The sequence below is a fragment of the Centruroides vittatus genome, unplaced genomic scaffold (assembly GCF_030686945.1).
Source record: "Centruroides vittatus isolate TY-2023 unplaced genomic scaffold, ASM3068694v2 scaffold_1167, whole genome shotgun sequence".
NCBI classification, from domain to species: domain Eukaryota; kingdom Metazoa; phylum Arthropoda; class Arachnida; order Scorpiones; family Buthidae; genus Centruroides; species Centruroides vittatus.
This window is the reverse complement of record NW_027122671.1, coordinates 872,741-928,246: the sequence shown is the minus strand read 5'-3', so window position 1 is coordinate 928,246 and position 55,506 is coordinate 872,741. Positions and strand designations below refer to the sequence as shown.

At 35.2% G+C, this 55,506-nt stretch overlaps 4 protein-coding genes and 1 non-coding gene across 6 annotated transcripts; 4 read left to right on the top strand and 1 right to left on the bottom strand.

The window, feature by feature from the left end:
• The first annotated feature begins 21,050 nt into the window (after positions 1-21,050).
• Positions 21,051-24,507, top strand: LOC136986632 (mucin-16-like). 2 transcript variants are annotated; one of them, XM_067284215.1, is made up of 7 exons: positions 21,051-21,176; positions 22,275-22,381; positions 22,568-22,598; positions 22,986-23,032; positions 23,148-23,270; positions 23,344-23,457; positions 23,558-24,507. In XM_067284215.1, exons 2-7 carry the CDS (start codon positions 22,286-22,288, stop codon positions 24,368-24,370), a joined length of 1,224 nt encoding a protein of 407 aa, XP_067140316.1. In that variant the 5' UTR covers positions 21,051-21,176; positions 22,275-22,285; the 3' UTR covers positions 24,371-24,507. The 2 variants fall into 2 exon arrangements, with proteins under 2 accessions (XP_067140316.1, XP_067140317.1); XM_067284216.1 differs by lacking the exon at positions 21,051-21,176 and having other exon boundaries at positions 21,662-22,381.
• Positions 24,508-27,670: 3,163 nt separating this feature from the next.
• On the top strand, positions 27,671-44,621 carry LOC136986674 (uncharacterized). Its single transcript, XM_067284251.1, has 10 exons — positions 27,671-27,836; positions 31,101-31,191; positions 31,354-31,737; positions 31,914-32,030; positions 33,076-35,805; positions 35,883-35,948; positions 36,031-36,180; positions 36,287-36,430; positions 37,373-44,561; positions 44,606-44,621. The coding sequence occupies exons 1-10, from the start codon at positions 27,807-27,809 to the stop codon at positions 44,619-44,621; spliced, it is 10,917 nt and encodes a 3,638-aa protein (XP_067140352.1). The 5' UTR covers positions 27,671-27,806.
• On the bottom strand, positions 36,661-36,732 carry TRNAP-CGG (transfer RNA proline (anticodon CGG)). The gene has a single exon. It is a non-coding gene; the product is annotated as a tRNA-Pro (tRNA).
• On the top strand, positions 44,562-48,861 carry LOC136986699 (repetitive organellar protein-like). Its single transcript, XM_067284279.1, has 3 exons — positions 44,562-48,394; positions 48,476-48,551; positions 48,633-48,861. The coding sequence occupies exons 1-3, from the start codon at positions 44,632-44,634 to the stop codon at positions 48,685-48,687; spliced, it is 3,894 nt and encodes a 1,297-aa protein (XP_067140380.1). The 5' UTR covers positions 44,562-44,631; the 3' UTR covers positions 48,688-48,861.
• A 1,351-nt stretch (positions 48,862-50,212) lies between these two features.
• Positions 50,213-54,246, top strand: LOC136986710 (adenosine receptor A2a-like). Its single transcript, XM_067284296.1, has 2 exons — positions 50,213-50,837; positions 53,660-54,246. Exons 1-2 carry the CDS (start codon positions 50,232-50,234, stop codon positions 54,092-54,094), a joined length of 1,041 nt encoding a protein of 346 aa, XP_067140397.1. The 5' UTR covers positions 50,213-50,231; the 3' UTR covers positions 54,095-54,246.
• Positions 54,247-55,506: the final 1,260 nt, after the last annotated feature.

The following is a 55,506-nucleotide window of genomic DNA, read 5'->3' as shown; positions in this document are numbered from 1 at the left end:
CACAGGCCCAAATAGCGGCAATGACAATTCACACATCGGACTTGACATTACATGAAGGGCCGACTCGCTTAAACGAGGGTCGGCGGGTGAGTGGCGGGTTAAGATTGCCACACTCGCAATCTGTAACACTATAAAAAAACCGATATAGCGACAATTCCGATTTAGACACCGGACTTGACATTACATGGAGGGCCGACTCGCTTAAACGAGGGTCGGCGGGTGAGTGGCGGGTTAAGATTGCTACACACGCAATCTGTAACATTATACACAGACCCAAATAGCGGCAATGACAATTTACACATCAGACTTGACATTACATGGAGGGCCGACTCGCTTAAACGAGGGTCGGCGGGTGAGTGGCGGGTTAAGATTGCTACACACGCAATCTGTAACATTATACACAGGCCCAAATAGCAGCAATGACAATTTACACATCAAACTTGACATTACATGGAGGGCCGACTCGCTTAAACGAGGGTCGGCGGGTGAGTGGCGGGTTAAGATTGCCACACTCGCAATCTGTAACACTATAAAAAAAATCGATATAGCGACAATCCCGATTTAGACACCGGACTTGACATTACATGGAGGGCCGACTCGCTTAAACGAGGGTCGGCGGGTGAGTGGCGGGTTAAGATTGCTACACACGCAATCTGTAACATTATACACAGGCCCAAATAGCGGCAATGACAATTTACACATCAGACTTGACATTACATGGAGGGCCGACTCGCTTAAACGAGGGTCGGCGGGTGAGTGGCGGGTTAAGATTGCCACACTCGCAATCTGTAACACTATAAAAAAAACCGATATAGCGACAATCCCGATTTAGACACCGGACTTGACATTACATGGAGGGCCGACTCGCTTAAACGAGGGTCGGCGGGTGAGTGGCGGGTTAAGATTGCTACACACGCAATCTGTAACATTATACACAGGCCCAAATAGCGGCAATGACAATTTACACATCAAACTTGACATTACATGGAGGGCCGACTCGCTTAAACGAGGGTCGGCGGGTGAGTGGCGGGTTAAGATTGCCACACTCGCAATCTGTAACACTATAAAAAAAAATCGATATAGCGACAATCCCGATTTAGACACCGGACTTGACATTACATGGAGGGCCGACTCGCTTAAACGAGGGTCGGCGGGTGAGTGGCGGGTTAAGATTGCTACACACGCAATCTGTAACATTATACACAGGCCCAAATAGCGGCAATGACAATTTACACATCAAACTTGACATTACATGGAGGGCCGACTCGCTTAAACGAGGGTCGGCGGGTGAGTGGCGGGTTAAGATTGCCACACTCGCAATCTGTAACACTATAAAAAAAATCGATATAGCGACAATCCCGATTTAGACACCGGACTTGACATTACATGGAGGGCCGACTCGCTTAAACGAGGGTCGGCGGGTGAGTGGCGGGTTAAGATTGCTACACACGCAATCTGTAACATTATACACAGGCCCAAATAGCGGCAATGACAATTTACACATCGGACTTGACATTACATGGAGGGCCGACTCGCTTAAACGAGGGTCGGCGGGTGAGTGGCGGGTTAAGATTGCCACACTCGCAATCTGTAACACTATAAAAAAACCGATATAGCGACAATCCCGATTTAGACACCGGACTTGACATTACATGGAGGGCCGACTCGCTTAAACGAGGGTCGGCGGGTGAGTGGCGGGTTAAGATTGCTACACACGCAATCTGTAACATTATACACAGGCCCAAATAGCGGCAATGACAATTTACACATCAAACTTGACATTACATGGAGGGCCGACTCGCTTAAACGAGGGTCGGCGGGTGAGTGGCGGGTTAAGATTGCCACACTCGCAATCTGTAACACTATAAAAAAAACCGATATAGCGACAATCCCGATTTAGACACCGGACTTGACATTACATGGAGGGCCGACTCGCTTAAACGAGGGTCGGCGGGTGAGTGGCGGGTTAAGATTGCTACACACGCAATCTGTAACATTATACACAGGCCCAAATAGCGGCAATGACAATTTACACATCGAACTTGACATTACATGGAGGGCCGACTCGCTTAAACGAGGGTCGGCGGGTGAGTGGCGGGTTAAGATTGCCACACTCGCAATCTGTAACACTATAAAAAAAATCGATATAGCGACAATCCCGATTTAGACACCGGACTTGACATTACATGGAGGGCCGACTCGCTTAAACGAGGGTCGGCGGGTGAGTGGCGGGTTAAGATTGCTACACACGCAATCTGTAACATTATACACAGGCCCAAATAGCGGCAATGACAATTTACACATCGGACTTGACATTACATGGAGGGCCGACTCGCTTAAACGAGGGTCGGCGGGTGAGTGGCGGGTTAAGATTGCCACACACGCAATCTGTAACATTATACACAGGCCCAAATAGCGGCAATGACAATTTACACATCAGACTTGACATTACATGGAGGGCCGACTCGCTTAAACGAGGGTCGGCGGGTGAGTGGCGGGTTAAGATTGCTACACACGCAATCTGTAACATTATACACAGGCCCAAATAGCGGCAATGACAATTCACACATCGGACTTGACATTACATGGAGGGCCGACTCGCTTAAACGAGGGTCGGCGGGTGAGTGGCGGGTTAAGATTGCCACACTCGCAATCTGTAACACTATAAAAAAACCGATATAGCGACAATCCCGATTTAGACACCGGACTTGACATTACATGGAGGGCCGACTCGCTTAAACGAGGGTCGGCGGGTGAGTGGCGGGTTAAGATTGCTACACACGCAATCTGTAACATTATACACAGGCCCAAATAGCGGCAATGACAATTTACACATCGGACTTGACATTACATGGAGGGCCGACTCGCTTAAACGAGGGTCGGCGGGTGAGTGGCGGGTTAAGATTGCCACACACGCAATCTGTAACATTATACACAGGCCCAAATAGCGGCAATGACAATTTACACATCAGACTTGACATTACATGGAGGGCCGACTCGCTTAAACGAGGGTCGGCGGGTGAGTGGCGGGTTAAGATTGCCACACACGCAATCTGTAACATTATACACAGGCCCAAATAGCGGCAATGACAATTTACACATCGGACTTGACATTACATGGAGGGCCGACTCGCTTAAACGAGGGTCGGCGGGTGAGTGGCGGGTTAAGATTGCCACACACGCAATCTGTAACATTATACACAGGCCCAAATAGCGGCAATGACAATTTACACATCGGACTTGACATTACATGGAGGGCCGACTCGCTTAAACGAGGGTCGGCGGGTGAGTGGCGGGTTAAGATTGCTACACACGCAATCTGTAACATTATACACAGGCCCAAATAGCGGCAATGACAATTCACACATCGGACTTGACATTACATGGAGGGCCGACTCGCTTAAACGAGGGTCGGCGGGTGAGTGGCGGGTTAAGATTGCCACACACGCAATCTGTAACACTATAAAAAAACCGATATAGCGACAATCCCGATTTAGACACCGGACTTGACATTACATGGAGGGCCGACTCGCTTAAACGAGGGTCGGCGGGTGAGTGGCGGGTTAAGATTGCTACACACGCAATCTGTAACATTATACACAGGCCCAAATAGCGGCAATGACAATTTACACATCAAACTTGACATTACATGGAGGGCCGACTCGCTTAAACGAGGGTCGGCGGGTGAGTGGCGGGTTAAGATTGCCACACTCGCAATCTGTAACACTATAAAAAAAATCGATATAGCGACAATCCCGATTTAGACACCGGACTTGACATTACATGGAGGGCCGACTCGCTTAAACGAGGGTCGGCGGGTGAGTGGCGGGTTAAGATTGCTACACACGCAATCTGTAACATTATACACAGGCCCAAATAGCGGCAATGACAATTTACACATCAAACTTGACATTACATGGAGGGCCGACTCGCTTAAACGAGGGTCGGCGGGTGAGTGGCGGGTTAAGATTGCCACACTCGCAATCTGTAACACTATAAAAAAAATCGATATAGCGACAATCCCGATTTAGACACCGGACTTGACATTACATGGAGGGCCGACTCGCTTAAACGAGGGTCGGCGGGTGAGTGGCGGGTTAAGATTGCTACACACGCAATCTGTAACATTATACACAGGCCCAAATAGCGGCAATGACAATTTACACATCGGACTTGACATTACATGGAGGGCCGACTCGCTTAAACGAGGGTCGGCGGGTGAGTGGCGGGTTAAGATTGCCACACTCGCAATCTGTAACACTATAAAAAAACCGATATAGCGACAATCCCGATTTAGACACCGGACTTGACATTACATGGAGGGCCGACTCGCTTAAACGAGGGTCGGCGGGTGAGTGGCGGGTTAAGATTGCTACACACGCAATCTGTAACATTATACACAGGCCCAAATAGCGGCAATGACAATTTACACATCAAACTTGACATTACATGGAGGGCCGACTCGCTTAAACGAGGGTCGGCGGGTGAGTGGCGGGTTAAGATTGCCACACACGCAATCTGTAACATTATACACAGACCCAAATAGCGGCAATGACAATTTACACACCGGACTTGACATTACATGGAGGGCCGACTCGCTTAAACGAGGGTCGGCGGGTGAGTGGCGGGTTAAGATTGCCACACACGCAATCTGTAACATTATACACAGGCCCAAATAGCGGCAATGACAATTCACACATCGAGACTTGACATTACATGGAGGGCCGACTCGCTTAAACGAGGGTCGGCGGGTGAGTGGCGGGTTAAGATTGCTACACACGCAATCTGTAACATTATACACAGGCCCAAATAGCGGCAATGACAATTCACACATCAGACTTGACATTACATGGAGGGCCGACTCGCTTAAACGAGGGTCGGCGGGTGAGTGGCGGGTTAAGATTGCCACACTCGCAATCTGTAACACTATAAAAAAACCGATATAGCGACAATGCCGATTTAGACACCGGACTTGACATTACATGGAGGGCCGACTCGCTTAAACGAGGGTCGGCGGGTGAGTGGCGGGTTAAGATTGCTACACACGCAATCTGTAACATTATACACAGGCCCAAATAGCGGCAATGACAATTTACACATCAGACTTGACATTACATGGAGGGCCGACTCGCTTAAACGAGGGTCGGCGGGTGAGTGGCGGGTTAAGATTGCTACACACGCAATCTGTAACATTATACACAGGCCCAAATAGCGGCAATGACAATTCACACATCGGACTTGACATTACATGGAGGGCCGACTCGCTTAAACGAGGGTCGGCGGGTGAGTGGCGGGTTAAGATTGCCACACTCGCAATCTGTAACACTATAAAAAAACCGATATAGCGACAATCCCGATTTAGACACCGGACTTGACATTACATGGAGGGCCGACTCGCTTAAACGAGGGTCGGCGGGTGAGTGGCGGGTTAAGATTGCTACACACGCAATCTGTAACATTATACACAGGCCCAAATAGCGGCAATGACAATTTACACATCAAACTTGACATTACATGGAGGGCCGACTCGCTTAAACGAGGGTCGGCGGGTGAGTGGCGGGTTAAGATTGCCACACACGCAATCTGTAACATTATACACAGGCCCAAATAGCGGCAATGACAATTTACACATCGGACTTGACATTACATGGAGGGCCGACTCGCTTAAACGAGGGTCGGCGGGTGAGTGGCGGGTTAAGATTGCCACACTCGCAATCTGTAACACTATAAAAAAACCGATATAGCGACAATCCCGATTTAGACACCGGACTTGACATTACATGGAGGGCCGACTCGCTTAAACGAGGGTCGGCGGGTGAGTGGCGGGTTAAGATTGCTACACACGCAATCTGTAACATTATACACAGGCCCAAATAGCGGCAATGACAATTTACACATCAAACTTGACATTACATGGAGGGCCGACTCGCTTAAACGAGGGTCGGCGGGTGAGTGGCGGGTTAAGATTGCTACACACGCAATCTGTAACATTATACACAGGCCCAAATAGCGGCAATGACAATTTACACATCAGACTTGACATTACATGGAGGGCCGACTCGCTTAAACGAGGGTCGGCGGGTGAGTGGCGGGTTAAGATTGCCACACACGCAATCTGTAACATTATACACAAGCCCAAATAGCGGCAATGACAATTCACACATCGGACTTGACATTACATGGAGGGCCGACTCGCTTAAACGAGGGTCGGCGGGTGAGTGGCGGGTTAAGATTGCTACACACGCAATCTGTAACATTATACACAGGCCCAAATAGCGGCAATGACAATTTACACATCAGACTTGACATTACATGGAGGGCCGACTCGCTTAAACGAGGGTCGGCGGGTGAGTGGCGGGTTAAGATTGCCACACTCGCAATCTGTAACACTATAAAAAAAATCGATATAGCGACAATCCCGATTTAGACACCGGACTTGACATTACATGGAGGGCCGACTCGCTTAAACGAGGGTCGGCGGGTGAGTGGCGGGTTAAGATTGCTACACACGCAATCTGTAACATTATACACAGGCCCAAATAGCGGCAATGACAATTTACACATCAGACTTGACATTACATGGAGGGCCGACTCGCTTAAACGAGGGTCGGCGGGTGAGTGGCGGGTTAAGATTGCCACACTCGCAATCTGTAACACTATAAAAAAATCGATATAGCGACAATCCCGATTTAGACACCGGACTTGACATTACATGGAGGGCCGACTCGCTTAAACGAGGGTCGGCGGGTGAGTGGCGGGTTAAGATTGCTACACACGCAATCTGTAACATTATACACAGGCCCAAATAGCGGCAATGACAATTTACACATCAGACTTGACATTACATGGAGGGCCGACTCGCTTAAACGAGGGTCGGCGGGTGAGTGGCGGGTTAAGATTGCCACACTCGCAATCTGTAACACTATAAAAAAAATCGATATAGCGACAATCCCGATTTAGACACCGGACTTGACATTACATGGAGGGCCGACTCGCTTAAACGAGGGTCGGCGGGTGAGTGGCGGGTTAAGATTGCTACACACGCAATCTGTAACATTATACACAGGCCCAAATAGCGGCAATGACAATTTACACATCAAACTTGACATTACATGGAGGGCCGACTCGCTTAAACGAGGGTCGGCGGGTGAGTGGCGGGTTAAGATTGCCACACTCGCAATCTGTAACACTATAAAAAAAATCGATATAGCGACAATCCCGATTTAGACACCGGACTTGACATTACATGGAGGGCCGACTCGCTTAAACGAGGGTCGGCGGGTGAGTGGCGGGTTAAGATTGCTACACACGCAATCTGTAACATTATACACAGGCCCAAATAGCGGCAATGACAATTTACACATCAAACTTGACATTACATGGAGGGCCGACTCGCTTAAACGAGGGTCGGCGGGTGAGTGGCGGGTTAAGATTGCCACACTCGCAATCTGTAACACTATAAAAAAAATCGATATAGCGACAATCCCGATTTAGACACCGGACTTGACATTACATGGAGGGCCGACTCGCTTAAACGAGGGTCGGCGGGTGAGTGGCGGGTTAAGATTGCTACACACGCAATCTGTAACATTATACACAGGCCCAAATAGCGGCAATGACAATTCACACATCGGACTTGACATTACATGGAGGGCCGACTCGCTTAAACGAGGGTCGGCGGGTGAGTGGCGGGTTAAGATTGCCACACTCGCAATCTGTAACACTATAAAAAAAACCGATATAGCGACAATCCCGATTTAGACACCGGACTTGACATTACATGGAGGGCCGACTCGCTTAAACGAGGGTCGGCGGGTGAGTGGCGGGTTAAGATTGCTACACACGCAATCTGTAACATTATACACAGGCCCAAATAGCGGCAATGACAATTTACACATCAGACTTGACATTACATGGAGGGCCGACTCGCTTAAACGAGGGTCGGCGGGTGAGTGGCGGGTTAAGATTGCCACACTCGCAATCTGTAACACTATAAAAAAACCGATATAGCGACAATCCCGATTTAGACACCGGACTTGACATTACATGGAGGGCCGACTCGCTTAAACGAGGGTCGGCGGGTGAGTGGCGGGTTAAGATTGCTACACACGCAATCTGTAACATTATACACAGGCCCAAATAGCGGCAATGACAATTTACACATCAGACTTGACATTACATGGAGGGCCGACTCGCTTAAACGAGGGTCGGCGGGTGAGTGGCGGGTTAAGATTGCCACACACGCAATCTGTAACATTATACACAAACCCAAATAGCGGCAATGACAATTTACACATCCAGACTTGACATTACATGGAGGGCCGACTCGCTTAAACGAGGGTCGGCGGGTGAGTGGCGGGTTAAGATTGCTACACACGCAATCTGTAACATTATACACAGGCCCAAATAGCGGCAATGACAATTTACACATCAGACTTGACATTACATGGAGGGCCGACTCGCTTAAACGAGGGTCGGCGGGTGAGTGGCGGGTTAAGATTGCCACACTCGCAATCTGTAACACTATAAAAAAACCGATATAGCGACAATCCCGATTTAGACACCGGACTTGACATTACATGGAGGGCCGACTCGCTTAAACGAGGGTCGGCGGGTGAGTGGCGGGTTAAGATTGCTACACACGCAATCTGTAACATTATACACAGGCCCAAATAGCGGCAATGACAATTTACACATCGGACTTGACATTACATGGAGGGCCGACTCGCTTAAACGAGGGTCGGCGGGTGAGTGGCGGGTTAAGATTGCTACACACGCAATCTGTAACATTATACACAGGCCCAAATAGCGGCAATGACAATTTACACATCGGACTTGACATTACATGGAGGGCCGACTCGCTTAAACGAGGGTCGGCGGGTGAGTGGCGGGTTAAGATTGCCACACTCGCAATCTGTAACACTATAAAAAAACCGATATAGCGACAATCCCGATTTAGACACCGGACTTGACATTACATGGAGGGCCGACTCGCTTAAACGAGGGTCGGCGGGTGAGTGGCGGGTTAAGATTGCTACACACGCAATCTGTAACATTATACACAGGCCCAAATAGCGGCAATGACAATTTACACATCAGACTTGACATTACATGGAGGGCCGACTCGCTTAAACGAGGGTCGGCGGGTGAGTGGCGGGTTAAGATTGCCACACTCGCAATCTGTAACACTATAAAAAAAATCGATATAGCGACAATCCCGATTTAGACACCGGACTTGACATTACATGGAGGGCCGACTCGCTTAAACGAGGGTCGGCGGGTGAGTGGCGGGTTAAGATTGCTACACACGCAATCTGTAACATTATACACAGGCCCAAATAGCGGCAATGACAATTCACACATCGGACTTGACATTACATGGAGGGCCGACTCGCTTAAACGAGGGTCGGCGGGTGAGTGGCGGGTTAAGATTGCCACACTCGCAATCTGTAACACTATAAAAAAACCGATATAGCGACAATGCCGATTTAGACACCGGACTTGACATTACATGGAGGGCCGACTCGCTTAAACGAGGGTCGGCGGGTGAGTGGCGGGTTAAGATTGCTACACACGCAATCTGTAACATTATACACAGGCCCAAATAGCGGCAATGACAATTCACACATCAAGACTTGACATTACATGGAGGGCCGACTCGCTTAAACGAGGGTCGGCGGGTGAGTGGCGGGTTAAGATTGCCACACACGCAATCTGTAACATTATACACAGGCCCAAATAGCGGCAATGACAATTCACACATCGGACTTGACATTACATGGAGGGCCGACTCGCTTAAACGAGGGTCGGCGGGTGAGTGGCGGGTTAAGATTGCCACACACGCAATCTGTAACATTATACACAGGCCCAAATAGCGGCAATGACAATTCACACATCGGACTTGACATTACATGGAGGGCCGACTCGCTTAAACGAGGGTCGGCGGGTGAGTGGCGGGTTAAGATTGCCACACTCGCAATCTGTAACACTATAAAAAAACCGATATAGCGACAATCCCGATTTAGACACCGGACTTGACATTACATGGAGGGCCGACTCGCTTAAACGAGGGTCGGCGGGTGAGTGGCGGGTTAAGATTGCTACACACGCAATCTGTAACATTATACACAGGCCCAAATAGCGGCAATGACAATTTACACATCAGACTTGACATTACATGGAGGGCCGACTCGCTTAAACGAGGGTCGGCGGGTGAGTGGCGGGTTAAGATTGCTACACACGCAATCTGTAACATTATACACAGGCCCAAATAGCAGCAATGACAATTTACACATCCAGACTTGACATTACATGGAGGGCCGACTCGCTTAAACGAGGGTCGGCGGGTGAGTGGCGGGTTAAGATTGCTACACACGCAATCTGTAACATTATACACAGGCCCAAATAGCGGCAATGACAATTTACACATCAGACTTGACATTACATGGAGGGCCGACTCGCTTAAACGAGGGTCGGCGGGTGAGTGGCGGGTTAAGATTGCTACACACGCAATCTGTAACATTATACACAGGCCCAAATAGCGGCAATGACAATTTACACATCGGACTTGACATTACATGGAGGGCCGACTCGCTTAAACGAGGGTCGGCGGGTGAGTGGCGGGTTAAGATTGCCACACTCGCAATCTGTAACACTATAAAAAAACCGATATAGCGACAATCCCGATTTAGACACCGGACTTGACATTACATGGAGGGCCGACTCGCTTAAACGAGGGTCGGCGGGTGAGTGGCGGGTTAAGATTGCTACACACGCAATCTGTAACATTATACACAGGCCCAAATAGCGGCAATGACAATTTACACATCAGACTTGACATTACATGGAGGGCCGACTCGCTTAAACGAGGGTCGGCGGGTGAGTGGCGGGTTAAGATTGCCACACTCGCAATCTGTAACACTATAAAAAAACCGATATAGCGACAATCCCGATTTAGACACCGGACTTGACATTACATGGAGGGCCGACTCGCTTAAACGAGGGTCGGCGGGTGAGTGGCGGGTTAAGATTGCTACACACGCAATCTGTAACATTATACACAGGCCCAAATAGCGGCAATGACAATTTACACATCAAACTTGACATTACATGGAGGGCCGACTCGCTTAAACGAGGGTCGGCGGGTGAGTGGCGGGTTAAGATTGCCACACTCGCAATCTGTAACACTATAAAAAAAATCGATATAGCGACAATCCCGATTTAGACACCGGACTTGACATTACATGGAGGGCCGACTCGCTTAAACGAGGGTCGGCGGGTGAGTGGCGGGTTAAGATTGCTACACACGCAATCTGTAACATTATACACAGGCCCAAATAGCGGCAATGACAATTCACACATCGGACTTGACATTACATGGAGGGCCGACTCGCTTAAACGAGGGTCGGCGGGTGAGTGGCGGGTTAAGATTGCCACACTCGCAATCTGTAACACTATAAAAAAACCGATATAGCGACAATCCCGATTTAGACACCGGACTTGACATTACATGGAGGGCCGACTCGCTTAAACGAGGGTCGGCGGGTGAGTGGCGGGTTAAGATTGCTACACACGCAATCTGTAACATTATACACAGGCCCAAATAGCGGCAATGACAATTTACACATCAAACTTGACATTACATGGAGGGCCGACTCGCTTAAACGAGGGTCGGCGGGTGAGTGGCGGGTTAAGATTGCCACACTCGCAATCTGTAACACTATAAAAAAAAATCGATATAGCGACAATCCCGATTTAGACACCGGACTTGACATTACATGGAGGGCCGACTCGCTTAAACGAGGGTCGGCGGGTGAGTGGCGGGTTAAGATTGCTACACACGCAATCTGTAACATTATACACAGGCCCAAATAGCGGCAATGACAATTTACACATCAAACTTGACATTACATGGAGGGCCGACTCGCTTAAACGAGGGTCGGCGGGTGAGTGGCGGGTTAAGATTGCCACACTCGCAATCTGTAACACTATAAAAAAAAATCGATATAGCGACAATCCCGATTTAGACACCGGACTTGACATTACATGGAGGGCCGACTCGCTTAAACGAGGGTCGGCGGGTGAGTGGCGGGTTAAGATTGCTACACACGCAATCTGTAACATTATACACAGGCCCAAATAGCGGCAATGACAATTCACACATCGGACTTGACATTACATGGAGGGCCGACTCGCTTAAACGAGGGTCGGCGGGTGAGTGGCGGGTTAAGATTGCCACACTCGCAATCTGTAACACTATAAAAAAACCGATATAGCGACAATCCCGATTTAGACACCGGACTTGACATTACATGGAGGGCCGACTCGCTTAAACGAGGGTCGGCGGGTGAGTGGCGGGTTAAGATTGCTACACACGCAATCTGTAACATTATACACAGGCCCAAATAGCGGCAATGACAATTTACACATCAGACTTGACATTACATGGAGGGCCGACTCGCTTAAACGAGGGTCGGCGGGTGAGTGGCGGGTTAAGATTGCCACACTCGCAATCTGTAACACTATAAAAAAACCGATATAGCGACAATCCCGATTTAGACACCGGACTTGACATTACATGGAGGGCCGACTCGCTTAAACGAGGGTCGGCGGGTGAGTGGCGGGTTAAGATTGCTACACACGCAATCTGTAACATTATACACAGGCCCAAATAGCGGCAATGACAATTTACACATCAGACTTGACATTACATGGAGGGCCGACTCGCTTAAACGAGGGTCGGCGGGTGAGTGGCGGGTTAAGATTGCCACACTCGCAATCTGTAACACTATAAAAAAATCGATATAGCGACAATCCCGATTTAGACACCGGACTTGACATTACATGGAGGGCCGACTCGCTTAAACGAGGGTCGGCGGGTGAGTGGCGGGTTAAGATTGCTACACACGCAATCTGTAACATTATACACAGGCCCAAATAGCGGCAATGACAATTTACACATCGGACTTGACATTACATGGAGGGCCGACTCGCTTAAACGAGGGTCGGCGGGTGAGTGGCGGGTTAAGATTGCCACACACGCAATCTGTAACATTATACACAGGCCCAAATAGCGGCAATGACAATTTACACATCAGACTTGACATTACATGGAGGGCCGACTCGCTTAAACGAGGGTCGGCGGGTGAGTGGCGGGTTAAGATTGCTACACACGCAATCTGTAACATTATACACAGGCCCAAATAGCGGCAATGACAATTTACACATCGGACTTGACATTACATGGAGGGCCGACTCGCTTAAACGAGGGTCGGCGGGTGAGTGGCGGGTTAAGATTGCCACACTCGCAATCTGTAACACTATAAAAAAACCGATATAGCGACAATCCCGATTTAGACACCGGACTTGACATTACATGGAGGGCCGACTCGCTTAAACGAGGGTCGGCGGGTGAGTGGCGGGTTAAGATTGCTACACACGCAATCTGTAACATTATACACAGGCCCAAATAGCGGCAATGACAATTCACACATCGGACTTGACATTACATGGAGGGCCGACTCGCTTAAACGAGGGTCGGCGGGTGAGTGGCGGGTTAAGATTGCCACACACGCAATCTGTAACATTATACACAGGCCCAAATAGCGGCAATGACAATTTACACATCAGACTTGACATTACATGGAGGGCCGACTCGCTTAAACGAGGGTCGGCGGGTGAGTGGCGGGTTAAGATTGCCACACACGCAATCTGTAACATTATACACAGGCCCAAATAGCGGCAATGACAATTTACACATCAGACTTGACATTACATGGAGGGCCGACTCGCTTAAACGAGGGTCGGCGGGTGAGTGGCGGGTTAAGATTGCCACACTCGCAATCTGTAACACTATAAAAAAACCGATATAGCGACAATGCCGATTTAGACACCGGACTTGACATTACATGGAGGGCCGACTCGCTTAAACGAGGGTCGGCGGGTGAGTGGCGGGTTAAGATTGCTACACACGCAATCTGTAACATTATACACAGGCCCAAATAGCGGCAATGACAATTCACACATCGGACTTGACATTACATGGAGGGCCGACTCGCTTAAACGAGGGTCGGCGGGTGAGTGGCGGGTTAAGATTGCCACACTCGCAATCTGTAACACTATAAAAAAACCGATATAGCGACAATCCCGATTTAGACACCGGACTTGACATTACATGGAGGGCCGACTCGCTTAAACGAGGGTCGGCGGGTGAGTGGCGGGTTAAGATTGCTACACACGCAATCTGTAACATTATACACAGGCCCAAATAGCGGCAATGACAATTTACACATCAAACTTGACATTACATGGAGGGCCGACTCGCTTAAACGAGGGTCGGCGGGTGAGTGGCGGGTTAAGATTGCCACACTCGCAATCTGTAACACTATAAAAAAAAATCGATATAGCGACAATCCCGATTTAGACACCGGACTTGACATTACATGGAGGGCCGACTCGCTTAAACGAGGGTCGGCGGGTTGAAGGCGGGTTAAGATTGCCACACACGCAATCTGTAACATTATACAAAGGCCCAAATAACGGCAATGACAATTCAGCACTCGGACTTGACATTACATGGAGGGCCGACTCGCTTAAACGAGGGTCGGCGGGTGAGTGGCGGGTTAAGATTGCCACACACGCAATCTGTAACATTATACACAGGCCCAAATAACGACAATGACAATTCACACATCGGACTTGACATTACATGGAGGGCCGACTCGCTTAAACGAGGGTCGGCGGGTGAGTGGCGGGTTAAGATTGCCACACTCGCAATCTGTAACACTATAAAAAGACCCAATATAGCGACAATGCCGATTTAGACAACCGGACTTGACATTACATGGAGGGCCGACTCGCTTAAACGAGGGTCGGCGGGTGAGTGGCGGGTTAAGATTGCCACACTCGCAATCTGTAACACTATAAAAAAACCGATATAGCGACAATCCCGATTTAGACGCCGGACTTGACATTACATGGAGGGCCGACTCGCTTAAACGAGGGTCGGCGGGTGAGTGGCGGGTTAAGATTGCTACACACGCAATCTGTAACATTATACACAGGCCCAAATAGCGGCAATGACAATTTACACATCGGACTTGACATTACATGGAGGGCCGACTCGCTTAAACGAGGGTCGGCGGGTGAGTGGCGGGTTAAGATTGCCACACTCGCAATCTGTAACACTATAAAAAAAACCGATATAGCGACAATCCCGATTTAGACACCGGACTTGACATTACATGGAGGGCCTACTCGCTAAAACGAGAATTGGCGGGTGAGAAGCGGGTTAAGATTGCCACACACGCAATCTGTAACATTATAGATATGCCCTCGTTTTTAAAGAACTTTGAAGTTTACATATGTTAATTTAATTCGATATAAATGATGATCAGTTATCTGGAATTTTTTATATTTGACATCTTTGATTTTTTTGTATGTTTTTTTGATACAAAAATTTCTTTTTTCTTGTTCAGTTTAGAAGAAGAATCGACGTAATTCTTATTTACAGTTTATACTGTTGAACTTTTAACGACGGCCATTTTTAATTTTTCCGTTGGTGCCGGAGGTTGGTCTGTTTATAATAATTGAGAGATATATATTTGCCACACTACAATTTTTGATTATTTTATAGCTAATTAGTTAAGCTTTTCGGCTAAAGACTACTGTTATTACTGTAAACTAAGCAACTAGCTTGAAAATATAACTAAATGTACTACAAATAAATTGAACATATGGAAAAAAAGTGAATAAATTGACAAAGAAATTGTAAACGATTAGTATCCACAATATTTGTAAATATATTTTTTTTGTATTTTTTATGGTTGCATATAATTAGGGATTTCATAATATAGATAGTGTTTAGAATGAAATCACTAAGAGATTGACTTCTTTCTTTTAAGATCATTTTCATATCTTTTTAAATGTTGTTTTCTAGTACTGTATTACTATGTAGATGACAGTGTATTATATATATTACATGGATGACACGCTTTAAATACATTTCAAAAGGTACTTATTGGTTGATATCCTTCCTCTAATACAGTGTTTCCCAACCTTTTTTTCCTCGCGAACCAAAAGAAAGGTCCGAAAAAATTTGACGAACCCCCTATGTAGTCGTTAATGACAGGTAAAAAAAAGCAATAAAATTTGATAGAATATATATTTTACATATTGCAGAATAATTGATTATATTAATCGTGAAACATTTAAATAAAACATTAATAAGACTAAAATGATGGCTATAAAAGTTGAAAACAAGATAAATTTAACAAACTGGTTCTTATGTTTTACATTTGGAAAAACTCTTAATGGGATATTTGTGGCTGTTTGATAGAACAAAGTAATTCAAAGTTAGGCTCAATATCTGACAATTTCAGTCTTAGATCAGGTTCTGCATTTAACCTGTTTCTGTATTTATCTTTCAGATAAGTATATGTTGAAAATCCTTTCTCGCATAGATATGTTGTGCAAAATGGTAATAGAACTTCAATGGCTTTTTTGACAGAACAGGATATTCATTTTGTATACTGAGCCAGAAGTCAATTAAAGATTGATCTTTAAAAATTGCTTCTAGAGAACTGTCACAAGATAACTCAATGAGTTTTTCCTTTTCCAGTATATTTAGAGAGGTTTCTGAACTTACATTTCCTTAAAATGGATTACGTATCCAGTTGTTTGAGATGGATATATTGCATCTGTTGGGAAAATAGTCATCGAAAGTTAATCGAAGATAGTTCAGATGTTCACATATACTCCTTTTAATGTTTTCGTCAAGTTTAATTGAATTTTCTGATAAAAAAAGTGCTGACAGAATCGAAACATCCATACTCATTCATCTGCAGGCATTGAATCCAAAAATTGATCTTTTTCAACATAGCCTCAATTCTATCATGTACACTGAAAATGGTGACACCCTCGCCTTGTAAAGACATATTTAATTCATTCAGTTTACAAAAAAATGTCAGCTAAATACGCAAGCTTTTGCAGCCAAAGAACATCGGATATACAAGAAGACAAATGAAACGGATGATCAATAAAAAATGCTTGAACTTCAGACTTCAATTCAAACAAACGCGTCAAAACTTTACCACGGGAAAGCCATCTAACTTCTGTGTGAAGTAGTAAAGAAACGTGGAAACTTCCAAAATCCTCACAAAGCGTACGGAATAGACGGCAATTTGTAGCACGCGATTTTATAAAGTTCACAATTTTCACAGCATCACTTAAAGTAGTAGATAACTCTGCAGGAATACGCTTACATACTAAAGCTTGTCTATGAATACAACAATGAGTCCATTGAATTTTCTCGTTGATCTTCTTCACCCGTGCCACAAAACCAGAAAATTTTCCTGTCATTGATTTTGCACCATCTGTACACACACCCACACAATAAGACCAGCTTATTCCATTCTTTTCAAAATACCCATTGATCATATCGAAAATCGCTTCTCCAGTTGTGTAGGTTTTCAAAGGTTTTGCAAATAGTACATCTTCTTGAACAATATTCGTAAAAAGATATCTAACGTAGACAAGCAAGACTGCGGCATTTGTTACATCCGTCGATTCGTCAAGTTGAATTGCAAAATAATTCAATTTTATTCTTTTTAGAAGTTCGTTCTCCACATAATTAGCCAAGTCATTAATTCTACGCGACACCGTGTTGTTTGATAAGGGAACTAGCTCAATTTTCTTTGCTGCCTTTTCCCCAAGCATACATTTGGCGATATCTTTCGCACATGGTCCAATTAAATTTTCTGCTATTGTATGCGCTTGTCCAGATCTTGCAATTCTATAACTTACTCGAAATGATGCTTCAAGGGCCATTTTACTATCTTCGTTTGAAGTCAAGAAAGAAGAAAGGCTACACTTTTTGATATCTGCTAATTTTCTTTTGAAATATTCAAGAGGTTTATCTTTGTGTGTCGGATGTTTTGTTTCAATATGTCTACGAAGAAGTGATGGTTTTAAACTGCTGTTGGCAAGAACTTCGTTACATATAACACAAAGCGGTTTAGGTTCCGACTCATCCCCAGTAAAATGAAAACCCAATTGTAGATAGTCGCTGTCATATTTTCGCTTTTTCCTTTTCTATCATCATTTCCTTTGTTTTTCGTCTGGTGAAACGGTACCTCACTACAGCTTTCAGTACTATCATCTCGATTATCATGTCTCGTTTCTAAACGACCCGTTTTTAACCATCGATCCATAATAAAAATAAGCTATAATAATAATTAAATTAATAATTATTAAATCATTTACACGAGAACTTGACAGTCACAGTATCACTATCACTCAAGCTTTACAAGTGCTAAGCCTATGTATGAACGTCGGTTAATACAACACTACTCTCCCAGTTTCCGGTTGTGAACAAGTATCTAATTCTAAAATCTGTAGTAAACTGCCTTAATTTGATATTTATTTCCAATTGTATTGTAAAAAAAATATTACATAGAAGGGAAAACTGCTGCAATGATTTTAAATATAAAGCAGAACATGATACTAATCACATTGATAAAATGTTTTAAATATAAATAAATGTTTGTAATAAAAAGAGAATAGTATTTGATTACTTGAATAAGAGGAATAAATTATAATGTATAAAATTGTTGATATAATTTGATATTGATGAAGTAATTTTGAAAAACAAATAAGGAAAAAAGAAATGAAAATATTGAAATTTATTATAGATTTCTTAACAAACAGGCAGCGAACAATCTGTTTTACAGTGGGTGTGTTCTTTAATTTTTGTGTTTTTGTTTTGTTTTTGTTTTTGCTTTTGATTTTAATGGCGTTTTAAAAAATCCGCCATTACAATATTATTTTCGCGAACCCCCTCTGCAAACACTGCGAACCCCCAGGGGTTCGCGAACCACCGGTTGGGAATCACTGCTCTAATAAGTAACGATGGATGATGGACGGATTAAGAATAAATTTTAAGATGAAATAAAACATCAAATACTGATTAATGGTATATATATTTTTTTATTAAACATAAATTGTATGTTTTAATTTACAAAAATTCGAAATAGACCACCAATTAATATTATTGTTACTTTGCAATTACTTTTAGTGTTTGTTAACAGATGGCGCAACATTTTATTCTCGATTAAAGTCATATATTATTTTATAATTAACTAGTTGACCCGGCCACGCGTTGTTGTGGCTCAAAATGTATCTATTATAAATGTATAACACTTTCGCCGTGGGGGGAATTTCACAAAATCCCTTCTTAGTGTACATTCTCTTGACGTACCCTATTATAACGCAAGCAAAAACGCATCTAAAATAGTATAATAAAAGCCGAGTTCTTCACAGTAAGCCTTAGTCCTGTCCCTTTCCCCGCTGGGAAATATCGAAAAATTCCTTTTTAGTGTATATTCTGTTGACATAACCTATTAACACGCAATTAAAAACGCAAAAAACGGCATGCAAAATAGTATAAATAGAAGCCGAGTTCTTCACGGTAAGCCTTAATCCTGTCCCTCTCCCCCAGTGGGGGGAATTTCGACATGTATATTATATAAAAACAGGTGCGTATTCGAATGCAACGTGGTGTCAAAATTTCAAAGGAATCGGTAGGAACATACGAACGTTATATTTTATTTATATAGATAGATAGAAAATGGTCTCCTTTAGTCTATTCTCACAGAAAAGCATAATGCCTCACAGAAAAGCAAACTTAGGTCGTCGGAAGTTAGCGTCGTCTATTGGACATAAAAACCTTAATCCATATATAAAGATATTTTTGGACGAGGGAAATGGTGGTCTTCACATATGCCAGAAACTTTCGCGGGAATATATTAAACAACTTCCCGAAGTTTCATGGCAATCGGATAAATGGTGTGGTAATGCATGAAGGACAAACACACAGACAGACATTCGTTTTTATATATATAGATAAAATTCATTTGTGAATTTAATATAAAAGATATTTCGTTATTACATTACTTAAATTATTTTAAGCAGAATTTAAAAATTTTTCTCAACCATAATTAAAACAATGGTTACCGAGAAATAAAAAAAATAAATTAATAATTAAACTGAAATTAACTATTATTAAAGTTATTAAAATTACTTATGAAATTCCATATTTATCATTATGTATTGGAACTTTTGAAGAAGATATGCATCAGTTAATTGTCTGTTTAATTATCGGTACATAATGAGTCATACAATGAGTTGTTTCTAATCATTTTAATCGAAAAAATGTTTTATGTTTATAGTTCCAATTATAAGTAATCGTGACATTAATTGTCCGTTTCGTGAAACTCCGAGTCGACACGGCATTCTCTTTTAAAATCGCCGTCTCCAATTGTATTACTGTGCTGGCTTCTGCGAGTATATTCAAATTTGAAATCGTTATGTCACCCGAATGACACGATATTATTTGTTGACATAACACATTTCTCTATGAAATTTCAAATTTCAATTTCTATAAATCTATGTATGTCCTGTATCCGTATACAGGATATACATGTAGATTTATAGAATTCGTTAACAATACTCCATAAAATATTACTGACCTTCTATTTAATATTTACCATTTCCTTTTCTATGTTTTCAATAATTGTTATTTAAACATATATATATATATAGAAAAAAGTTTATCGTTCCTTTCTATATCTAATAATTAATATTAGTTTTAAATATATAAAAAAAGAATAAAGTCATTAAAAGTAGAAAAATAGTAATAAATTATGAACGGAAAATTAAAACAAAGAATTTGTTCATTATTATTAACATTTAGTAGCCTACAGCAAAATGTTACGCACACCTGATCTTAAAGGATTAATTTTATTGAAAATTGTTTAGTCATTACAAATATTCACTATACTTCATCTACCTAAAGACGTTCTCTGATACTTTTGAGCGTTATAAATAATAATGCTATTTAATGCGATGTATTACTTAATCTACAGGTATGTTCTGTAGATTAAGTAAGTTAATTAGGGTTTAAAAGTTGAATTATATTTAATGTAGTATTTTTATGGAGTGAAAAAAAATTGCTAATTAAAACTATTATATATATATATATATATAATATTGATCAGAGCGACATCACGCGAATAAAATTGGTACTACATCATAGATATAATGCGTATCAGTCTGAAATACCGCTAGCTGCTAGCGAGTAAGTTTCCTTTCAATTGTCAATGAACAAATTTTATCAAAAGGTAAACATTTAATAACTTTTTCTTTATTTATATCTTTAAATTTCCGGCCTTTTCCATCTTATTTTTAATTAATAAGTTAAGTTTTCTTGAATATATCATCACTTGTAAGTTTTCTATTTTGCAGTCTTTAACACATTTCTAATTATTCTTAGGAAAAACAAATTTTTTATAACTTTAGCTTAAGTTTCTTTCTTTTTATTTTATTTATAATGTAATCATTAATAATTAATTATACAATTTATTAATAATAAATAGAAATAGTAATATATATATAATTTTTTATTAATAAGAGGATATTAAACAACTCAATCTTAATTTTGCTTTATATTTTTATTATATGTTACTTTATTAAAACCGATTTAAGTTAACATAATGGATATATTTTATGGTTTTTTATTGAATAAAAACTATATAAGTTTAAGTACTTTATAAGATTTTAAACTAAACATTTTACAAATTTTATTGGAAAATTGATAAGTTTTGATTTAAAAACATTTCGTTCTCTTCCTTTGCCTTCCTCTTGCGAAATTTTTGTGATATTTATAAATATTAAATATTTATCCGTTTTAGAGTATGCGTATCGTAACCTTGAAATCGGTCCGCCATTGTTACTAGCAGACCTTCTCAATTGGAGTATATAGGGAAGAATATACGCATGGTGACATCACAGTGGATGTCAATTTTTACCTTTTGCATAATTCGAATTGCGAAATATTTGTTACGCTTGGTGAATTGCGAAAAATTTTAAAGCAATGAGTCTACAATTTGTAAATAACAGACAAGCAACCTCTAAATGGGTCGAGTGGATCCCTACAGAGTGCTTAATATCCGTTTCCACGTAAAAATTCTCATTTTTTAAAAAAATAGGGCGAAGATATTTAGCCCTAACTAATAATTAATATATGAATTTCTCGAGTGATGTATTTCCTTCTTCGATAAGTTATCAGAAGAGGAAAAGTTAGCGAGGAAATGATCTTTCTCACCTTAATGCACTCATCAGTTCCGCCTGTTTGTCTGGGTTGTTGGCAATTGGGTCATAATGTACCTTTTTTAAGGAACAATTTCAAAACATTTCAAAAATTATTTTCTTTTACTCAGGTGTTGATGTCATGGATAGAGATTACGTGAGCAATAGTAGTAGCAGTCCTACAGGAAGCGAAAGTAGCAGTAGATCCCTCTTCGAAAACAATTCTCGTCGTAACGTAGTATGACCTTGATTTCGATTAATTTTATATTTTTCTTTGTATTAAGCTATATGTGTGTGTGTGTTTGATTGTATTTAAGTGTACGTATATCCGCGTGTGTAAATTGTTATATATTATCATTTAAATATTTTAAAATAAATATAAAAGTTATATATTGAATTTTAAAACTTTATTACGTATTTTCAGGTATCAACAAATTTTCAAAATCCAAAACAAGGTAAAAAATTCTAATTTTATTGTAAGTTTTATTAATTGTTTATCTCAAACAAATTATTATTTTCTTACTATAAGAATAGTGTGAGTTAAGAGGTTGAAATTTATTTTGTGTTCTGTGATATAAATAATAATAAAAGAATAGCCTTAACAAAAACAAGTGATATATATTCATTTTACTTTTTCTTCTGTCAAAAAATAAAGACAATTGGAACATAAAAGACTTTCTGATCAATTCCATGCAGTTAAGCTGCATTATATTTCTATTCGCAGTAATTCTATTGTTTTATTGTTTCTTATTTATAGAAATCTATTATTATATAGAAATTATTTACTATGTATTACCTTAAAGGGAATAAAGTCTGTATTTATTATTGTTATGTTTCAACAGAAGAATGGACAACGTCCAGGAAAGTTACAAACCATACTACTAGACAGGTGATTTTATTTCTGATATAACTTTGTTATTCTTTTTAAGTCCATTTTTGATCCGAATCAAACAGTTTATAAAACATTGGATTAGTTTCTTTTTAAATTATGATAATATCCATAGGTTGAGACGAGAGTAAAGAGACAAATCATTTTGGAGGATGGAAAAGTAATATCAGATTCTGGACCTCAAGTAACCACAAAAACCACTGAAGATACCAAAATTGAAGATAACGAAATAAAAGAGGTAAATTTTTATATTTAAAAAATTCTTTTTGTTTTATTTCTTAAATAAAAGGTATTTTTATTTCCGGTCTTAGTGTAAAACGGGAGATATTGTAACAGAGAAAACGGATACACGTTTAATAACTCATCAAGTTAAAGAAGAAAATCTAGAACTCGAAGACGAACCCTGGTTGCAATTAACAGCCGATGTAAGTGCAGTAAACGAATGCCAACTTTTTCGTCTATTAATTACTTATAAACATACGGACTTAAAATTTTAATTTGTTCTGATAAAACGGTTTGTCGCAGGCTTATCACAATATGTCGATTAGCAATTCGGATGTTCTTCATGGAAAACTTACTAATTACAGTAGTAAAAGTCGTAAAGTCATCGATCGTGACGTAGAACGTGCCGTAACCGAGTTAATTAATGGAGAACTTAGCACAGAAACGACGACCACGCATCATCACGAGGAAATAGAGGACGACGAGGTGCCCGAAGATGAAAGTAACAGATTAACTATTCCAGAAGTATCAATTAATAGTAACAGAACGTTCGAATGGAGCAATAACGATAATCCTCCCGATCTGATAGAAACCGCAAAGACGAAAGCGGGTGGAAATATAATCAATATCCAAATGACATCAAACCGTAAGCCATCCCCTAAAACATCTAGCCAAGTGATTCATATTAGAGAAGAAGAAGGATGCAATAAAGCGTACGATAAAAAAATTCAAGTTAATTTATTACAGGAAACACACACCAAAGATAGTCAGACGCAAACACCTACGAAAATTAAGAAAGATTTTAATCTTCCCCGAATAAAAACTACTCTTAATGGTTATAAGAACGTAACCAAACATAACGGTTATAAGAACTCTTCGGAATTGAATAGGAAATATAATATACCTCAGCATACTCCATCTAGACCCATTCATCCTCATCATACTAATGTTTATAACAGTTCGTCATCGGCCACGCCACCAGATTCGCCACTGGCTATTGGTTATCGAGACTGTGTTACGGATTACCGAAAATGGCCTACCGAAAACAGGAAGTGGATAGCCAGTGACGGAACTGTAATTGTTGAAGTTAAACAACCTTATAAGAAATACTTTTGATGCCAGTAAGTAAATAATTAGAGTCAAGATATTCGAACACAACACCTGTAAATATGAATTATTGCTAAGTTAAAATCGACGAGTTGTATGAATGTATGAATTTTTTTTAGTTTATAAATAAATAAGTACGTCATGAACACTGTTGGAGTAAAAATTTTTTCTGACCGGGCAAACTACATTCCTTCCAATTCGAACAATTAACATTGAAATAGGAAAAAAATGAGCGTCCTTCTATATAAACCCGTTCTCTGGAGAGAAAACTGAACTATTTGGTTCATTGCCAGAAATATTTTAACAAAGGTGCGGGAATGTGATGTCTCTGAAGTTAGAAAAAAATTAAACAAATAAACTTCCTTTCTTAGTGTTGTTTAGAATATAATTTATCGACTAATTGTCTTGGAATGCCTTTTCTTCAGAAGTATTGAAAGTTAGTGGAAGTTTCAAATGACAATTTTCATACCTCGTCTCATACTTATTTCCTTATTAAATTTTTATTAAATTTTAAAATAGAATAAACAATTCCTTATCATAAATTTTCGATTAAAAGATGAGATCAATTTTGGTAGCGAAATTATAAACAGGAAATGTCCATTTAGGCTTGACTGACTGCGTGCTAAATATTCGTGTATGCGACTAGAAAATGAATAGACGTTTCATTGGAAATCATTATGTTATCAGAATGATTGCTTAAAATCGCGGGTATTTCTAAATATTCTCGTAACTTATTTAGCCAACTGCAGATGGCGTTAGCTAAACCTAAGTATGATTTATCATCCAGTATCAATTTCCATTAGAAAACTAATCTTTGCCATTGATGTGCATGAATGATCCTTTCCTTTTATATCATTCTTTTAATCATAAATTTTAAAAAATTCAACAAAGAATCCCAGCCAACTGAAATGCCGAAACTGTATTTAATTAAATTAAAATAAATAAGTAGATGACAGACAAAAACAAATATAAAACAAGAGCTTTACAGCCTATCAGCAACTTTATTGCCGAATATTTCTATTTTAACAAGACAATATATTCAAATTAATCTTATTCTTTCGTAGCTGCGAAGTTAAATTGAATATTTCTGCACGAAACAATTTAGCCAGAGGAACTAACTTATTGAATTAAATAATTAAATTACTGTTTAACGTATTAAAACATATTTTTTCCTCTTTAAATCAGTTATCCGTAACCAATTTTTAATGCAGCTAGTAAATAAAAATAAATTTTACTTATATTAATCGCATAAAACTCTAGTTAGGTAAATCATCTCTGTTGATTATAGTGTATTAAACCTACAAATATATCTTCGAATTAAAATAAACTTGAAACTAATCAATATAAAAATTTATTGTAATACAACAAACTTACGTAAAAGTATCTTTATCAACTGTAATTGTAAATTATTTCGTTCGGATGTATTATGAAATTCAAACTAATGAATGAATTTGAACAGAAATAGCAAAGAATCGTTATTTAATGTGTTAAAATTAAACGGATGAATAGAGAAAGCGAGTGAAAAAATTCTGAATTTAAAAATTTATTAAAAATTCTTACTAATTCACAATTACACATTTCTTCATATTTATAATTTTCCCACTTTTTCGAAGAAAAATCTGGATAAAAATGAAGATTTCAAAATTGAATTTATAATAAAATTGTTTCAAAAATGTACACGAGAATAATATTTTATACGTAAAAATATACCGGTTTGTATTTCCTCTATTTTCGAATTGAAAGCGTAAAATAATCAATAAAATGATGTTGCTACCAGCGTTAATGAAAACCGTTAGATTTTTGCATTTACTTATTATTCGCGTAAGATACGTTTATGTGCAAATAAAATCATTTATATGTACTGTACATATTTTTATTTACGTGTAAACTTATATATATACACAATGCAAACGAAATTTAGCAAACACGCACTTACCATCTAAGCATGAAGATTTTGGTGGCTCTAAACAGTTATATAATAAAGATTCTAGTTACAGTAGAGCGTCGATAAGTGGAACCAATTGGGGACTGGGGTCCTTCCAGTTAATGATTTGTTCCAGTTTCCGACTTTGTACGAAAAAATACATTAACCTGTCCGATGTTCAAATTTTTCTCCGTTGCGTATCGCTTCCTGTTGAATTTTTCTCCGTTGCGTGTCGCTTCGTGTTGAATTTTCGTCGATTTTAAGCCTAACGAAAATTTTTATAATAATCATCGAGGCTATCGTATCGTTAAAAATTATTTCTTCATTTTGTACAAACAAAATAAATATATTAAAGAATATAAAAAACATGAAAATTATACTTTAGAAGTAAATTTAGTATCAAAAACATTCGATTCAGCACGACACAGTCCGACTGAAAATCGTTCCACTTTCCGGCCGTTCCACTTACCGACGTTCCACTTATCGACGCTCTACTGTAATTTTATATTTACAATCAAAACATTTTTAATCATCTTTAGTTTTTACTAGAATTATTTTTTTTTATGAAAATAGCGCAAAATGTAACTGAGTTTATATCATTTATTGATATAAATGTAATAAAAGTTACTATAATTTCTGATTTTTAAAACGAAGTTTTATAAGATAAACATTTTAATATCACTTTTAATTCTTCGAAAAACAAAGAAAATTTTAAATTTAAATATTAAACTTTCAAAATGATTCAAAGAATTGAAAAAAAAATGGCAATTATATTTATTTCTTAATATATACAAATGTAATTTTAAAAACATTCACTTATGCACTTGACATAAAAAATAAACAAAATATTTTGCAATTTTTAAATATTATTTAAATACTTCTTTCTATGCTATTTTCTAATTAAATAATTTCAAAATTCATTTTGCAAATAAAGATTTTATATACTAGTGTCACGTATAATATATAATTCTTTCTTTTTTTTTTTTTTTTAATAAATTACTCGAACAGGATTCAAACTCTAATTAAAGTCCAGATAACCCTCGATCAGTTATATTCCTCTTCCTGTTTATATGTTTAAAATATCTGGTAAAAGTCACTTCTTTAAATAAAATTCTCACGTAACATTTCTTACCTTTAACCCAATTAAATGGATTTTAAGTAGGAAAAACAAAAGATTTACCTTTTTACCTTGAAGTTTTTACCATAGAAACGTTTATTGCTAATTTACAAATGAAAATCGAGATCATTTATTGAAAAATCAGATAGATTTTTCATTTCTCTTCTTTTGACATGTTTTTCACATTTGAACTTTGTCCTATTTTCGTTTATAATAATTTATACTCTTCAACTTTTTGTCTCTTTACGTCACTAGTTAAACCGGAAATAATACGCCATCTGACGATACAAATATGTTGTTTTATAACGTGTTTTTTAATCGTCGGAGGATTAGTACATACGACGAAATTGTGTACGAGGGGTCGGGAGCGTGTTCGCACCTCCCGACCGTTTTAAGGTCAAGAAATGCCTTCTGTCATAGCAAAAAGTTTTCAGGTACGTTGCCTTTTTTTAATATATAATATGAATTATCGAGATCTATTACATTATTTTAATAACATTTTATTAAAACTGGTCTTATTTTGTAATAAGTTACAAATGAATTTCGTCATTTTTTTTCATTCACTAATTTCGCAAGAAAATATGCAAATTTGTGATTAATGGATATAGTAAATTACTAATACTATATTGAAAAGTATAGAAAATGATTATTAAATAAGCAATACGAAGAAATTTCGAGCGTTAAGCTTCCAATCAAATAGTAAGACGAAGAAAGTATTAGCAAAACTGTCAACGCGAAAGTGTCGTGGCCATTTAAAGTCTATTAAGAATAACAAAACTGACGTAATAACTATTTGCGCCGGTCACGTGTTTAAGGTGAGGCGTTAAATTACGTAACGTATTAACAATATCCTGCATTTATTATTATTATTTGCAATCAATCTTCTATCGAATTTGAAATTTTAATCGGGATTATTTCAACTTTTTGTTAAATAGGATACTTTGTTAGCAACATAGTAGATGTCCTTATGATAAACTTCGGTTTGCAATGACCTAATTGCGTACTCGAAACTACCACCCCCGAAATTGGGTCTTCACGTTTCTCTCTCACGTTTCGACACTTTCCCGGGATAATTCTAGGTTCAAAGGTTATGGGCGAGGTTTATTTGTCGGTGTACAAAATATGAATAATAATAAACTGGTCTGAATAATTTATAAACGAATTAAGTCGACGTTCTTCCTTAAACAGCGTGTTATTTCTCATGATTATTAACACTAGATATAGCATTGAACGCTGCGGGCGTTCGAAAAAATGATAATAATTTGGCTTTATTAATAAATATGTACTAATATTATTATTTATTATTAGCAATGTACTGTATACTATATATTAATAATAATAACTTTTATTGCTATTAAAGTAATAAAATTTTTATATATTGTATATTTTATTACACGAATTAAAAACTACAAAAATCGCATATGATTGATAAAATATATTCCAATTACGATAATGAGCGATTATAATATTAATAATACTTTCACGAATCTATGGACAAGTTTGGCTCGAATATATCATCATACGGACAAACTTGTATCGATTTTATAATTAAAATATTACGCCAATCATTTATTCATTTATATTCAGCTAAGATATTCTGACCTAAATTACGCAACAGATCTAGATCTAAAGCTGCCCCGTGCAGTTACGTTAACATAATAACAATCGGTGCTTCTTGTGAGGGTGAGTCTAATTCTAATTCTTGTAAAGCAGAAGTTATTAAGTCTTAATAGTTCTATTTACGCATTGTTCTAAGAATTTTAAATATTTACAGTGATTATTTAAATAATACTCTATTATAATTTAATTAGAACAATTCTATTTAATTTTTTTTTCTTACCGACTTTCTTAGCATAATTGCTTCATTAAAACTATTTTTACATGTAAATTTAGCGCAGAATATATTATATTTTACTTTTTTGTCGTTAGAAAATTCTAACTTATCTTAAGAAATGTAAATATTTTAAATTTCTATTTAATTTTTTAAAAACTTTTTTGAGCGTTTTTGCCTTTAAATTTCTCGGATATCTTGTAATTTTTTTTGGTTATAATTCTAATATGTCTAAACGTCTAAACGTACAAAATTTGGTGATAATTTTAAAGCTATACTATAAAATTATCATGAAATTTCTCTTAAGTTTATCCGTCACATTTTTTATCTTAAAACTACAGGTATACCTCGTCTTACGTCGGTAATTGATTCCAGGAGAGGCGACGTAAGTCGAATTTACTTGTGTAGTTACGACGTAAGTCGTAGTTTCGACTTACGTCGTAACTAAACGCCAATAATGAGCACTTAACGACCGCTAAATAAGACGACAACACAGAAACACAGATGTCTTCATGTTTTGTTTTCTAGGATTTATGACGATTATATTAACATTTACTGTAAATGTACATATTTCAATATGATTTTATGTGCTTTCAACGCTTTTCTACTGATATTACGACTTCAATGTTTGTGGCGGAGGGATTTAAAGTCGAATAAACTGACTTAAACTCGATTTTTATTTTTCCATATACTTTTTTGACAAACGACGTATAATCGGGAACGACGTAACTCGAGAGCGACGTAACTCGAGAGCGACGTAACTCGAGGTATACCTGTATAATCAAAAAATAAAAAGAATAAGAATAGCTACTATTATATATATATATATAATAAAGATATAAAAAAAGAATAATATAGAACTTTTATTATATATGTACAGTATATATACTTTTTTACCTGCTATTTATATATCAATATTAAAAAACTGGTTTAACTGACTGCTATACAATGTTTCATTTTAGATTATTATTATTATTAAAACACGAAAAATGTTTATAATTAGTGTAGTCAATCAGACTTTTCATTAAGTTTATTTTGCATGACGTGCGGCTCATATTCATGGAGTAATTTCGTTCTTTATCAGAGCAGCAAAGGCAGCTCTGATAAAGAACGAAAGACCTTACAAGATATAGAAGTATTGTTAACAATACAATTATTGGTTATTTCACTATAAAGTTTGAAAAAAAAATTATTATAAATCCAAATATGTTCTGTGAATAATCAATAATAAGTGAAAACTTCGTAAGCAAACATAAAAGTAAACTAAATTATATCTTTTAATATGCCTGTTTGCAAAAGTTTTAATAAATGTACGAGATAAAATGGTACGCTCGTCACGCTATTATATCTTTGCTACAAGAATGAAATATCCTTGTCTTATCACTTACATTAAATAGCAAATGACCCGCGGATATAACAAATTTAGAGAGCAGCGATTTGTGAGGCAAACGAAGATCAAAAGAGAACCTTGACCTCATCTTGTTCAATAACTCGCTTGAAAGTAGTTAGCCGTGATGTATTATCCATCGTGACATCACGTTCTCGTGAGGCGGATAATTTCGATCGATTGTTAAAAAAGTAACGTCGACTAACGTTATAAAGTAATTGGACTATTTAATTATTTTAACATAACCCGATACGTTATTTTCGGAAATAATTTTCTCCTACTTAGTTTATTGATTTTTATCAATATAAACGTTAACATTTCAAAATTTAGCTTTTAGATGATTTAAATAAATAGTTTTAACTGCGTAACTTCAACGGAGAGTTACATGACTCGATTTATTTATTTTATTATGAAATGTCGCGTAAAAGTTTAAGCGGTTTTTTGAATTAATCAACTTGTCACCCTTAATTTTTCTTTTAGGTTTGCGAAAGTCTCGGTGTAGGTCACTCGGAAGGCGAAGGACGTACCTTAAGGCACCATCCACATTTTACTACACCTACAAGAATCGCAGGTTAATATTACATATAAACATTTCCGATTATCTAGGACAAGTATATAATTGCATTTATCGCATATTTAATTTAATTTATAAATTAGGTCTTTATAAAAATGTATTTTTAAATCGCTAATCTCAAGAAATATTTCTAATAGTCGAGATTTATCTTATTTACAGAACGAAATGCTCCACTTTTTACGAAAGGAGTGAAACAAAGTAAAAATAATTACGAGAATTTACAACGTTCGGAAAATAAAAATATGAAATTTCACCGGATAAACGAACCACATTTAGATGTAGCCATCAACAACCGTTCCGATAATCAGGTTAAAAAATCGGAAATAAAAGCAACCGAAGAAACGCACGAAAAAATTGTAAAATACGAAGGAAATAGAAGAATTAAAAGGAAAACAATTAAAACAACCGAATTTAGTCATATTAAAACAAAATGCACAAGTGCCGAAAAATTGGATGGTTTCCTTAATGGCAACAGGAATGAAGAATTAAAGAAAAATGAGTTATGCGATTGGGTGAAATCAAATGGCTTCAAAACACAAAGAGGTAGGCCCTATATAAAATTACTTATGTAATGTAGGCCTTTAGGCTATTACATTTCATTTTATTTCGATGGTTTATTAAGTCACACTGGATGTCGTGTTTATCAATATTTTACATTTTTATTTATTTATTGTATGTATTAAAATGCAAATATTTTATTTTTGATAATATTTTTGTAGATAAAGCAACGGAATATGATTATAATCAATCTAAACTAAGTAAGAAATCGGATAAGGAATATTTACACCATAAAAACAGAGTTAATGAACGAGAAGAATCGACTTTTTGTAAAAAAGGTTGGTTGCATTGTATTAATTATTTAAATTACATGCTTTTGTGTTTGTGTGTTTATCATATGTATATAAGGGAAAGTCGCCCAAGTCGTACCGGTGCTTAAATCGTACCTCAATGATTTCAAAAGTACGCCATATTCCCCCATACAAATGGCAACAGTGTACTTATGAGCATTAGCAATACGGCTCGGTTGTATTTATGCGCATAGGCAACGTTCATCCGCGTTTCAAGGAATTAAGACTGTTTTTGGTAAACAAATTCATTTATAGTCGTTTGAGTGTAATTTTCATCTGGTGTGTGGAGCTCTTAAAGTAAGAAAACACTAATTAAATACATTTTGCTTTTTTTAGTATAAGTTATATATCTATTAGTGATTTGTTTGCCTCTTGCAGTTTTGTGAAAGATTTTTTCAAAATAATTTTGGGGCTTTATGAACTGACACGCACGCTATCTTATGTCGTATCCTCTTAAAGAAGATACGAAGCAAAATTCTGTTAAACCTAAATTACAAAAAGAAGAATGTAAAACGAAAAGGGTGAAGAATAGTAAAAACAACCATTGGCTTTGTAAAATATGCAACGATATCCGTGAAGAAAACATGATTCAATGTTTAAAATGCAAGTCTTGGATTCATGATGTATGCTGCGGAGTTACAAAACAAACAAAAACATATGTTTGTATTCACTGTGAAAGAAGATATAGTTGTGTAGTTCTGTTAATAATAAAATATACTCGTTTAAACCATATATTTATTTAATTTTAGTTTGAAGTACGACTTAGGAAGTAGGTGGTACGACTTAAGGTACTGGTTTCTTTAGTCGTACCGATTTCAATTTTTTTAATTTTATGAGTATAAAGAAAATGAGCGCAGACTATTTAATTTTTTTGCAATAAATAAAAGCAGGGTTTACTAAGGTTTCCAATGATGCTCTTAAGTTGTGTTTACTAATATATTCTCTGATTTCTGAGAACGTTTTTTTTAAGGGGTACGACTTGGGCAACCTTACCTATTACGTGAGTAGCTTTAAAGTTTAATTTCTCTCTTAGATTCTTCTAGAGAAGTGTCGCAAGATGAAACGATAAGAACGTATTCTTCCGAAAGCACCGAATATGAATCGTCTCAAGATGAATTGACGAAAACAAACTCAACAGAAAGCATCGCAAATAATACTTTATTGAGTTATGAATATGACAGACTTACCAATTCTGATCATATTCAAACAGTTAATGTATCATATTCTAAAACATCAATGAATTCTCCTCCAATTTCTATCAAAAAAGAACAATGGCCCGATATAAAATGCAAAATGAGAATACTATCGACGAAAGATAAACCATCTGTTATTCCTATTGTTTATCGTAAAAATTTAGAAAATGGAGACAACAGAGATTATTCATCATCGGAATTAGAATGGGAAACTACACACGATGAAAAACCAATTGCTACATTTAAAATTAAGCAGAATAAAAAATATACATCGTTGGAAGAACAAAAGTATATAAATGAATCGAAATCGATAACCATTGATAAAAATTCTACAAGAGAAAAGCCGCCGTCTCCAACCGTTATGTTCAGAATTAAAACACCTACAAAATCCGATAAGTACCAGCATCATAACGCAATTAATAACACATCAGACGAAACATCTACTTTATCTTCAGTTTCTGTTCATTCTATAGATCATTTTGTTGCAGAGAGTACAACAAATACTCTCACTGACTACATTCGAGAGAATCGTTTATCTTATCAAACGCCATCGAAACAAAGGTACGAATACAAAGAGAATTTAATAGAAAGAGACTCCAGCTCCGAGAACTTTTCGACTCATTCTTCCAAAGAAGAAGAAATAAAATATCAAAATAAACCGATTGAAATTCTATTTAGAATTAAATCTTACGACGAAGAAAATACTACAAATAAAAAGAATACAGAAAAGATAATTGATAAAACGTACTCGAAACAATTTTCTCACATCAAATCCCCTTCCACCGATAGCAATTGTTCGGTGGAAAGCAAACACACTCACTCGAATCGAACGTATAATCAATTTACTAGCGACAGTAAAGTTAATGATAAAAACTTTACTTTTCCGGATAAAATGGATAATTATTCTGCATTTAAAAAAGATAAAACGTTTGAAGCGTTTAGAGGAACATCGGAAATCGTACATCGTATTTCAAAACCAGTCGAGTCTTACGAAACAAATACACAGGTTTTTGACGAGAAATCAAAATCTGATTCTTCAATAATGAAAAACTTCTCATACAACTCCCAGAAATTTGTACCCAAAGTCGAAAAACCCAAATATCAGGATTATTCTCCGAATATTTCTATCAGAAAATTTGAAAAAGAAAATAAGATGACAAGAAATAAAGACGTCAAAGAAATAAAACATGAAATTATTCCGAATAAGTATGAAAATTCATTATTCTCGAACAATAAAGTATCGAATAGAATTCCTGGTTCAAATCCCAGTAAAAGAGAATGGTATCAAAGTAATTACGTAAGAACAATAAAAGATACTAATTCATCCGACTTACATAATAACTATCAAGAACAATCGCACTTTGTAGTTAGAAAACCCGCACGCATTTCTTCCGGACATAAAAACAATGAGACTTTCGAAGAGAAGAAAGCATCAAACGATGTAAATAAATACGTTGAGATAAAACACTACAGATCTGACTTTTTAAAAGAAAAATCAGTTGGAAATGATAATCTTCTTCGCCACAGTCCAAACATCGATACGATCGAATCCGATGAAAAGTATTTTTCACAAAGTTTTCACGTGAAATGCAACACGCCGTATCAAAAAAGAAAAGAAAAGGAGGAGGACATTCAAATACAAAAATGTGTAAACTTCGATGATCTGCAAACGGAAACTTTGATACTTAATAAATATTTCGATGCAAAATCTTTTCAAACCAATTCAGAAAATTATCCTAAAGAAAAGCGATCATTCGATGATGTTTATACATTTTCAAAGAATTATACCAATCTGAAAATATCTGAAAATCAATCGAATAGCGATAATAATAATAAAATGTCTCAACTACTTCGTGTAGAAATCCCTCCACGTTGTAAACCATCGGATACAAAAGAAGAGCAAGATGTAAATTTACAGCAGGCAGACAAACGGCCCGACGACATTTGTAATAAGAAAATTTACGAAGAAATAAAATTGAATTCGTCTGAAACCAGTAAGGAGATCGATTATTATAAAATCAATTTAAAATATTCTCCCAACCATCGAGATAAAATCAACGAGGAAACTTCATCTCTCTTTAACCCCAATATAAAATGGCATTCGGTAAATAGAGAAAAAGACGAAGAATTTTCATCCGATTTCCACGATAAACGTCTTTCTACCGAAATTTTAACGCAAAAATCTATTTTTACGGATGAAGATATTGAAAAAATCGATAGATCGAAAGAGTTCCGAAGGAATAAATTAAAATGTCAATCATTTAAAACCGAAAATGATATTAGAAATGTGGAAAATTCCAGAGATGAAAATGAATTTTATTCTCGTCTCGATGCTATAAAACAACTAGAAAGAATTTCTGAAGAAAATCGAAAATTTAAGGAGGATATCGAGAAGATCAATTCAAATCACAAGCACTTATCTGGAATATCCATTCGTCAGGAAGCTTCAAGAATTATCCAGAATGAAAAATTCTACAATGAAGTTATAGAGAAGACGAGCAAAAATTATCCAGGGTTAAATAGACAATTATTCAATTCTAGAAGTCAAGACTTAAAAACAGAAAATAAAGGTAATAAAGTTGTAATTTACTGTATTTTAAATGTTACATCTTGCGAATTTTTACTTTATTTGATCGAATTTCTTTAGGTTCTACGATTGACGATAAGACAGTTAAAGAAACGTATACCGTCCAAGTTCAGTTATCTCATAAAGGTGAACATTATATAGGCTATAACTTACTTAATGTTAACGTAATTATTGAATTAAAAATGTATTATTAATATATTTTAAATAGGATTTCGAATAAAAAATTGGAAGGAAGAAGTAATTATTCATCGAATGTTCTTTACCTCCTTCAAATACTGTGACAAACCTGCGTATGACGTCACAAAATCGAAAAACGTCATTAGCGAGAAACGTTTTTATATCGATGCGGCAAGCACGTGTAAGCTCACGACGCTCGTAGTGCCATCTGTTAAGCGTATAAATAATTAAAATGGATTTATTATTCTTATTTATTTTTTAATCTTTTTTTCTTCTTTCGAAATTAGATAAATTTACTAAATCCGAAAATTCCAAAAGAGAAAATACAAGTATTTCGAATAATTCAGAAAATATATATATTCGGGATATTTTTTCCATGCGAAATAACGTTTATTTCTTTAATATTAGAACGGACAATACATCGAAAAGAGGTTCGTCTTATTTCATTCTATTTAATCTCATTATTTTAAATATAAACGTTTTGAAACCGGTTATATAGACTGAAGCGTCATCTATCGACTTTTTCAGTAATTTTTAAAGTAATTAAATGCGTTTAAAAAAAATTAAGTGGTTTTATATCGGAAAATGTTTCGTTTAAAGATTATTGAAAAGATTTAAAATAGTAAAAATTAAAAAAAAAATAATTTTTTTCAACAAAACTGGGCTCAGCCGGGATTTGAACCCGGGACCTCTCGCACCCGAAGCGAGAATCATACCCCTAGACCACTGAGCCGCGTGGCTGAGGATACAGAATAACCCTTACAAACTTAATGACGAGAGACTAGAAACTTATTTTTCTCTATAAAACGAAATAATTTAATTATGGCAGTGGAATTTTTTGTCATTTTCCTACTATTTGCTATTTCTAGAATTTTTTAATAAAAATAACACAAATAGATATTTCATTTTATTTCACTTTTAATATTCGGACATTAGTTTAGGAATAACGTTAGTCCTGGAATTTATGTTAGTAGTACTTTTAACATGCAAAAGACATTGGTATAAAAGACACTTATTAAAGAGACATACATTTTTCGCTTTCGGACAAAAAAATCAAAGTTTCTTCTTCTTGTCACTAATTAAAAATAAATAAAAATGAAATTTATATATTATAGAAATTCAAATAAAATTATTAAATATAATATAATTAAATAAATTTCGCAATTCTTAATACAGTTACAGCAGAAAACTCGTTTCGCTTCTAAATAAGCATTTCCTTTCTTCGAAAAGTCACGTGGCCGAAACCGGATCAAATTCTGACTGACGCCCTCTCTCGGCAAAATATTTCGAAACGAATACGTCACATTTAATTTTTTTTAATATAATTTCTTTGTTAATTTTTTAAATTGATAAATAATTAAATTATATTTCAGCTACTTCGTTGTACGTCGTATGGATACCAGACTTTTATAAAACATCGCCTTTTGATGGAAATTCGATCGGGGATCCACCCAAGGTGACTAATTTCTTATCGACATTACATAATTGTTTTAAAGATGTAGACGCCGTTTGTGACAAAAAATCGGTTTGGCCACCTTTATTACAAGAATATAAAAATTCCGCTGTCTCTGCTCTGCTTAAGTCAGAATGGTCGACAGGTGGTTGTTCGATGTCACATGAAGAAAGCGTGCCAATTATTCGTGTCAAACCGCTGACATCTTTCAACCTTTCCTGTACTGAAAATTCTACAAATAACTCGCAAAAGCCATCGCCTACCGTCATCTCCAGCATCACTATTCCGTTTACAGTTCGAAGTGCGCAGATAAAAAAACATTCTTCCGGATTTCTTATGCCTAGAAATAAATTTCAAAATTCTCATCAGTTTCAGCAGAATTTACCAAACATTTGTCATCATAGACAGGTGAGTTTTAGTGAATCTTGCTTAATATCTCGTAAAGAAAAGCCTACTGTACTTCGAGCTCTTTGCGTCCGGACAGATAATTGTTCTCTTAACGATTGCATTGTTATCAGAAATGCTTTCAACGTTCCTCCTCAACGCACAGTTCAAATCAGTTTAACATCTCCTCCAAACTTACGTTCAACAACAGATCAATTAAAGGTGTTCCAATCGGTTAGTCAGCAAGCAATTTCCATTAGCGAAAATATAACCGCTTGGTTTATATTGAAAAATTACGTTATTCCCAATTATGAAATAGTTAGTTACTTTCACCAACTAGTTTTAACAAATATTAACTGCGAATATTCCTTATCTATTGTACTTCCTACTCTAAATAAGACCGTAGAGTTAAATGGACAGTACGTGAGTAATGCTTTAGAGTACTCCATCAACTCTATAAAACTTCAAACTTCAATTTGTTTTCCTTCTCTTATTACCTCCAAACAAGAATATTCACCAACAGAACAGAAAGAAGAATCTTATTTAATAGCAAAGATATCAAGGGCGCATTTATTCGGTCCAGGCAAGAATTTTAAGTCATTTATAAGAACACAAAGGACTTGTCTTCGTAATGAAGAAAATTTTAAATTTATATCTACAGAGACGAGAGATAATTTTGAGAAATTTTTGCCATTTAAAAATTTAGTAAACCAAAAGTTACAAGATCATAAAGCAACATATCGGCGCAACTTAATTAGTGAAGAAGATAGTAGACAAGATTTGATTCCTTGTGAAAAATTGGGATTAATATCAAGCGCAGATTCTCTGGTTACTAAATATTCTTACAAAATACCGTCGAATCAAAATAATGCTGTAAAAGTATCGTGTAGACAACTGGATGAGCCTTTTGAAGATTCAATTATTTATTCTCCGAAAGTTATTAAATATTCTGATTTATATTATAATAAGCATTTTTTAAATTATATATTTGTTGATGGAATAAAATCGAAAGAATTGTTAATACCAAGATTATTATCGATCAAACCAAAATTTAAATTTCATCCAAATATAAGATTCTGCAATCTTCTTTTCTATCCTACAATAGAGAATTCGTTAATATTATTTAATAAACCGCAAAATGAAAACTGCGTGTGTTCTTGCAAACGCATTTCAGAACATCCTGTTTTAATGAATATAAATTTCATAGAATCTCCTCTTAATATCAATGTTTCGAGCGGAAGTGAAGAGTTAATTCCGAAATTAAATGCAAGATCGTATAATTTTCAAGAATATTCCAATCATTTAATAATTCGGAATAATTGTGAATCGGAAACGGCAGTCACTTGTTTTAACAGAGTTAAACCATTTTTACAAATGCCGAAAGATAAAGAAACTTATTTTAATGACTGTATTACAAAAGAAAGAAACGTCGCTTACGAATCAATTAGTGTTTTCACGGCTTCGTCTGTTAAAAAAATTAACGTTAAGTGCGAAATAGAAAAAAGTGATCCTCTACAAATTCAAAATATCGAATGCAGCTACCCGATGAAAGTATTAACAGATCGTATTCTAGCCGAAAAGAGGACGTTTAGTTTCGAAACGATGAATAATTTTAAAGAAAGTCATTCATTGTTTTCAGCTAATGATCTTTTTAACATGGCCGAGAAGAAAGAAGAAAGAAAATTTGTTTCGTTAAACTTCAATGCCGCATGTAAAAGTATGACGGACTATAAAACTTCCGTAAAAAGTGAGTTTCATTTACCAGTATCGCATCATTCTTCAATACAAACCGTAAAAACATTTCGTCCGCTAGAAATATTTTATTCTTCTTCAGAACCAGAGCAAGTACTCGGTACTAGAATATTCGAAACAAGCTTATTAAATTATATTAACAAGAGCTATTATTTCTGCGATCAGTGCGTAAACTTGTTTTCTTCATTTTCTTCAAAAGAAATCGTTTCAAATGTAAAACATGAAAGTGACTTATTACAATGTATATACAAATATATTCCGTACGTAGATAATAGTTTAAGAAAATTTTCAAATCCTCCATCACGTGCTGAAAAACTTTCGTCTCGAGTCGACTTATCGTACGAATTAAACGCGAGTAACAATATTCCATTCGGTAGTGTAAAATCCTTCTCTAGTCAACGTCTTCGAAAACGTTTTTTGAAAATGACACGTGAAGATACTCTACGACAACATATTTTTACTAAATGTTTATTTGAAAATAATTCTCTAACTGTATTTAAACTTCCTTTACGTAAAGAACAGTTCCCAGGATACGAAAGAATTCTTTCTCAGCACGTATTTGAAAAAACAATTTTAAGTGAAAATAATATTAAGATAATTTATATTTCTCCATTTTCTACCAAGAGAATTGAAAAAGTTTCTATAAAGAGTGAACATCAGCCGATTTGTAAAAGCGTTACTTACTTACAAGATACTCTACTGACTTTCGTTCTTGCTACCTCTCAAGCATCTCAATGTCATTATGAATTTCATACTGAACAAGGTCTTTGCAATTTTGTAGTCAATGCTGTTTATGCATTAAAGAATTTTAAATCTATTCGTCCGGAAGAAACGAAACTCCTGCCGTATTTTGAAAAAAGTCATCGGATAATTTCTGTGATTATATTTTCAGTCAACGAATCCGTAAAAGTATTTAATATTCTTTTATCACCTTACAAATCTGTAAATTGTGCATTTGAACCTAACTTACTACGAGCGATTTGCTCGAAGGTAATGGATTCGGAAGAGGGTGTTAAGATTTTTTCTGCTTCATCTCTTCAACGAGCAAAATTAGAAATTAAATACGAAGATATTCCGGTAAAGCATATCAACATTCATTCTATTCCTGTTAATTATTCTTTGATATATTTTATAATATCAAGAAGAATACGTGGACGATCGCAATTAATACTTGAAACGAAATTTTTACAAGAAATCAAAAAGGGTCAATTGTTCTTTGAAAACTCTTTAAATATTTCTGAATCATCAGCACCTTTACTTACCGAAAAAATTGATATCTTTTCTGAAGCCGATTTACTTCAACCGCTTTGTATCAATAATGTGTATCTGTACGATAACATCAACATCGTTTCTATTCCCGAAACGTCTCAAAAACAGGCTAATTACACACTTGTGTTAAATAAGTATATTCGTAATGATTTTATACGTGTTTATGACTCAGTAAACACATTTGATGTTTCTTCTTCGATGTTTTTAAAAGCTGTCAGAAATAATGAATTACGTGTTTTACATAATACTTTGAAAACTTTTTCATCTATTAATTATGCTCTACAGGTTTTTAACGTTAAGCCAGTACAAAGAATAAAATTTGTAAAAAATAAGAAACAGAACGAGCCTCGAGATATTGAATTATATAATTGTGGAAATCTGTGTTTTAATCGCAACCGTATGAAGGAATTATTGTTAGAAGTCAAATTTCAATCATCTTTATTGAATTGTGCATGCTTAAAATGCATTTCTTTTCACACTTCTTTGCAAGTTGTTTCTTCTTTCGTGGTTTATCCACAGTTTACAGCCGAATGTAAATTCGACCATTTATCATATATCGATAATTATTGTACAGTTATTAATTACCCTATACGTATATTTGTTGTTCCAAATTATTTAATAGAGCGAAGTAAATATACATTGATACCTGGATTAAAACAAGGAATACATGTAAGTGAGAAAAATGAATATGTGGCTATAAAATTCAAATCTAACTTACACAACCGAATTAAGTATCATGCTAAAAGGAATTATGAAATTTGTTCATTAAATATTGCTTTTAAAGATTTCAGTATTACGAATCACTCAATAAACGTTATTCTTTTTCCTGATTTTCAAAAATACAAGCCATCTTATGTGTACGAAACATTATTACATAAACCAAGTGTATCCAAATGTTTTATACATTATCCTTTCAAATTCTTTACAGTCTTTCCTTCATCCTCTGAAAAAACTGAATATGTTCTATGTACTGATGCTCCTAAGCATACCTGCATCTCTTCGAATTGTTTAGAGGATAACCTCAATATGTTTCAACTTTCCTTTTCACCAAATAAGAAGTTTTCGAAAATTAGCATTCAGCCTCAATTTTGTTATTTCAATGAATGTGTTTTAATATATTATCCTTTCAAAATATTTTTAAAAACAACTCCAACTGAAATGAAAATATATCCACGATTTGAAAGTTCTTTATCGTATATGTGTAAAACTGTCTGTACTGCGGATAATTCGTTAAAAATATTCACTATATCGAGTGAGACTAATGCATACGAAAATACTTTACGCGAATCTATTTTCACTCGACAGCTGTCTGTGACAAGTTCTTTACGTGAAGAAATTAATTGTTTTTCTGTTCCTTATTATAAAAAAGAAGCTTTAAAATCGTTAAACGAAAATCGCCTTCTTCAGTACATCAACATAGATGTTGGTGTTAATTATTCGATAAATGAACATTATAATATTTCTTCTCAATTAAAATCGAATTTACGACCGAGATTTGAAACAGATTTAACAAATCATCTTTCTAAATCTCGTACTTTTGTTTACGATCCATTGACTGTTTTTTCTATTGTTATAAATGAAAATGATAATTTTGTAAATTGTATTATCGAAAAAGAATTATGTAAGCAAATCCGTACAGATATCATAATACCATTTTATACTTTAAATATTTTTTCCGTTCTTCCTAAACCAGAAAACCTATTACGAGTTAATCACGAAAATCGATTATTACGAAGTGTTTGTACATGTTTTGAGGTGTTAAATTATCCACTTAAAAGTTTTATTCCTTTACCTGCATTAAAAGTGTTCTGCACACCAAAATTTGATAATCACACACACATTTGTAAAGAAATTATCATGGTGAACTCTCCGTTAAAAATATTTTCGGTTCTTCAAGTATCGCACGAAAAGTCTTATTGCATTCTGCAAGAAACTGATTTACAAGTTGAAGTTAGTATTCAACAGTTATGTGATTTTGTGAATGCTTTAAATGTGCAATCTTTTCCGATAATTCAATCGAGAAAACCGATAAATCAATTACTAGAATATATTATTAAAACAGATATTGCGAATGAGCATCCATTGAAGATATTTACAGTTTATTCTCCGGAAAGATTGATAACGAATCAATTATTGGAAACTTCTTTGTCTATCACGAAAAACTTAGTCGCATTTGAAGATTCTTTAAATTTATTTACTAATTCATCTTGCTCAGAAGAAATATTTTCTTACACTACTTCCGAAACACACCAATTAAACAACAACTTAGAAAGCTGTATTATAACTACGGACTCTTCGTTGGAAATGATTGAATTATCAAAGCAAGAAGAATATAAGTATTTAAATATGATTACAGATTTTGAAGATGATCCGCTTCAAGTGGTTTCTAAAACAATACATTTTGTAAATTATCCGATAAAGTCGTTTTCTACTCTGGTGCTTCAGAATGAAAAATATATTAATTGCTCCATTAATCCTTTTCGAGAATTATTTACATATATTAATAATTCGAATGATTCTATAAATATCTTTCTTCTTCGTTTACCTAAACAAGAAAATCTATTACAAACCAAATCTAAAGTACGTCTTCTGCAAAACTGTTATGTGCAATTTGATTATATTAACCACGCTCTCAAAATATTTAATCTTTCTCCACCAATTAGTGCAACGGCAGAAATTAAATTTGAAACTGGATTATTGCAAAACATCTCTCAAACTTCTTGTTTCATTAATTATGCCCTCGAAAATCTGTCTCCATTTAATTTAAAATCTTCAAGATACGTAGACTCACCCAGAGAAAATAAAATAAAACTAGAAATATGCTCTTATGAACCTCACAATTTAAAGCATAATTTTCAAGAAGACATACCTCAAGCAAAGTACGAATCTTATTTTCCACGGCATGTTTGCGTATTCAAATGCACTTTATTCGAAGAATTTGTCGAAATGTTTCAATCTTCTCCAGAAATAAAGCATAAATTAGCATTAGAAACGCATGAAGAATACATCGACAAAACATTCTTTCCTCTCCTGTATCCACTAAGTTTATTCCACGTTTCTCCTGTTAAAATAGCGTCGGCAAAAATATGTATTAAGGAAGATTTTAATACATATTACGAAAGTTCGGTTTGTACGTTTGATAGTGTAAATTTGTTTTCTGCCGATCGACAAAGACCAAAATTATTCAAACTTAAATGTGATATTTATCTTCGAGATCATATTTACGTACAGTGCAGTTCACCTAATTATCCACTTGCAACGTTTGCAAATGTCGCATCAAAAGAAGAAAAAATTCAGCCGAATTTAAACCTCAGATTATTACATTATATAAATAAATCATTGCTTCCTATTTCCGATTCTTTTTCGATATTTTCAACTTTACAAGAAAATTCTTTAAAATTGGGCCGAACTAATATATATCAAATGGCTTTTTCGAGCGAAATTCCTTCAAATTATATCGTGCCTACATTTTCTTCGTCTCCCGTAAAGAATAAGCCACTAAAAAGTATTAAAGTCAACGACAAGATTGAAAAATGTTATTACGAGTTGGCTGATGTATCCTTAAAATCAAACAGTCTAGTCAAGAAAATTCATAATTCTAAGCATGTTTTTATGTGTGTTTCGTTTGTTGAAGAATCGTTACAAGTGTTTTCAGCCTTTCGATTAACAAATACATCAAAAAGAGACAGTTCAATTCAATCAATGTGCAAGACCAAGAATGCGTGTTTTGATTTTGTTTATGGCGAAGAAAAATTCGTCAATGAAAGTCGTGAAATGCGTCCTCTTCTTAATGTCGTTTCAAGATGTGATACCATTAGTCACGGTTTAATAATGTTCGAAGTTCCTTATTTAGAAGATAAAATTGAATTCGTTTCTGGAAGTGACTTGTTTTACTTGTGTAATTCTATAAACCATCCAGTAAAATGTTTTTCGGTATCGTGTTCTCCATCTGAAATATTTCCAAAACATTTTCACAGCTTACATCACGAGATTTTCATCGAAGCACCAAATCCGAATTACGTCATAAAATTATTTTCTATTTCTTCTTTAGAAGAATTAACATCGAAACTTGATTATTCGGTGCAACATTTAAATTATATCTGTACAGACTGTGCTGTAGTAAATCATCCATTAACAATGTGTTTTGTTCTACCATCTCCTACGGAAAAACATCATCTAACAATGGAAGTTACTACGTTTTATATTTATAAGTCATTTTTTCAACAATATCAACCTGTAAAGATCTTCGGTGTTCCTTTCATTTCGTCCGAAAAATATGCATTGTACTGTTGTAGTCAAGAAAATTCCTATAATCGAACAAAGTCATTTTCTGTTCCTATCTATTCACAACGAAATTTAACACGGATAAAGAACCAGCTTCGTATAAAACGATCACATTTTTGCGCAAGTTGTACAATTACCGATCATCATTTCCTAGATTACAAGAGCTCTCATCAAAATGAAACTTCGATATTAAAATACACCTCAGACGAGTCTTTACTTGAAAATAATATAATTAAAATAGCGAGAAGCACACCGAAAGCTTTTGATAATAGAAATTTTCCTCAATCAATTATACTTACAAACAATTTTATCGAAAATAAACTATTTTCCAATCCGATAACCCGAAGAAAAGAATTTCTTGAAAATAATAATCGATGTGTAAAAACAATTGGAACAAATTCCATCTTTGATCTTCAACGTATTCACTCGCCATATGAAATAATACTTGGAGTAAACGACCACGAAATACAATCGATGACTTATCCGCATGTTTTCTTATCCAGAGATGCAAATCGACAAGAAACTCTTTCAGAAATTTTCAAACAAAATACTGATGTATCCAAAGTTCTCAATTTAACTTCTAATTTAATTGGAAAGACAAAATATCCTTCGGATTCAGAAGAAAATGATTTACTTCAATCATTAATTAGAAATTCTGCTATTTGTGGTAATATCTCGAAAGCTACGAATTACTCGGTGCCCTCGTCCGAATGCGAGTCGCCGAGAAAGGAACCGAAGTTATTATTTAATTTAAATGAATGGTCGCAATCTGTTTACGTTTCGTCTTTTCTATCTCGAAGAGATGGATTATGTTTTGAATTGCTGGATAGCGTAAATTTAAACTTTAATGAATTATTTAAACATAAACTCGATATGCAGAAAAATAATTTGGACTCTTTTAATTCGGTATTATTCGAGGTTCAGACCGAATCTAAGACAAAATATCCAAATTCCAGTCGTAGCAAACAGAAGAGCGAAAAACAATACGGAAATATTGATTCGGGACAATTGCTATTTACATTTGCGGAACGTCTTAAAATTAATTCTACAGAAGGTAATGATTATTTATATTCTCTTGATGTACTAAAAGACTTTGTATTAACATTATATTTTACAAGTCCTGGAAGTTATGATCGTGTCATACAAAAGTTTATTCAGGAAACAAATAGAGAAAACATATCCGAAACTATCGTTTATAAGAATTTAGACTCAATCTTTAACAATTTCTGTTCAATCAAAAACAAATACAAATGTAAGGAATATAATATTAGGGATATTTTGAAATCGTGTAATCACCAAACCAAATGGAGAATATTTACTAAATCTTGGAAGAATTGGACCAGAAGGCAGAATTCTCCGATATTAAATGAAAGAAAAATTATACATGGAAATGGAAATTCATCGGAACAAGAGGAAAAGTTTGACGTGAAAATTAAATATTTCGAGAATTTTAACGAACGTAAAATTTCAAGATCAAAAAAAGAACGTATTCATATTGGACGTAACATAAAATCAGAAAATTGGAATGACAATAACACGATTACAGAAGATGTAAATTCAAAAACTTCAGTCGAAAAAACATTTGCGAAATTTCACGGAATGGATTTTACCGACGAAGACATTATCTTAAAGTTATACATGAGAGATTATTACGAAAGAATATACAAATTATACAAATATTATTCAAGGAAAGCGAAAAACGAGAATATAATTAAACATAGTCCAACATTATTCAGTAAACAGAACGTTAAAAAAGTTCAGTATAACTTCGATAAGCTGTTATATGGTTTTCGCAATACATCCCAGATCCTTGACGAAATTACATCGCACGCGTATTTAAACGATTGCGAGTTAAAAAGAGAAAGGATTACTTTCGAACGTGATGTAAATAAATTGGGAATCGTGAATAAAGTCGATTCTATTACAGACGAAAGGATAAGACATTTGAAGGAGAATATCTTGAGATATTACAATCGCGAATGCTGCAAAAAACTAGAGAGAAATTCAAAGAGAGTTTTAACAAATAGTGACCGTAACTCGAAAAAAACTAACGAAAGGACTCGTCATACAAATGCATACAATACTTTCCACCGACGATTTACAGAAGAAAAGAAAAACTGGGAAGAATATAAATCGGCAGGACCGAGAAGAAATAAAAATACACACGATAAATACTTTTTAACACATTATCAATGGTCTAATTTACATTCCGATAAAATATCCGAAGACGTAATTTTAAAGCTCTACTTAAAAGATTACATTAATGTGTACGAAAGGAACAATTTATCTTTTAAAAGAAAATTGTCAGGAAAAGAAATAAATGATTCTCAAACTTTAATACGATATAAACCTGAAACCAGTAGCGATATATCGATGCAAAGTACCGATATTAAATCGTCTGGCCAACTACAAGACCTTATATTTTCCAAGATTTCGATAAACCGTTTACGTAATATCGAAGAAGAAAACGATGCATTTGACGCCATTTTAAAATTTTACATGATTGATTACTACGAAAGATTGAATAAAAGATCGAAATGGAAAAGACTGATCGATAACTCATCAAATTCTTTATTCAAATCTAACCTCGGTTACTATAAAAATAAGATTGAAAGTAAAGAATTGTGCCAGTTAAAAAAGATTAGAAATGACAATAAAAACTATAACTTCTGTTACAATAAGGAACTTTCCGAATTCGTGGTACCTACAAATCTATGGAAGGACGATATTATTTTAAAATATTATTTCCTTTCTCCATTTCCATTTATTGATGGCACGAACAAGACGAGATTAAATAAGGCTATAACAGAAGATAATAAAGTCGTAAAAATACAAACTGCAGCTTCCCACGATAATAAAAAATACGAAAATAATCCAATTAAAATGTCATTTACAGACGAAAACGTTTATAAAAACAAAACGATATACGAGAGGATTTTAGAAACATTTAAAACACTTTCGAAACACCGAACAACGAGAATGAGACCGAAAGAGTTTACGTTTAAGGAAGAGTTTATTATTAAAACGGAAAGCGAAGTAGAAGTGAAAAGAAGTAAAGTTTTTCAAAGAAGAGAAGTCAACACCGACGAAGACGTAGCGATTATAATCTCGTCGCAAAAAATTCAATATTTTCCTAAAGTCTTGGACAAATTAACGACAATTTCTGCAATTCCTAAAGAAGGATTTGACGTGAGGAAACAAATGACAGTTCCATTGTTAACGCAAAACGGAAATGCTGTTGTTGATCTTAAAAGTAAATACAATATTTATAAATATCGATATTTATTATTTCTATATGCATTACTGAATCGATTTTTCTTTTTATTTTCCAAAGATAAAAAGAAGAAAGTGACAGATGTAAATAGAAACGTTTCCAAATCCCAATTTGAAATGAACTTCACGAATACAAAGTAAGTCAATTTTGATTTTGTTATCGTTTATCTGTAATCTTTTAAAAGGTTTATAAATATATTTATAATAATTTTAAACAGGTTCAATCGAACGGAAAGAAAAAAGGCGTTCTATACTTACGAAACATCACTTTAAATGTTTATATTCAATTTGTTTGTGATAATAATTGTATTTTTTAAATTTTAAAACATTATTAATATATAATTGAAATTTGTTGAATTGTTGAATAATTAAATATTTAAATATACTATTTTAAATGTAAAGAATATGAGAAAAATGAAACAAATAAAAGATAGACGATTATGTAATACAGAAAAATTTAATTTAATATATCGATATTTAATAAAATTTGGAACGTGTTCTATGTATTAATTTTGTCCATTAACGGTTAAAATCAATACAACTTTTATTCGTACATATAGAAGAATACATCAACCGTTGACGAATTTTTTTAACATTAATAAGTTAAAATAAAATTAAGAATCACTTTTATTTTTTCATAGATTTAACATTAAGGGAGTGTTTAATACAATGTTGTCATTGTTAAACATTTTTGACCGTTATTTGACCATTATAAACAAGTTAACGAGAGTGAACTTGAAATTTAGGAGATGCAAAAAAGACAACTGGTTGTCGACTAGTGTCCTGCATTTTTTGGTTTTTGAGGGAGTAGAGGATTGGTGAGGTTGGTCGGGAGAGGACGATAAAGCAATAGTCTTAGATACTAAAATTTACATTTATTGACCTGACAATTTACAATATTGAAACCGCAAAACACAAAAAATTTCTCTGTCTAAAGTTAACAAGGAGTGAGCTTTATGTGGATGGACCCCGCAGCATTTTTTCTAGGTTGACGAAGTATATTCACGCTAAGTTGAATGATATGGAACCTTTACTTATGTGGATTGGGAAAGGCTACGTAAAGCTTGCCATGACTGAAAACCGGCTCTAAGAAATATATATCAACTTTATCCTTAAATTTTGTTCACTGTCATGGCTATTGCCAGGATGATGGGAAATTGAAGTCGTTTAATTGTAAAAGGAAAAATTCTGTCGCTTGGAGTTAATGGTATCTCCGAGAAAGTGTAAAAATTCGTATTGAAATATATAATGAGAAATTTACTGCAAGTTAATTTTTAAGTTTTATACCCTCGAAAGTTTTGAATCAGTGCATAAAATATAAAAAAGTTGGCGAGGGTTCTTTGCGCGTCGTTCCTGATACTCAAACAAGAGGTTAAACGTTAAGGGGACCAGAAAGGACGTAATTTTCAGTTATACTACGATATAAAATTTAAATGATGATAAAATGATTAATTTTATTCAATTACGAGAAACGTTTCTATTCTCGTAAACAGAGAATTTTACAAAGTAAAATAAAGCCTTCCCTACAGAGTGAGTGAATTTTGTACCTCGTTTTCTTTTTCTCTTTTTAATCAATGATCTTAAAATGTTAAATGCAAAAAAACAGTACTTTTCCTCCGTTACTTTAACAGCGGTAAAATAAAAGATGCTTTTTTATAAATTCTCAATTGTATCGCCTGATGTTCCATCATCGTCAGAAAGCGGATATTTCGTTGTCACCACCCGTGGAGATTAAGAAAACTGAAATAATCTGTATTTCCTTTATTTCGTAATCTACAAATGAATAATGCATGGATGCAGTATGTTGTTTGTTCGCAATGAATAATACTACAGAAATATGGATACCCAATACAAATGTCGTGACATACATAACTTTCGAAGTAATAGTAGCAATTATTGCTACGATTGGAAATCTATTAATTTTGGTTGCATTTTGCGTGGAGAAGAAATTACGTAAATTAACAAATTATTACATACTCAGCTTAACTATTGCCGATTTATTAGTTGGCTTAGTTGGAATACCTTCGGCAATTTTAGTAAAGATTGGGTTGCCGATGAATGCATTTACATCCTGTCTGATGATGTTATCGTTGTTGATGGTGTTGTGTACAGTTTCTATCTTCAATTTGGTTGCCGTTTCTCTGGACAGATACTGGGCAATTCTTCATCCTTTTAAATATTATACGAAAATGTCGAATAGAGCCGCTACCGTTATCATCATCGTCTGTTGGCTACTAGGATCGATTATTGGCTTTTTACCTCTTTTCGGATGGAATAATGGACCTAAAGAAGATGGGAGATGCGTTTTTATACCCACTATCGATTATAACTTTCTTGTCCTCATTTATTTCGGTACAATTATTTATCCTGGCTCTTTGATGGCTTACTTTTATTTTAAAATCTATTCGGTGATTATAAGTCAGGTAAGTTTAATTTAGAATCAATGAATTAACGAAGTTAATTATTAATAAAAATGAAATGGATACTGTAAATATATTCGTAAAATTTAAACAATGGGAACGGTGATATTCTTAAAAAATTGTAAATTCTAAAAATAAAGACATTGGATTGTGTGAACTTATTAAAAATGAGTTATTGGCAATAAAGGTTTAGTATTTCTTCGTTATTCGTTTGTCTGCTTAACTGAATCTCTCGATCTCTTCTACCCTCTTCGAGAGATTCTTTGTTAACAGGTGGATTAAAAAGTAATTTTACTTGGTTTTAGTCTAAAAATAATCTCGTTTTTATTTTTAGAATTTATGATTTTTTTTAAAATGGATACGTTAATTAGATTAAGTATATTAAAATAAATTTCTAATAAGTTTAAATATTTTAAAAATTATGCCTTACAACTATGGCATAATCCAAGAAATTTATTATAGATTTACTGTATAATAAAATAATGTGAAAAATAACTTTCAGCACATCACACTAAGATTTTATACATTTAGCAAATGCAATTAACTAATTAAAATTTATATTTTGTTTTGCAAACGCTTCTTTAATTATAATTACCAAATTGTTGTTTGTGACAATACTTTTTCGTGACGTTTCAAACGTGCTCAAAATGAACAGGAAATGAAAATTATAGGAAACAAAGTATCTTAAACAGAAATAAATCAACTAAATATTTTGAAAGTTTATTTTAAATACGCATAATATTACGTTTAAAGTTTGGTTTTCTATCGCCTTTCCGCTCTGTTGCACTACGAGGGTCATATTTTCTTATCCGTGGTGGTTATGCCAGGCATGGAGGAAGGACGGGATCCAACTAACCCGGAGCAGTGATAAATAGTGTATCGCAGATATTTAAAAAATTGCATTGAATCCTAACCACCTGACCTTCACGGTTTGTTTCAAATAAAGTATTTTTATTAAGGTGCGTTGTGTTTGAATATATTTTGGATTTTTCTTTCATTAATTACAATTAAAATATTGATTCGGAATTTCAACTTTATTTGAATATTAATAAATTTATAAATCATTTAATCACGATGAATATTGGTTTTCAATTATTCTTCGTTGATTTTAAGTGTCGAAAAGCCGTGCACGTTGTAAATGACAAAGCAATTTTATACGAATGACGATGTGACGAAATTAACAGATAAATGAATTATGATTTCTATAAAATATTTCGTCCTGAATATTTATAAGTTATTCGTAGCTGTCCTTAACCAAAATTTTATGCAAAAAGGAACAAGAGCCTTTGATCAAAATTGAAGACTGTACTAAGTAGGTTTCTGTTTCCCCCAATTAAATTTATTAACATAGGAGTTTATACGTTATCACTATACTTAAAGGTACGTAAAAGAGATATTATTTCACATGCAAGATACGTTGTTTCAGCTCGTGATATTGCAAAATTTTTTGCCTATAAACATCGTAAACACAGCTACGGGACCTATAAACAGCGTAAACACCGTTACACCATCATGATTCACCTCCACTAATTTCCGCGATATGAATGTAATTCGAAATAAATGAGAAGGTGACTAGTTACCGAAAATGCGTAGTGTGTTTGCAATACATCGTGAAAAAATGGTTACATTCTTTGTTAACAGGTGGAATTGATGCTATTAACTAGTTTCGCCAGCGAATAACAATGACTTATTTGATCCTAGTGTTACGCTACAGAGATAAAAATTATATGTATTTCTTTTTTTTTTTTTTTTTTTTTTGGACGACACGACGAGTTTTATGGAATGTCAATTATCGAGTTGAGTTTTTGGGACTTTATTGTTATGCGAAATCCTTTTCCTCGGTTGTTTTCTTCATTAAACTTAATATTACACTTTGCTTCCAACGCAATTCCTTTTCCCAGTCAATAAACTCACACCGAACAGTTTTACGACAAATCGCATCTTCACATTAATTAAATCCTAACAAAATCAAAATCTCAATTTTCAACTTGTCAACAATAATTCTCTTAATTCTTTAGTTTCTTTATAATCTCACCATTCCTAATGCATAGCTCAGTAAACAACTTCTTATAAATTATTAAATATTTCATTTGTAATGTAGTTTTTAAATTAATTTATTGATTCGATTTTAAATATTTAGATCTTTGCCTTTTAAATTTAATATATTGGGCCATCGTTATCTTATATTGGACCTGGTACCAAAGTCAGTGACGTCACAGGACAGGTCTGAACGTTTATTAACCTCTAGCGATCATGAGAAAATTAAAAATTTAATTTGTTTCAAAAATAAACTTATTTTTTATGAAACGATCTGAAATTTTTATCATCATAAGTCCAAAGATTTTCCCTTCATTAAAAATAATGATTATTAAGAAAATAAATATTAAGCAAATAAAGAAAAATACCAGTTATATTTGTATAAAACAGCATTTTTATTCATTGTTTGTACACAAGTGTAAATGATTTATAATATACGTTATTGCAATTCATTACTACTTTAAAATCCAACTAATAAAATTCCGTTTCAGTATCGCAAATCACGTTATAAACAGTCGAGGTGGAGTTCTTTTAGATACCAAAGTAAACGAATACGTGATATCACTTACTTAATCTAAATTGGCTCTATTTTTGTAGTCGAGAAGTTCCTAGAAACGTGATGGTCTGTTTCGCGATATCTGAAGGGAGATGCACAGTTAATTCTTTCATATAATTATAATAGGACAACTTTCTTAAAAATAGACTTATTACACGAAATAATTAACAACTTTCTTTTATTAATACTTAACGAATACAAATTTTTAAAAATTATTTATAAAATATTTCAGATAAGAAGATCACGAAACAGCACCGTTTTATCCGAAGAAAAGAAGCGCCCGGCTCTCAGCCAACAGAACAGTACAGATTCTTTTTCAACTGCAAAAAATAAAATTCGTAAATCCACGTTATTTTTCCTAAATCACAGAGAAATATCGAAAACCAAAGGCTTATCTATAATCGTATTAGTATTCATGTTATGTTGGATACCGTTGTATACGGCAAATTGTATTCTAGCATTTTGTAAAACGTGTAAAATACCTCTTTCTTTAATGGAATTTTTCATTGTATTATCGCATGCCAATTCTGCAATTAATCCATTTCTCTACGCTTATCAAATGAAAGATTTTCAAAGAATAATTTGTAATCTTATCAGATGTAAAACATTCGAAAAAAGAAAAATCTTCCCTTCTACAATTACTACGGAAACAATGTCTTTCCGTTAATCCCGATAAACAAACAAACAAAAAAAAAAAACAATTAAGTTATGTCTATCGATCTTTTTGTAAAAATTAAACGGTTTATTCTACAATATATTCTAATGTGTTTAATTTATTTTAAAATGTAAATCACGTTATTACGAATGGACAATTTTAACTTTTAATGTAACAAAAACACATACATAAATCCACTTTAACTGGTTAATATTGTTAATGGACTAATTCGGGTAAGGGAATGTCCGCTTTATAATAAAGTAGCTTTTCGAATGTACGTGTTAAAAAATTTGTTTCTACGACCATTTTTTGGTAGGCCTAATTGTGTATGTTTTGTGTGCTTCTATAAAATATATTTCGTGTCGAGTCAATACTTGGTTCAATACTGACTTGTGTGAGTGTGTTTTCCTATTATAAAGTTACTCTAGAATGACCATGACATTCAAAATCCAACCCGGAACACATTTCAGAATCAGTGAAAATAGGATTTAAAACTGATTGAATTTTGCTTATTTTTAAAAAATTTATATTTTTATTAGAGTTGGTAATTATTTGTTTCATTAATAACTAGCAGTTACGTTCGGCGTTGCCCGCCAAACAGTAAAATGAAAACTATATTATAGGTTTGGTTCTTTTAGCATACCATTATTAAGTTTATCGCGAAGTGTCGAGATGATATAATCGAGGGAAGAGTGAGGTGTCCGAATTTCACGAAAGTCTGTCATAGAGAATAAGTATGAAAAATTTGGTGCGGATCAGACAAAAGGTTTAAGAGTTAATAAGGGAGATGAAATCAGGGAAGGGGTAAGGAGCCTTGGTTTCGTGGTAGTCTATATTTTCCTCGGAGTCCGAGTTAAACAAGAATAATTTGGAGCAGATTGAAGAAAAAATCATTATCTTTTTCTTCAAATAATCTAATTTTGTATCATATTACGATGGAAATCAATTTTGCAGCTAAAGAGTAGAAATATACGACGGACAAGAATTAGGTCAACATAAGTTATATTGATAAACTGTTCTTTGAAAATTTATAATAATCAATGGTTAGATACACTATTCGCGATTAGCTTTTTTCTTTCGACAAATATTAGAATAAATCGTATGTGAACGGATACACACCTACAATCATTAGCAGGGTATTTTAACTCCTGTGCCAAAACCATCTTGATAATAGAAATTTCGCGTAAAAATCAGTTTTTTTACCTCGGGCACAAGTTACCATCGAGTTGACAATGTGTCAAAAACATTATCATCATTGGTTTAATCAATAAAGTCAAATCAAATAATTGAAATGTGAAATTCAGTAAAAATGAAACTTGTAATCAATTGGAGTAAAAAAAAGTAGTAGAAAGAGCCCCGCACAAATCTTATGGGATGAATCCCGGTAGTGTTGGTTCTTTTGTACAAATTATCTCCAGGTGGTA

Coding starts and splice junctions, on each gene's coding strand:
- LOC136986632 (XM_067284215.1), top strand. CDS start 22,286: ATGGATAGAGATTACGTGAGCAATAGTAGTAGCAGTCCTACAGGAAGC. Junction 22,599..22,985: donor TTTTCAAAATCCAAAACAAG/GTAAAAAATTCT, acceptor ATGTTTCAACAG/AAGAATGGACAACGTCCAGG. Junction 23,033..23,147: donor CAAACCATACTACTAGACAG/GTGATTTTATTT, acceptor TAATATCCATAG/GTTGAGACGAGAGTAAAGAG.
- LOC136986710 (XM_067284296.1), top strand. CDS start 50,232: ATGAATAATACTACAGAAATATGGATACCCAATACAAATGTCGTGACA. Junction 50,838..53,659: donor ATTCGGTGATTATAAGTCAG/GTAAGTTTAATT, acceptor AAAATATTTCAG/ATAAGAAGATCACGAAACAG.
- LOC136986674 (XM_067284251.1), top strand. CDS start 27,807: ATGCCTTCTGTCATAGCAAAAAGTTTTCAG. Junction 36,181..36,286: donor TATCGATGCGGCAAGCACGT/GTAAGCTCACGA, acceptor TTTCGAAATTAG/ATAAATTTACTAAATCCGAA. Junction 36,431..37,372: donor GGACAATACATCGAAAAGAG/GTTCGTCTTATT, acceptor ATTATATTTCAG/CTACTTCGTTGTACGTCGTA.
- LOC136986699 (XM_067284279.1), top strand. CDS start 44,632: ATGCGTCCTCTTCTTAATGTCGTTTCAAGATGTGATACCATTAGTCAC. Junction 48,395..48,475: donor TGCTGTTGTTGATCTTAAAA/GTAAATACAATA, acceptor TATTTTCCAAAG/ATAAAAAGAAGAAAGTGACA. Junction 48,552..48,632: donor ATGAACTTCACGAATACAAA/GTAAGTCAATTT, acceptor AATTTTAAACAG/GTTCAATCGAACGGAAAGAA.